At 39.8% G+C, this 69,426-nt stretch overlaps 7 protein-coding genes and 1 long non-coding RNA gene across 19 annotated transcripts; 4 read left to right on the top strand and 4 right to left on the bottom strand.

Moving 5' to 3' along the window:
* The first annotated feature begins 12,864 nt into the window (after positions 1 to 12,864).
* LOC115756162 (serine/threonine-protein kinase haspin homolog) lies at positions 12,865 to 18,216 on the top strand. Of its 2 annotated transcripts, none has more exons than XM_030695854.1 (15): positions 12,865 to 12,910; positions 13,012 to 13,159; positions 13,277 to 13,360; positions 13,738 to 13,828; positions 13,998 to 14,539; positions 14,891 to 15,014; positions 15,314 to 15,423; positions 15,770 to 15,881; positions 16,115 to 16,207; positions 16,297 to 16,358; positions 16,442 to 16,572; positions 16,671 to 16,741; positions 16,810 to 16,862; positions 17,410 to 17,476; positions 17,918 to 18,216. In XM_030695854.1, exons 1-15 carry the CDS (start codon positions 12,892 to 12,894, stop codon positions 18,041 to 18,043), a joined length of 1,833 nt encoding a protein of 610 aa, XP_030551714.1. In that variant the 5' UTR covers positions 12,865 to 12,891; the 3' UTR covers positions 18,044 to 18,216. The 2 variants fall into 2 exon arrangements, with proteins under 2 accessions (XP_030551714.1, XP_030551713.1); XM_030695853.1 differs by having other exon boundaries at positions 13,274 to 13,360.
* Positions 18,217 to 26,148: 7,932 nt separating this feature from the next.
* Positions 26,149 to 29,892, bottom strand: LOC115756164 (nuclear envelope-associated protein 2). 4 transcript variants are annotated; one of them, XM_030695857.2, is made up of 6 exons: positions 29,756 to 29,892; positions 29,013 to 29,252; positions 28,739 to 28,846; positions 27,105 to 27,566; positions 26,750 to 26,851; positions 26,149 to 26,440 (listed from the first exon to the last, which is right to left on the bottom strand). In XM_030695857.2, exons 2-6 carry the CDS (start codon positions 29,193 to 29,195, stop codon positions 26,267 to 26,269), a joined length of 1,029 nt encoding a protein of 342 aa, XP_030551717.1. In that variant the 5' UTR covers positions 29,196 to 29,252; positions 29,756 to 29,892; the 3' UTR covers positions 26,149 to 26,266. The 4 variants fall into 4 exon arrangements, with proteins under 4 accessions (XP_030551717.1, XP_048137067.1, XP_048137068.1 ...); XM_048281110.1 differs by having other exon boundaries at positions 29,013 to 29,653; positions 29,756 to 29,883; XM_048281111.1 differs by lacking the exon at positions 29,756 to 29,892 and adding an exon at positions 29,638 to 29,702.
* Positions 29,893 to 33,261: 3,369 nt separating this feature from the next.
* On the bottom strand, positions 33,262 to 36,101 carry LOC115756163 (probable L-cysteine desulfhydrase, chloroplastic). 5 transcript variants are annotated; one of them, XR_007198874.1, is made up of 3 exons: positions 34,628 to 36,101; positions 33,739 to 33,901; positions 33,262 to 33,622 (listed from the first exon to the last, which is right to left on the bottom strand). XR_007198874.1 is itself a non-coding variant. In XM_030695856.1 (2 exons), the coding sequence occupies exon 1, from the start codon at positions 35,979 to 35,981 to the stop codon at positions 34,632 to 34,634; it is 1,350 nt and encodes a 449-aa protein (XP_030551716.1). In that variant the 5' UTR covers positions 35,982 to 36,101; the 3' UTR covers positions 33,262 to 33,622; positions 34,628 to 34,631. The 5 variants fall into 5 exon arrangements, 4 of the variants coding, with proteins under 4 accessions (XP_030551716.1, XP_048137055.1, XP_048137056.1 ...); XM_030695856.1 differs by lacking the exon at positions 33,739 to 33,901; XM_048281098.1 differs by lacking the exon at positions 33,739 to 33,901 and having other exon boundaries at positions 33,262 to 33,591.
* A 2,471-nt stretch (positions 36,102 to 38,572) lies between these two features.
* LOC115756165 lies at positions 38,573 to 40,396 on the bottom strand. 2 transcript variants are annotated; one of them, XM_030695859.2, is made up of 3 exons: positions 40,267 to 40,396; positions 39,566 to 39,713; positions 38,573 to 38,947 (listed from the first exon to the last, which is right to left on the bottom strand). In XM_030695859.2, exons 2-3 carry the CDS (start codon positions 39,711 to 39,713, stop codon positions 38,805 to 38,807), a joined length of 291 nt encoding a protein of 96 aa, XP_030551719.1. In that variant the 5' UTR covers positions 40,267 to 40,396; the 3' UTR covers positions 38,573 to 38,804. The 2 variants fall into 2 exon arrangements, with proteins under 2 accessions (XP_030551719.1, XP_030551720.1); XM_030695860.2 differs by lacking the exon at positions 40,267 to 40,396 and adding an exon at positions 40,087 to 40,230.
* A 4,548-nt stretch (positions 40,397 to 44,944) lies between these two features.
* On the top strand, positions 44,945 to 49,299 carry LOC115756159 (aspartic proteinase oryzasin-1-like). Its single transcript, XM_030695847.2, has 15 exons — positions 44,945 to 45,080; positions 45,763 to 46,132; positions 46,210 to 46,270; positions 46,396 to 46,490; positions 46,575 to 46,687; positions 46,826 to 46,994; positions 47,080 to 47,119; positions 47,516 to 47,580; positions 47,703 to 47,816; positions 47,903 to 47,967; positions 48,228 to 48,271; positions 48,359 to 48,462; positions 48,535 to 48,654; positions 48,788 to 48,876; positions 48,982 to 49,299. Exons 2-15 carry the CDS (start codon positions 45,782 to 45,784, stop codon positions 49,064 to 49,066), a joined length of 1,515 nt encoding a protein of 504 aa, XP_030551707.1. The 5' UTR covers positions 44,945 to 45,080; positions 45,763 to 45,781; the 3' UTR covers positions 49,067 to 49,299.
* Positions 49,300 to 49,636: 337 nt separating this feature from the next.
* Positions 49,637 to 58,173, top strand: LOC115756158. The gene is given in 9 exon segments (XM_048280659.1): positions 49,637 to 52,021; positions 52,644 to 52,749; positions 52,869 to 52,981; positions 54,482 to 54,568; positions 54,684 to 54,735; positions 54,977 to 55,137; positions 55,231 to 55,307; positions 56,256 to 57,403; positions 57,406 to 58,173. Coding segments are annotated over 9 exon segments (4,422 nt in total). The 5' UTR covers positions 49,637 to 49,871; the 3' UTR covers positions 57,934 to 58,173.
* LOC125315622 lies at positions 54,698 to 55,320 on the top strand. Its single transcript, XR_007198879.1, has 3 exons — positions 54,698 to 54,735; positions 54,799 to 55,137; positions 55,231 to 55,320. It is a non-coding gene; the product is annotated as an uncharacterized LOC125315622 (long non-coding RNA).
* Positions 58,174 to 58,702: 529 nt separating the features above from the next.
* Positions 58,703 to 61,374, bottom strand: LOC115756161 (G patch domain-containing protein 8). Of its 3 annotated transcripts, none has more exons than XM_030695852.2 (8): positions 61,218 to 61,370; positions 60,870 to 60,946; positions 60,471 to 60,657; positions 59,930 to 60,084; positions 59,520 to 59,663; positions 59,332 to 59,426; positions 59,085 to 59,232; positions 58,703 to 58,991 (listed from the first exon to the last, which is right to left on the bottom strand). In XM_030695852.2, the coding sequence occupies exons 2-8, from the start codon at positions 60,927 to 60,929 to the stop codon at positions 58,917 to 58,919; spliced, it is 864 nt and encodes a 287-aa protein (XP_030551712.1). In that variant the 5' UTR covers positions 60,930 to 60,946; positions 61,218 to 61,370; the 3' UTR covers positions 58,703 to 58,916. The 3 variants fall into 3 exon arrangements, with proteins under 3 accessions (XP_030551712.1, XP_030551710.1, XP_030551711.1); XM_030695850.2 differs by having other exon boundaries at positions 60,870 to 60,940; XM_030695851.2 differs by lacking the exon at positions 60,870 to 60,946 and having other exon boundaries at positions 61,218 to 61,374.
* Between the last annotated feature and the right edge of the window lie 8,052 nt (positions 61,375 to 69,426).

The following is a 69,426-nucleotide window of genomic DNA, read 5'->3' as shown; positions in this document are numbered from 1 at the left end:
CAAATAACAAACTTCTTAAACTAACACAATTGATAATAATGCAATATAAATAATATTTATGTTTCAAAATAACAAAAAAAAACAGCAATTTTCATTTTTATTTTTTCGTCTATATTTATATATATTGAATTTATTTCTAACCTACGATATGTATATATAAATATATATTCAGTAAATGTATTGAGTATTTATATTAATTTCATATTTTAGTTATTTTGGTATTTTGGGTATAGTAGTAGAGTTTATTATTTAATAAATTTTTATTAAGGAAGATGGAAGGGAATCGAAAAGATAGCAAAAAAAAAAAAAAAAAACTAAGTAAATACGAATGAAGTAAGCAAGAGTATCAAAGCATTCTTCTTGTTAGAGTAGCGAAGGTGGATAATCATGTCTTCTCTCTCTTATTGGACTTGACATTTGTTGGCTGATCTATCTCGTCGATGTTATTACAGCACATTTAAATTCTTGTCATAGTCGAATATACACAGATAAAGTAGAGAATATATATTTCTTTTTCTGCTATTAAAACTAACTTCCGAATAATTAAATATGGATTGCCTATGCTTTATTCTTCCGAAGGTGGGAGAAAAGATCAAACTTAAAAAAAAAGGGGGGGGGGGGGATTCCTTTTTATTAATAAAAATTAAAGTTTGAAACTCATGGAATTAATCTCTTTTGCTTTTAGTTAACTTGAGAAAAAAAATGAATGAGACACCACAAGAATTGAACGGCTCACATTTCAATTGATGGTCAAAGACAAATTGAAAACTAAGCAATGGTAATTCGAAAGATTTCCCGATGGGTTTGGAATGCTACAATGAGCTCATTTACGGTTTAAGATTTAGTTTGCACAATGATCATGGATTTATTTATGAAAGTTATCGATGTTTTGTGCATTTATGGTTTCTTTGGCAGTGGATCGTGAGAGTCTCTTATCGCCTCCATTTGTGCATTTCTCATTTCATTTACATTGATATGTTGTTGTTCCAAACAAGGGACGAAATAGGATAGGAAATTATACAATTTTATCACTACAATTCACTAAGAAGTAGATTGCATATGGCAAATGTAATATCCCTAGATTCACTAAGAAGTAGATCGCATCCGGCCTCACCGGGGGCCGGCAAGGTTGACCTCACACTAACCACAATGAGGCTTGGCCTCGCCTATCCAGATCTAGCGAGGCTTGGCCCCGCCATCGCCGGGCGAGGTTCCACAACGAGACGAGGTCGAGTCTCGCCTAGCGACAACCCCTAGTAAGGCAAGCCTCACCCGGTCGATTGTCACCTTTGGTCGATCGCCAGCGACGATCGGTTAGAGGAAGAAGAGGGAAGAGAAAGAAAAGAAAAGAAAAATACGGACAAGGATAAAGAAAAAAGAAAATAAAAAAATCATTAAAAAAATATTAAAATATTATGTCGCCAAACGGCCAGCATCCATGTCGGTATCAGTCGGTCAAAATTCGCCGGATGGATTGAATTAGCATAATTACAATAGATTTATGACTTTTTTGGTAATATTTCCAATTATTTCAATGTGGTTGTCTCTGTTTTAGAAGGGGAGTTTTCTGTCAACATATAATTACGTGTCATCAAGTTAGGAATAGCAACACCATGTGACAATAATATCACAATACTCCAATTTCTCAACCTAAATTTGAGTTTCATATAATAAAGGAAAATCCCTACATTTTTCATCCATGTAACTTCAAGGTTTTTTTTTTTACCGAAAAAATACTTCAAGTTTTTTAAATCTAAGTCCTTGTGATGTTCATTTTTCGAAGCAAATCATTCTACTTTCATAAGTTTGGTAATCAAGTCTCTCTGACACGAAATCCAACCACTTTTAGTTGATGTAGCCGTCGGACTATGCCAAGTAAGATGCGCACAAAATATGTGAATGCTCACATGGATGTGTGGGGACATATTGCCTAATTAGACGATGTCAAAGTATGATGCGGACTAAATTAAGCTAACCAGGATGCCGGCACGGATGTCCAATTGAAATATGGTAAGATCTTAAGACAGTTCACCAAGTCACGAAAACCTGGAAGGTTAGATATGGCTTCAAGTTCGTGTGTGCTCTTTCTCGAACCAGGCCTAGTAAGGTTTTCTTATCAGTAATTTCTCTTCCTTTTCTAATTTAAATTGCAAAACTCGTTTTGTACAACATTGAATTTTAAATAGAATGGGGCCTGCATCCCGACGCAAAAAAAAAAAGCTATTTTTTTATTTTAACATAAATTTCCGGCTAATAGATTATTTCGCGAGAATTACCAAAAAATCCAAAACATATTGCAATTATATCAATTCAGTCTTAAACTTTTTTTCGCCGATTAAGTCATAAGCATTTTGTAATTGTGTCAATTCAATCCATCGAGCAAATTTTGGCAAGCCGACAACGATGTGGACGTCAACCGGCCGACAACATAACATTTTAGTATTTTTTTAGTTTATTTTATTTTTTGAATTTCTTTTTCTTTCTTCTTGTTTTCCTTCCCTCTTCTTCCTCCACCTAATCATAGGCGACCGACCAAAGGCAATGGCCAAGCGGTGTGGTCGGCCTCACCGAGGGCCGACAAGGGCGACCTCGCACTAGCCATGGCAAGGCCAAGCCCTGTTGTGGCTACGCGAGATGTCACCTCACCCGTCTAGATCCGGCAAGGCTCGACCTCGCTATCGCCAAGTGAGGCCATGGCAATACGTGCCTCGCCCGGTGTCACCTCACACGGCAACGGTGAGGTTGAGCCTCGCCCAGCAATGGCCCCTAGTAAAGCGAGCCTCACCCGGTCGGTCGTCACCTCTGGTCAATCGCCAGCGGCGATTGGATAAAGGAAGAAGAGGGAATATAAAAAAAAAAAAAAAAAAGGAAGAAAGAAAAAGAAAGAAAAAAGGGAAAAACTGGCAAGGCTGGACCTCGATGTCGCCGGGTGAGGCCATAGCAATACATGCCTCACCTAGTGTCACCTCACCTGGCAATGGTGAGGTTGAGCCTCGCCCAGCAATGGCCCCCGGTAAAGCGAGCCTCACTCAATCGGTCGTCACCTCTGGTCGGTCGCCAACGGCGATTGGATAAAGGAAGAAGAGGGAAGAAAAAAAAAAGGAAGAAAGAAAAAGAAAATAAAAATTTCCAAAAATCATTAAAAAAATATTAAAGTATTATTTTGCCAATCGGCCAAAGTCCATTTCACTGCCGGTGGCCAAAATTCGTAAGATAGACTAAATTGACACAATTGCAATAAATTGATGACTTTTTCGGTAAATTTTTTTGATTACTTCAAAGTGGTTGCCTTTATTTTAGAAAGGGGGTTTTTTGTCAATATATAATCACGTCTCATCAAGTTAGGAATAGCCACACCATGTGACAATAATATCACAACACTCCAATTTCTCAACCTAAATTTGAGTTTCATATAATAAAGGAAAATCCCTACATTTTTCATCCATGTAACTACAAGTTCTTTAAATCAAGTCCTTGTAATGTTCATTTTCAAAACAAATCATTCTGCTTTCACAAGTTTAGTAATCAAGTCTCTTTGACACCAAATCCGATGACATTCAGTTGACGTAGCGGCCGGACGATGCTAAGTAGATGCACATTATATATGTAATGCTCTCGGGATAAATGTGGACATATTACCTAATTAGATGATGTCAAAGTATGATGCGAACTAAATTAAGCTAACCTGGATGCCGGTACGGATGTCCAATTGAAATAATATTGTCCGCTCCACAAAATCACGTTGTCAGATCCTCAAATCAATGATTTGGTGGGTTACATCAGCGGATTGTAGCCCATCACATTATAAAAGAAAGCAGCAGAACTAAAATTCTAAACTTGAGGTCTAATCTTGCAAGTCAGGGAACATAAGAATTCCAATCACTGATGAGTTTGACCATCTATGAGCCTGACGGATCAAATCTGCACATCTGATGAGCCAGGGCATCCCGAGAAAAAGCTTCAAAAGTTAACCCAGTTGAGGTGGAGGGGTGATAATGATACCATGATCAGTGATTGAAAAGAAAAAGCACCGAAATAGAAATCTTGAATCCATTACATTAATGCCAATTCAATTATATTCCATTTAATTGAATCAATTTAGTCCAAAACATTTTACATTTATGTCAATTGAGTCCATTCGATCAATTTTAGTAAAAAATTACTAAGTGAACATTAGCTATCCTACGTGGCATGACAGACGCTGATATTAACATTTTTTATATTTTTTTAAGTTGAATTTTAAATTTTTTTCTTTTTTCCTTTCTTTTCATTTTGGCAAGTGAGGGTCACCATGACCCTCACCTGCCAAAATAAGAAGAAGAAAAAGTGAGAAAAAAATTATAAATATGTACATGTTTGTCGATCGCTTTGCATAGAACGATTAGCATCCACATCGGTGATTTCCAATTAAAATTGGCAAGATAAACTCAATTGGCATAAATATAAGAATGTTTATGACTAAATTAATCTAATTAAAATATTTTTAACTAAATTGATATTTATACTGATACTGATGCAACAAAATTTAGAATTTTTTTGTGCCTTCCACTTAGTCAAAGCATCAAACGCTTGAGCTGCGGTGTCGCAGATACCAATATAGGTGTGCCGGAGGAATAAGGGAGCCAAGAAATAGAAGTGGTCAGACACTTGTCGGCATCATAGATGTCATGCATGGAATAATTTGTGAATTATGAAATAAGAAATTGAAGTGATTCGTGGTTGAAGAAACCTTAAAAGCTAAGTTGGGTCAATGAGGAGTTAATGGCTCCCAATCTCATAAATAAGAACGTAGAAAATTTTGGGCGGCATCGAAACCCCACACAATATGACAACGAGCTCGGTGTCGCGACATGAATTACCTGTCGAAGTTTGTTTGTAAAAGAAACAAAAAGTTACCTTTTTCAACCCCACATAGAATGAAAAGAAGAGTGCAAATCTCTTTATTAGTTAGAAGGTTATTATAGTATTTCAAAATAAAAAAATGGGTAAGTAAGCTAAACCACTCTATATCCGCATGCGGGTGCGCGATTATTAGACGCACTTAGCGTGCCGCGGACAGAAATAAGCCTTAATCAACAATTATTTTTTTGTTGAATTTTGAAATTTATTATTCTATAATTTTATTTCATAATTTTTTTTATGTATGACTGTTCGGACATGAATAATTGTGTCTGAATGGTGGTTTTCACACATGAACAGTCATGTCCGAATTGCGATTTCAACGACATGTGGCGGTTTTTACACACGAACAGTTATGTCCAAATTGCTATTTTTCTGACATGAATGTGTGTGTTCATATGGGCAATTCGGACACCAAGAGGTGTTTTATTCGTATTATAAAATGGACAATTCTATTCATTTTCTATAGTTTCTTTTCATTCTTTCGTTTTCTTTCAAAAGAGAAATAACCATTTTTTCAATTGTTTTCGCAAAGAATTTTAGGAGATTTACTAGAATTGCTATCCAAGATTCTCACCGTGACTTTGTTGTATCCTAAAGGGAATTTGCCAGAAACCTAGAGCAACTTCGTGGGGCAAATTGATCATAAAAGAGAGTAATTACACGCCTCAAAGTCCGACTATATTGTTACTCCATTTCCTCCGATTATTTTCCAACATTACCATCCTCACCATCAAGCCCAAATAACCTCGAAAATAGAGATAACACATTTATCCCAAACCAATTTCCGTCTCACAAGAAATTTCAAATTATTACACCGATCCAAATCTACCCTTCACGTTAGATCCAAATGGCTAATGGAGTATCAACTTGGTTCGGGGAACTGATTTGGGATTTTCATCTCGTTTGGAGTATGTATCAACTTATTTTATACGGCAGTGTGTTTGCACATGTATTCGTATTTGCTTGCCATTGAGGTATCTAACTAAAGTACATATACAAATTGAATAATACTAGAAATCCAGAACCCGAATTATGGAATTACGTAGGATACATTTTTTGGGATTTGGAAAATGACTCGTTCGTTTGAATATTCAAGTGTATTCCGTCGCGACAATTTGTATTTAGGAATTAAAATTAGTGTCTTTCATACTATACATACGTATATAGGTATATGTACGTAGGTACATACATACATGTAGTGTCACTAATGTTTCAGGTGTATAAACCAGGTCAAATGATTCAAATGAACTCTATATTGGCGTATGGCTTGTTTTTAAACTTTTTATGCCATTTGCACCGACGACGAAGTATATCACATGAACCGATCAAACAAATTCCGATATTTTAAAAGGTTTCCAACGGCTCCAACTCAATGCTGCATCGCCAATTTATGGGGACACCCTCAATCGATTTTCAGCCCTAACTTCTTTATAAATAAAAAGGACGGGACGAGAAGATCAACGCTAGTGATCCACTCAGAATGTTGTCGTAAAGGTCTCACAATGTATGATTTGAGTTGAAATTTGTTAAAAAGTATCAGAAGTCCGATATCTTCACCCAGAGAAATCACCAGGAGGAAGTTTAAGCCTGTTAACATATCTAGTTAGACCCACATTCACCGAAAAGATTAATTCAGTGAATTATGGGTTAATCATAATTTATTAACTATTCCATACCATATAAATTATCTCAAAAGCTTATGCGCAAGCACGTTCTCACCTTTCATCAGGTCGTAGCAGCACCAAAGTCTGGTCAGAGATTGTAACCATCAACACGAGCGGATTGTGACAATAACGGCGGCCGGAGCAGCAAGAAATTTGTCACGGGAGGAAGCAGGATAAGCACAACGTAGCCACCACATAAGCCGGTTTTTCCTTTTTTTGTTCTAATCTTGGGAATCACAGAACATAAGAATGCCAATCACAAATGACTTAAAACATTCTACGAGCCTAAACACCAACAGGTATAAACTTCATTCCTAAACCGTGACGGATCCAATTTGTTCTCATCTGATAAGCAGGGTATGTCCAAGAAGCTCCATAGCCAACCCAGATGACGTGGAGGAACCATAATGTTGTTAATAATAATAATACGAGCACAACCGGAGCATGATCCTCTCTCAGAGTCAAAGCATCAAACACTCGAGCTGCATCATTGCGAAATCTACGCATCCCCGCAAGCATGAGTAAGAGAGGAGCGAAAAAATGGAAGTGGTCAGACATTTGTCAGCACCATGAACGTCATGTACGACGTAGTCGTACAAATGGAAAAAGACATGGAAGTGATTATAGGGTGAAGGAACCTTACCAGTCAGCTAGGTTAGTGAGTAATTAATTAGTGGATCGCATGAGTAAATGGAGACAGAAAATTGTTTTAGATTAATTCAGATATTACATTAATCAAAAGATAAATAAATAAGTACCCAGAAAAAAAAATGTAGGAGAGCAAATTAATTTCAAGTGCCGCTATCGAGAATCGATACTTTCAGGTATGCATTCGTAAGGTATATGAGGCTCTAATCATACAAGAGGAGACAAAAATGAACAACGAGCTAGAAATATAAAACAACATTGACTATGGGATGCATGACATGGCAAATCAAATAACAATCGAGGCAATGATTGGTATAACCCGGATAAATTTATCCTATCATGTTTTTGCGTTCCTGCCCAAATAAAGGGGATATAATTCTGATTCAATATCGCACAGGAAAGGTCAGATCATAATTAAGATTTTTAATATCCATAGTATATCATCTATATTTCTTGAATAACAAACTTCTTAAATTAACACAATTGATATAATAATGCAATATAAATAATATTTATGTTTCAAAATAACAAAAAAATTTCATTTTTATTTTTTCTTCTATATTTATATATATTGAATTTATTTCTAACCTACGATATGTATATATAAATATACATTCAGTAAATGTATTGAGTATTTATATTAATTGCATATTTTAGTTATTTTGGTATTTCCGGTATGGTAGTATAGTTCATTATCTAATAAATTTTTATTAAGGAAGACGGAAGGGAATCGAAAAGATAGCAAAAATAAATAAAAAATAAAAAAACTAAGTAAATATGAATGAAGTAAGCAAGAGTATCGAAGCATTCTACTCTTCGGAGTAGCGAAGGTGGATAATCATGTCTTCTCTCTCTTACTAGACTCGACATTCGTTGGCTGATCTATCTCGTCGATGTTATTATAGCACATTTAAATTTCTTGTCATAGTCGAATATATGCAGATAAAGTAGAGAATAGATATTTCTTTTTCTACTATTAAAACTAACTTCCGAATAACTAAATATGGATTACCTATGCTTTATTCTTCTAAAGGTGGGAGAAAAGATAAAACTTAAAAAAAAAAAAAGGGATTCCTTTTTATTAATAAAAATTAAAGTTTGAAACTCATGAAATTAATCTCTTTTGCTTTTGGTTAACTTGAGAGAAAAAAATGAATGGGACACCATAAGAATTGAACAGTTCATATGTCATTTGATGGTCAGAGGCAGATTGAAAGCTAACCGGTGGTAATTCGAAAGATTCCCCGAAGGGTTTGGAATGCTACAATGAGCTCATTTATGGTTTAAGATTTAGTTTGCACAATGATCATGCATTTATTTATGAAAGTTATCTATGTTCTGTGCATTTATGGTTTCTTTGGTAGTGGATCGTGAAAGTCTCTTACTGTCTCCATTTGTGCATTCTTCAGTTCATTTACATTAATATGTTGTTCCAAACAAGGGACAATAGGATAGGAAATTATACGATTTTATCACTACGATTCACTAAGAAGTAGACTGTATATGGCAAATGTAATATTCCTAGATTAGGTCACTCGAGTTATTATACGCTTTGACCTGTTCCATACCGATCCTCACGGTTTTGTCTTTTGGTGTACATGTGAGCACCTTCTCGGGAGGCCACCCATATTGGGAGTACTCCCATGTGATCATACTTAACTTTTGAGTTTCGAAGCTAAGCATTGCCGTCACGTCAAAAGAGGCATCCGCGAGTTAATTTCAGTTTTCATATATACATATATATATTAGAATCGCTCTCCCTTTGTTCAATGCACAATTTGGTTCATTATCGCCCCCTTTACCATTCTAAAAGCATGTCGGAAGCCACTCCTAGTCTAGGCCCTTTGGTCCAGAAGGCCACTCCCCTCCCTCATCGAAGGGAGAATTACAAAAAAAATTCAAAACATATTGTAATTGTACCAATTTAGTCATAAACATTTTTTTTTCCGAATAAGTCATAAACATCTTGCAATTATGCCAATTCAATCCATTTGGCGAATTTTTGCAAGCCGATGCTAATGTGGATGTCGGTGGACCGGCAACATAATATTTTTTTTTTCTTTTTTGAATTTCTTTTTCTTTCTTCTTTTGTCCTTCCCTCTTTTGCTTCCACTTGGTTGTAGGCGACCGGTCAGAGGCGATGGCCAACCGGTGAGGTCGACCTCACTAGGGGCCAATGAGGGCAACCTCACACCGCCCATGGCGTGGCCAAGCCTCATCGTAGCCGTGCGAGATGTTGTCTCGCCTGTCCATATCCGGTAAGGCTCGACCTCGCCTTCGCTGGATGAGGCCATGGCAAGACGAGCCTCACCCAGCATCACTTCACTTGGCAACAATGAGGTTGAGCCTCTCCCAGCAACGGCCCTTGGTAAGATGTGCCTCACCCAACCGGTCATCACTTATGGTCGGTCGCTAGAGGAGATTGGCTAAAGGAAGAAGGGGAAGAAAAAAAAAGGAAGAAGAGGGAAGAAAAAAAAAGCAAAAAAGAAAAAGAAAAGAAAAAAAGGGAAAAGGAAAAATAAAAAAGAAAATAAAAAAATTCCAAAAAATATTAAAAAAATTAAAATATAATGTCGCCAACAGGCTAGCGTCCACATTAGTGCCGGTCGACCAAAATTCACCGAATGGACTGAATTGACATAATTGCAATAAGTTGATTGTTTTTTTGGTAATTTTTTCGAAAGGAGAGTTTTTTTGTCAATTTATAATTACGTGTCATCAAGTTAGGAATAGCCACCCCATGTGACAATAATACCACAATACTCCAATTTCTCAACCTAAATTTGAGCTTCATATAATAAAGGATAATCCCTACATTTTTCATCCATGTAACTACAAGTTTATTTTGTTAAATCAAGTCATTGTAATGTTCATTTTTTTAAACAAATCCTTCTACTTTCGCAAGTTTGGTAGTCAAGTCTCTCTGACATCAAATTCTATCACATTCATTAAATGTAGCGATCGGACGACGCGAAGTAAGATGGGCATAAAATATGTAATGCTCATGGGGATGAGTGTGGACAGATTACCTAATTAGATGATGTCAAAGTGTGGTGCGAACTAAATTAAGCTAATATGGATGCCGGTACGGAAGTCCAATTGAAATAATATTGTCCGCTCCACAAAACCACGTTGTCCGATGCTCAAATCAATGATTTGGTGGGTTACATCAGCAGATTGGGGCCCACCGCATTGTAAAAGAAAGCAGCCGAACAGAAATTTTAAACTCGAGGTCTAATCTTGCAAGTCAGGGAACATAAGAATTCCAATCACTGATGAGTTTGACCGTCCATGAGCCCTGACAGATCTCCCCAGAAAAAGCTACAAAAGTCAACCCACTTGAGGTCGAGGGTCGATAAGGATGCCATGATTGGCGAGTGAAAAGGAAAAGCATGGAAAAAAAAAACCCTTAATCCATTGCATTAGTGCTAATTCAGTTATAACCTATTTAATTAGATTAATTTAGTCATAAACATTTTGTATTTGTATCAATTGAGTCTATTCGATCAATTTTACTCAAGAATTATTGAGTGAACACCAACCATCCTATGTGGCGTGGCCAATGCGGACATTGACATTTTTCATATTTTTTAAAATTTAATTTAATTTTTTTCTTTTCATTTTGGCAAGCAAGGATCACCGCGACCCTCGCTTGTCCAAATAAGAAGAAAAAAATTGAGAAAGAAATTATAAATATGTACACGTGAATCGATCGCTTCACGCAAGACAGTTAGCATTCACATTAGCGATTTTCGATTAAAATTGACTGGATGGACTTAATTGATAAAAATATAAAAATGTTGAGGACTAAATTGGTTTAATTGAAAAGTTTTATAATTGAATTGAATCTGATGCAATAAATTTAGAATTTTTTTTTTGTAACTTCCACTTTGTCAAAGCATAAGCGCTTGAGCTGCGTTGTTGCAGATGCCAGTGTACGTATGCCAGAGGAATAAGATAGCCGAGAAACAGAAGTGGTCAGACACTTGTCAGCATCATAGATGTCGTGCATGGTATAACTTGTGAATTATGAAATAAGAAAGTGAAGTGATTCATGGTTGAATGAACCTTAGTCCTATGCTGGTTTAATGAGTAGTTAATGGCTCCCAATCTCATAAATAAGAAAGTAGAAAATTCTGGGCGGCATCGAAACCCCACACAATATGACAACGAGCTCGATGTCACGACATGAGCTACCATGCTCACCATCAACACCAAATAATCCCGAAAATAGAGGTAACGCACTTATCCCAAACTAGTTTCAGTCTCACAAGAAATTTCAAATTATATTACAACGATCCGGATCTACCCTTCATGTTAGATCCAAATGGCTAATGGAGTATCGACTTGGGTCGGGTGCTGAATTGGGATTTTCATCTCGTTCGGAGTACGTATCAACTTACCTTACACGGCGGTGTGCTTGCATATGTATACGCATTTGCTTGCTATTGAGGTACGCGACTCGGGAAGATCGCCAAAAGGGAGTTTGAGCCGGTTAACATATCTAGTTAAATCTACAATGACCTAAAAAGTACGTCAATGAGCTATAAGTCAATCATGATATATTAGCTGTTCCATACCATACAAAGTCTCTCGCAATTTTATATAGTTGTTTCACATAAAACACAAATGAAAAAAATAGACTAGCCTCGCGCCCGATGTCATGCGTTACGACCATGTTCGTCCTGGTAGCAAGGCTCGCAACTAAGTTTCCCCCTTTGGCATATCAATTATCAACTATCCCGACTCGAGGTTCTAGGTAGTAACAAGGCCACAAAAATCCAACAATTTTCACTATTAATCAACCGTACGAACCATCACAAATCACTTTTTAATTATCGCTCACGAGTCAAACCATACAACTCTTCCCCAAAGCATTTTACATTTACAATACATTGTAGAAAGCAATCACATGACTTGAAAAATCAAAGGGCAATGCAAATCACAATGCATATCCAAATGATGAAAAGGTAGATGGGGTTCGATCGAGATTCTTGTAATGAATGAAAAAAAAAAAAAAAACAGCCCAAACACTTTGAGTTTCTTTTGATAGATCATGCCATATGATGTTTTGAAATTCATAAAAGATAAAAACACCATTCGCTCGGAACCACAAGCCAAATCAGAAAGAAGGGGGTCGTGATAATCTTAAACAACAGAGAGGTAAGGCGTTTTGCACTATAAACTTTGGCAAGCCATATCTCTTTACCAAACTCCGTTTCGGGCGAATTTTACAGCAAATGTAAGACCCAAAGTTCCAATCAACCCAAAATCGGGCAGGCAGCTGGCGAACTCGAGCGCGGAATATTGCTTCCGGAGTTCTGAAGGATTCCAAAGTCGCAGCTTGCGACTAGCAAAAGATCTTTCGAACTTTGGATCTTACTTCAAAAAGGATCGTGATCTCAGAAACATGGTTCGGTGACTTTTTGCGTCTTTGAACCATAGTTCCAAAACAAAGCCTGACATAATATCGCATTCAAGTGTCGGGCCTACCCATTAAAGGTGGGCGGGCCCAAAACCGGCCCATTCGGAGGCACATTCCGGGTAGTCCTGCTAGGAGTGCCCGGCCCGGCCCATTTTCGACCCTTTCGATCTCGACGGAAGTCCGATCGCACGCTCCCGCCCAACTTCTCATCACATTCAAATCTCTCTCTCTCTCTTTGTGCGCAAAGTGCTGATGAGTTCCGGAGCGGCAGGTACAGAACCCACAAAACCTCTAATCCTGCAGCAATTTGTCTTCCTCCGTTTCGTTTCCCGTCGAATGTTATGCACAAGCGCGTTCTCATGTTTCCATCAGGTCGAATCAGCGCCGATCTCTGGTCAGAGATCGCCGCCGTCGATGAAGAGCAAGAGCGGTTGCAACAGCATCAGCGACCCAGGCAACAACAAGCGATTTACCAGAGGAGGAAGCAGGAGAAAGTCAGTAAGCAGAATGCAGCGGCTGGGTAAGCCGAAATTTTCCCTTTTTGTTCCAGTTTCTTCGTGCATTTGTCGTCTAATGAGGTTGGTGGCATCCATTTATGCTGTTGTTCGTTCTCTTTTGTTTCTTCCTCGTTTGATAGCGGCAAGAACGTCGTTAATGTGGCTCGGGTGAGTTTGGCGGCTAATGGCAAGCGGGTCAGCTGGAACCGTGCCCTTTCCACCAGGTTGGTCTCTACGACTACCGTTGTCTGACTTCTTCTCGGCTTATCTTCCGTGGTTAGATGGTCATCAAAACACAGGTTGCATAATCTTAAAGTAGTGAATTTCCTGTGATAGGAATTTTTTGACCCAATTCTTATTTTTGACAAAACCAGAGATATTCCGTTTCTTTTGTCCTAAAACTGCCAATGCCAGACGACACACTGTTGAGTGTAGTGGGATTCTGACCCAAAATAAAAGATGACTGTATTGTGAAGATCTAATATACTTCTATTATCCATTTCCGTCTGTCCCGCATTGAAGTAGAAAATGCAAATGTCTGCATGATTATCGTCTCAAAATTTTGGTCATCTTGCTTAAAATCTAATTTTGTGTTTGCAAGAGGGAGAACAAGTATAGCTGTCACTGCTTGTGTAGATCATTGTCCTGGACGGAAGCATGCCAGAAGGAAAGCAAAACCTCCTCTCCCAAATGTATGATTTCAATGTGTCTATTGCGTTACGTGGAATTCTCAAGGTTTCTTTCAAAGCAATATTTATCTGTTCTTGATATTCTGGCCTCCAATATTCTGCATATTAGACAAATTGTCAAGTAAGGTCTTCATTTGAAAAGCTGCTAATTTGCATGTCGTGATCTTTGCAGGCAAAGGTTGTGCATAGCTTCGATAAGGAAAGGTCATACTTTCAAGAGGTTGATGCATTCGAGTTGTTAGAGGAGAGTCCCTCTCCCAAGAAGTCTGGTACCTGGGTTGTTGGCAATCAAACTGACACTGTCATACCTCACTTGTCATCTAGGCTAGAGAAATGGTTGATATCAAAGAAATTGAATCATAGTTTCGGACCTTCAAGCACACTCTCAAAGATATTAGAAACCTCAGCCATGCCCTCGGGTGCGAAGTTGGAGACGCCTAGTCAATCTTTACCGCGGATCAATTCAACTATGTGCCCAAGTTTGGTTTGTAAGAATGATCTCAAAAGGCATGGTCATTCTCAGCTTAGCAAACTGGAATTGAAGGATGTCGCTGATGAGAGTTGTAAAGATCTAGAAACTGCTGTTAGGAAGCTGTCTCTGGCTTCAACTTGTGATACATCCGATGGGGATCAGTGGAACCCATTTGCTGCACTACTTGCAGTTTGTGGGCAGACAGCTCCTTCTACTCTTGTGGACGTGTTCTCTAAATTTTGGTGAGTCCTTTGCTCGAAATTTAATTCATATTGCAGTGCACAAATTTTTTCACTTTCTCTTAAGGAAGTACTAATAAAGCTAGTGTGATCGGATGAAATGAAGGGTCAAAGGGAAACTTCAATTTCAGATAAATGCCAGAGGTTGAGTTTAAAACGTGTTGCATCAAGTTCTATCAAATTGCAGATCTAGCTAGTCTGGTTGCATGATAGAAATGAACCTATGTTGATGGAACTTTTTCAGCAGCTGAATAAGTTTACCTTTCTTTTTTTAATTCTTTATTGTTTGTGCCTGTTGTTTGAACTTTGCACTGGGTTTCTTCAGCCTATTGACGGAGCACTTCCTCTATACAGTGCCCCTGATAATGTTATCAAAATTGGTGAGGGTACATTTGGGGAAGCCTTCAAGGCTGGTAACTATGTATGCAAGGTGGTTCCCATAGATGGCGACTTGCGAGTTAATGGTGAAGTCCAGAAGGTAAATACTGTAACAGACTCTCATGTTTGTGCGAGCTCAGTGGAAAGGTGCTTCCATCGGCTATCCTTATATGCATGATATGTTTACCAATCAAACTAAATACTAATAGACTAGTCCTTTGGATTAGAAGAATATGCGACCTAATGTCGCATTTTATATCCTTATGTACAGTGTTTACTAATGAGTTTGACTCGTCTTTCCTTCCTATCTTCCCATTTCTTATCTAATGCGTGCTTTCATGGGTACAATGGAATATTTTGAGTGACAGACCTTGATAAATCAATTTGTATGTGCACCAGAGATCGGAAGAACTGCTTGAGGAGGCTGTACTTTCTCAAACTCTCAACAGATTAAGAGAGTGCAAGGACGATGCTTATAATGCATGCACGACATTCATACAAACGATAGAGTATGTCTTCCATCTGACATCCTTCCGTTCTGTCATTTTGGTTGAAAGCCAGTCCTATAGATGGAAATAACAAGACGCATGTAATCCTTTTTAGTTTTCAATATGGTGCTGAGACAATGTGCTAGATAGTCCTGGCAAAGGTCCTCATCGTGTGATTTAAGAACGTTGCTGATCTATGTTAAGTCCAGCATAGGGACAGACTGACCTAGTTGTAGGAGAGAGCAATCGGTTGGCCATGACTATGAAAATCCTTTTAGGTAGATTGGCCTGTATTGAATTTATGCTTGCTTTTCAATACTTTGAGAGATTGCGTCATTAGCTTTTTTTCATGCGCTTCCTTTCGCAGTCTGAGGGTCTGCCGAGGTACGTATGATGTGGAATTAATCAGAGCATGGGAAGATTGGGATGAAAATAATGGTTCAGAAAATGATCATCCCAAGGGATTTCCAGAGAAACAGGTCTTGTGCTTTTATTCTGCTTCTGTTTCTGTTAAAAGATGACATTGTTTTCTCACTCTTTTCCTCAATACCCTAGGTGATTTTCTTCAGCTTGCTTTCCATAGTTGTGATTTACAGTTGTGATCAAGAGCTTGGATACATTATTTGATAACTCAATTAATTTCAAATTCGAAGTTTGTGTTAATGCTGACATCACCCCTTTCCCCTGACATATGCTTACAAATTGTTTTTAGTGCTATATGGTGTTTGTCCTGGAACATGGGGGCAAGGATCTTGAGAGTTTTGTGCTTTTGAACTTCGATGAAGCACGAAGTCTACTTGTTCAGGTAAATCACGAAGCACTTGCACTTTGTACTGGTTGGTATGGTTAATTCGATAAGTGATCTCTTTTCAATAAAATATAAATAAATTGTAGGTTACTGCTGCCCTGGCTGTGGCTGAAGCTGCATACGAATTTGAGCACCGTGATTTACACTGGTCCGTCTATAATGTGATGTACAGCTTTAATTGCATTTTTCTGTTTATGTTAATTGCTGATTGAATATGTGAATTCGTGACAGGGGGAATATCCTATTAAACCGGAATGATTCTAGGATGCTGAAGTTCATGCTTGAAGGAAAGCATATCAATGTCAAGACTTTTGGATTGTGCATATCCATAATTGACTTCACCCTTTCTAGAATTAATACCGGTTGGCATCTTTTCTGTTACCTAATTTATGTCACTTATTTGATGGTTTGATATATACATCTGACCCAGCACACTGATAGTAGCATTCTGAATTCACAGGCCAAGATATACTCTTTCTGGATCTATCCTCGGACCCTTATCTCTTTAAAGGTCCAAAAGGAGATAAACAAGTAAGAGAACAAACGGTTTTCCTTGAGATACCCTATATCTATGCCTCCTAACTTTTGTGCATGTACAGTCTGAAACGTATCGAAAGATGAAAGAAGTGACAGAAGATTACTGGGAAGGAAGGTACTCCTTTTGTTGCCTGCACTGAGAAGTAAATTATCCTACATATGATTAGCAAACAACATATGGGATTATACCCAGAAAATTACGAGATTATTAATTATAGGTCCATGTTTTAATCTAGTCTGAGCATTGCTATATAAATTATGCTGTCCGGAACTGCTAAATGGATTTGAGGAACCCAACGTGACTTATTTGTACCAAGAGAGTGGACTTGAGGATTTAAATCTGCCTGGTGTATGCATCAAATTTTTTTTCAACAGTAAACTTCATATTTGTTAATGAAGTAATTATACGTTTATTTTGAGTTGTCACATCTTGATTTTCCTTTTCATACTTAAGTGTCAAAAGATAGTCATAGGCTCATAGCTACTTCATTTTAGTTTTCGTAAGTAAGCATGTATTGATTTACACATAAATATTCATTTTTCTCTTGCACTTGCTTATCCAGTTTCACTACTAGTTTCTCATATTCTGGACTCATTGTTGATGGGGCTTGTGTAGCATAGCTGGAAGTCCATGTTGATGATTGGGTCATTTCTCTTTACAGCTTCCCAAAAACGAACGTGCTATGGTTGGTGTACTTGGTCGATATATTACTACTGAAGAAATCATATGTAAGTCGCTTGCTCTCTTTTATGAAACCATTCGTAAGCACTCCAGAAAAATTCTCTCAAGTATACAAACATGTCTTGAAACAAGAGGTATATGTCTTTAGTATTTTGATTTCCTAAATGATGACGGTGTTACGTTGTTCCATTTTTTGCTCTTCCATAGCTAAATCTGATATTGCTCCTCTGAAAAGGAGTTTTGAGAGGAGAATTTGATTATGGGCTATATGTTAACTAGATTTTTTTCTTCTTTTCAATGGTTGCTGATTACAAATGACCGTTACGATAGATTCATCCTTCTATGAATGCTCATGACACACAGGCTTTGGTCTTAACTTCTACTTTTGCCATTGTAATGGCGGTCCTTGGTGAATGTTTGCGGTTCTGCACGCGTATTATGTTTATGATGCCAAGGACGTCTTGAACTGATTATCGAATATTTCCCAGGAACGTTCGTCAAAGGATGAAAGGGAATTGCGATCTTTGAAGAAACGCTTAGACAAGTATGATTCAGCCAAAGAAGCAATTTCTGATCCATTTTTTGCTGATCTATATGTTGACAGTGCAGTGTGATCGGAGAATTTGAACTGCAGTTTATTTGTGAAATGGGTATTTATTGCGGGTACAAATACATAGAAATGCCTGTAATTACTCATCTAGAAACTCCGAGTTCGCGTAACAAGAGTTCAGGTAGGTTTTTGAGTAGTGTATGCTATGTTTTCTAAAGCATGTTCTTATTTTTTCCAAGAAAGCGGGGATGGTTTCAAAATTGTCATTTCACAATGGGAAGTCATATTGTTGCTTTGGCGAAGGGGTTATATGAAGGGTGGTGGAAAGAATGTTAAGAGGAAGTTACGGCATGACTTATTACTGCAGCAATGGATTATGACAAGATTTGACACACAAAAAAAAAAAAAAGACCATTGCCCTTCTCTACGACTTCTCACGTAATTAAAAAATTGAAAAGAAACATGGGAAATTTTTTTTGCTGTGACATGTCCCATTCATTTGAGATGTTCAACGGTTAGTATCTCATTTCAGATGGATTTTGAATTATTTTTAACTTCAGAAATTACTGAAATATCTTGTAAATTGTTAATTATTCATGTGGGTAAGCTTACTTTCTTAATCAAGAAAATTACAAGCAAAAGTGGCAAACTTATGAAAATATCATGTTGCTGGATGTGGGTGCCGGTGGGCGTATACGTTAGCGTCGGCCAGTCAAAATTGGCTGGACGGATTGAATTGATATAATTGCAAAAAGGATTAGGATTGAATTGGCAAAAAATAAAAAATTTTGACTGAATTGTCACAATTGCAATAGGCTTAGAATTCGTTTGGTAATTTTTGCTCTAATTTCAGATAAATTTTGAACTATCTTTAACTTTTGAAATTACTAAAGTATATTGTAAATTGTTAATCACGAAAATTACCAGCAAATGTGGCAAACTTATGAAACTTACTTTCTATATGAAAAGCTACTGAAGATGTATCACAATTGCCAACTACCTTGCGGTTGCTTTCTTTTACCATGGATAATTCTTGTAAAATATAATCTTTTGAGTGGGTAGTAACCTTTAATTTACTTCTAATATTCATATGTAATCAATCATTTTAGATATTTTCATCGGAGTAACATTTAATATGCTTAATGAATTTGAAAGAGAATAAAGAAGAAACTTTATGCGGTTAGTAACTTTTCATTTCCTAGTCATATTAATATGTGATCAGAATCTTTTAAATCAAACTCACTTTATCATGCTTAGTAACTTTCAATAGAAGCAAAATTTTGAATATGATTATTTTTATTTATTTACATGTAATATTTATATCTGATTAGAAATCTTAATTATAATTTTAATATAGAACAAGTTTTGTGTGGTCAGGAATTTCTCTTTAACTAGTAACTCTATGCGGTGACAATAATTTTTTGTTCGTCGAAGTAACTTTTGATTCACTAAACCATGCTATGCACACGTGACTAGTAGTCTTTCTATATCGAAATGACTTTTAAATATGTTCAATTGCTCAAATGTAGAAAAGCAACATATTTGATGTGGTTAGCATTTTTTTTTTTTTACAATAGTGACCTAGGAATCACCGACACTCTTCCGGGGCTTTCATGTCGTGTCTAACATTTTGTAGCATGTGATTGACACGTGGTCAACGCTCGATATACACCAGCAGCACTCGAGGTTGTTGGGGCTAACAATGCAACCTAAATGGGGTGAATAGAAAACCAAAGATGATGTGAAAAAGATCGGACGAGCAAATATTTCGCTAAACAGTAACCGAGTGTGTGCGGGTAGAGATATGAGGTAGAAATATCAGCACACCGGAGATATAGTAGTTCGGTTTATATACCAAGCCTACGTCTACTCCACACAACTAACAGCCATAACACGGGCTGAAATGCACTAGTAAACCGCCTCTCAAGTTGCAAATAGTACGTGAGTTGGTAATTTACATGATCGAACACACTATCCTAATACAACCTCACTACTCAGGAAGTACACTTGTTTCACACGTTTACAAGTCAATAGATGATCACCAGATCTTTTACACTTATGCTTTTCAACTAGAACAAATTCTAGAGCAACACTTAGAAGAGCAATCATATTTTCGTGCCTTGGTTAGATATCTCTTGGCCTTCACGACCTCATCCTTTTATAAGCCTTTAGCAAAATAGTCATTTGAGCATCCATTGAGAAGCAAAAGAGCTGTTGGAGTTCAATGGGATGTCTTGTCCTCACGCCGGAGCAGCTTTTCCCAAGTCAGACTAGACTTGCCTATAATAGGTGCTTAGCTATTGTCCCACGCCGACAGTTTTGGCTTTTCTCTATCATAGTAGTGTCCTGTTCCTGAGGAGATAAAAATCCTCCCATTGGCCTTTCCCATCAAGCGTGGGCAACTTTAGCTGATCTTTCTCAAACATTGACATGTATGGACTTTATACTCCTTGTATGACCTGATATTTTAAATTCTGATATCAAATATGCGGTGACCATATCTTTTGAGGTTCTCGGTGAATGTTTTCATGAAAGTGCTTGAGTCTTCACATCATTTTTACCCTAAACATTTGCACATCAAATGTTTTGCGAGATGTTTCTCCAACAGAGTCCAGCATCCCAATACACCAGTCAAACATCTCGACATGCCATTTCAACACGCACGGGTCAACTTTAAACATTTTCAATAAATTAAGAGTCAAAATGTAAATTCATTAAAAATACAATATACCCAGCCAACAAAAAAAAATTGTAAATCCCCGATAAAAGAAGAAGAAAAACTCACTGTTGATTTTTTTTTATATATATGTATCATGTATATATATACAAAAATATAAATTTAATATATAACATGTCAAAATTCTCTAGTTTTTGAGGAATGACATGTAGCCATGTCATGTCATATCGTGTGGCACGTCGATGTCGGTGCTACTTAGCTAGTAACAATTAATTTATTTTAAATCGAGGTAACTTTCAATATGGAAAAGCGAATTTTTAAGTGTTGTCAGTAACTTTCCACTTTCTCCTGATATTCTTATGTCTTAGTAATATTTCTATTTATCTAAGTAATTTTCATTATGCTTAGTAACTTTTACAACAGAAAAGCAAAAAAGTTATGTAAATAATAACTTCGGTTATTCATATCTGGTTTACATAGAAAAGTAACAGGTATGATATATATTTGTGACCTTTTATTTTACTAACAATATACAAATGTGACTAGTATTTTTTTAAAACTAAAGTACTTTTTAAGGTAAAGGGACATCAGAAATATCAAAGTTTGTGCAGAGCACTTATTTTGGTGCCAAAATTTTTCATCGGATCACTTAAGTGCTAAATCGGAGAAAAAGCGATCACTTAAGTGCCAACAATGAGAGATTCTGGCCAAAAAGTATATGTAGCATTTATAATGGTTCGTGCTTTTTCCACTCTTTTTTTTGACTTAGAGACTCTCTTTTTCTGTGTTTCATCAATACCATCTCTTATGAGGCCCACCACTTCCTTTTTTTTTAATTACATGATCAACTCTTTTTAGTTTGTTTATTCTTTTCTTTTCCTCCCGAGTCTTGACTTTCTTTCTTCTTCTTTCCAATTACATTTACATTGTGTTCTCTGTAATGAAGACAATGGGATGGATTCGGAGGGCAGAGAGATTGAAAACAGAGAACACAATGCAGATGTTATTGGAATTGATGGAGACGAAGGGGACTCTGTTTTTGTGGAAACTGCATCAAGCAAGTATCAGTTTTGCGCTGGAAGAGACATAAGTGGATTTGCGGAGCAGCCAAAAATCACGAGCTTCACTGTCCAAGAGGTGTTTGTGGGTTCAAGCGATGGTTACACGATCCACTCTTGATGATGGGCATTGCGTCGGCAAAGAGTTTGGTGAAAAGGAGAGCAATGCTCAAGAGCAGTTGGAGGATTCATGGCTCTGTTCAATGCATTGCGATGGACGAAGTAAAGGATAACAAGGTAAGGGAACAACTGATGGATCATCATCAGCTTAGGGAAAAGGCAGTGGTTGTCGAATCAGAAGATGATGACGGCCAATTCAGAAAATTCCCGAGAACATGATGACATAATAGAGGAGCCAAAAATAGAGCTTAAAATTGTGAGAACGGGAGGACTTCCCACTATCTTGGAAGAATCCGAAACGGACTCTCCGACGATGTTGGAGGACAACAACCTCAAGCCGAAGCCGCTAAAGATCGATCAGAAGCTCGAACTGAAAGATCTGCTTGAGGAGATTCAAAAAGTGTACAAGAGCTATGCAGAGAAAATGTGGAAATTGGACATCTCTAACTACCAAACCCTTCATGCTATCGGTAAGTTACTCGCCAAAATCTTGATTTCACTCTCATTTTGCTACAATTATCATTCATGGCAAACTGAATGGGACTGAACAAATATTAGTGGAAGTCCCTTTGATTAACAGGTGAATAATTTGGAAGAATCTTGATCCTTCCGCTCTGATTTTAGTACAATTTGTCATTGGCACAGATATAACTAGTATTTATAAGAAGGCTCCGACGAACTGATTCAATTTGTGCTCTAAATAGAGCATATTCTTGAGAACTTTTGTCTCCCATATTTCTTGATTTTCCTAAGTCTCCTTTACTTAGGAGAAGGAAAGTGGGACCTTCAAGACAGAAAAAAAATTGGCGGCCACCGCAAGGGATAGTATGATCAAAACACACAAAAAAGAAGTATCTAAGCCAAAAGAGAAGTGGAAAAAGCTTGGCCTATAAATTAGAAGATTTTGTAACACATTATTTATAATTAAAAATCAGTCTATGTGGCAATTTTTTTTTAAATTCAGTTCTCAAACTTAAATATAAGCTAAAAAAATTAAAAAGTTAAAAAAATAAAAAGAAATGGGGGTTGGGTAGCGGGGGTTGCCGAGCCCTCGCCCCTATCTGGCTGAGGGCCGCCGCTAGCATAGGACGACGAAGTTTATGGTGGCCTTGACACTAGTGCAGCATGACAAAGTGGGAGGAAGCCGAATTGAAGGAAAGCATGGTTCAAGCATTTCGTCGAACACTTGGTGTACGAGTCGAACAAATGGAGAGCTGAAAAGCGCACACAAGAAGCAAAGCGAAGATGGGAAGAAACAAAGCGGAGATGGGGAATGGTTGGCGGGGGTTGCCGGCCACTGATCGAGGCTCGGTAACCCCGTCGGCAATGGTGAGGCGGCGGTGGGGAGGCTTGTGCAAGCCCTTGCCAATGCAACCCACTACTTTTCCTTTTTTTTTTTTTTTTACTTTTTTTAGTTAATATTTTTTTTTTAGTTTTTAGCTTCTTTTTTTTCTAATCGGGATTCTTTAGCGAACCATGTAGGATTAGATTATTAATAAAAAAAATTACCACATAAGATTTTTGGCAAAACTCATCAAAGTTGACACTCAAAGAATTATTTTTAAAAAAAAATTGGCACTAAAGTGATTAAAAAAAATTCGCATCAAAGTAAGTGCGGTACACAAACATTAGCACTTCCGGTGTCCTTCGACCTACTTTTTAATATGATTAGTAACTTTTAGTATAGGAAAAAAGAAGAGCTAGGAAATTAGATTTAAATTTGGGGTTGGTTTGTTTCGCAAAAAATAAAAGATTTGAAAAAATTTCCAAAAAATGGTTGGTTGTGTGGTGTGAAATTATTATTTGATGGAAATTGTTTTCATTAATGACAACAATGTATGTCTAAAAATTTTGTAGGCAAAATACTTTTCGCTGATTCATTTTTTATAAGCGATACAAGCGATCATTTTTATAAAAATATTTTCCAAATCATTTATTTTTTGCCGGACAAACCCATCCTTGCAGGCAAATCTTTGTGATCCGAATAAGGAGCAATGCATTTTCGTTCGCGGCCTTTATGTGACATCCAGAGATCTCACATTAGAAATAATTAGAAAATAAAAGAATATATCTTGACTTATTCCTTAAGACACCTAGAAACTTCTAGAGTAAGCTAAATCATTTCTTAATAAAGAAGGAATTTTAAAACTTCTTGAAGAAGCTAACACTTTTGGCTTGCCAAGGAAGCTATTTCAAAGCTTCTCGAGGAAGCTATCCGGTAACTTCTCGAGAAAGCTACTCCGAAACTTCTCGAAGAAGCCATTACCTTACTTATTTAATAAGTTTTTCCTAGAAATTTCGTATTAGAAAACATGACACAAAGTAATATTTTTTGAAATAATATACATGTCAATTATAATACATAAGTATGTCAAGTCAATTAAGAACATATAAGTCAATTGCAAGTCAATTGGATAAGGATAAAAATAATGCCACTTTCAAACCTTAAAAGGATAAGCATAGATGTCTCTTCAATAAGTCAATACATAAGTCAATGGAGGTAAGGATAATATTAATATCATTTTCAAGCATTAATGATAAGGGATAAGCATCGAGTCACTTTCAAGCATTAATGATAAAGGATAAGCATCAAGCCACTATCAAGGAACCTTGTGAAGGAAACTAGAAAGCTTATGAGAGAAGCCAAGGAACTATTATAAATACAGCTACGGTTTTCTTCATTTCCTACATCCACCAATCCTCTCTCTCTCCCTCTCCCCTCACTGAGCCCTCTCTCTCTCCACCGACTCTCTCTCCCTCGCTCCCTCGGGATCGCATCGACCCGCTGTCGACTTCCACCGCCGCCTCTCGTCTTGTTTTCTTTGTTGCACAATGTAGGACACCGTAATTTGTGTATCGGGTAAATGGGATTACTAGCTCTAAGGCGGTAATGTCCGGTTAATGCTTGATGTGCTGTTGCACCGATTATGTGTGCGGATATGTGTGATTGCATCACAAATGGACATGCGTATGCGAAAGATGATAAACGAACATGTGTATGCGAAAGAATGTGTATGCATATTAAAATATGAAATCATTGCTTGCTCATTGTCACCCAAGAAGCGATGAAAGCCAAAGAAGGCTTTTATATGGGAAATTACGTGCCGTCGATGGGAGGCCAAAGTTGGCCTTATTATGAGAACGAGTACACGTCGTTGTTTCTCGTGAAGGTGATAATGCGAATGAGACGTCATCTTTTGCCAAACGACGTTGGGCCTACGAGAAAGTGTTCCCGATTAACAACTATGAGACTACGAGAACGAGCTAACAAGCTCACAACCCTACAAGTAATACGAGCCGCATGAGTAATAAGAAGGAATCATTGCACGTGCATATTTGATGTGTGAAATACATGACATTTGTTTTACAGCGGATCACAAGATAGCTTTGTTTAATAGCATTTTACACCACTGCATCAAGTACAGGACGAATATTCCTATTTTAGACCTAGTGATTTCATTTACTGGACTGCTTGCTCATCCCTTTATTTTTTCGAAAATTGAGATGGCTTCGCTACAAATCCCGCTATTCGAATACCCAACCCACATGGAATATATCCAACTGCAGGTCGTTGATGTAGAGACATGCATCGAGTATGTTAAGAGTAAAGACAATAGTATGGATTGACATAAGATTGTCATAACAGCTTCCACCCACCTTCATTTCATGGCATTCGAGGTTAGGCGGAGCGATGCTTCTAGGCTCTCTGCGCAATTTTGATGGCCTGTCAGGATTCCAAGGCAGAGCAACACCTTAGAAGGGTAGTCAAACCAGGATGAGAAGGAAGCTTTAATACTCTAAGGAGGGGTACAGCAGCAGTAGTCGGGGTAATCTCCCCAAGTTTGATTGTATATATTGCAAGGGAGGTTAATCAATATTGTAAAATATTTATGAAGCATGTATATAAAACCAGGCATGTTGGTAAATATCTTGAAAGCTGCTATGTCTGTCAATTTACGTTGGCTACCATCACTTTTCGCAATTAAGAACAAAGGTCGGCAGAAAATGAGAGAAACCATTAAAGAAAAATAGAAACAAAGGGAATGGTCCTGGAGTCATTACACTTCATATCTACAGCACTAGCGTCATATTAAGATTGCCTGCCTGCTCTTCTGTTTACCCGTCCCCACTCTGGAAAAGATGAGAGAGAGAGAGAGAGAGAGAGAGAGTCGGGTTGAAGGTCTGCATGACCCTCATCCAACCGGACCGGACCGGACATGCCTTAACCCTTAGTAACCAAATTTGCAGTTAGTCTCTAGGGGATCACCCGCACGGTCCAAACAGATTATCAACGTAGTTTATAATACTCAACAGGAACTACAAAAATGCATTGGCCAATGCTGCAAGCAAATGAGCAAAATAGCACCTGCTATTTCCTTTTCCTTGTTATGTTTTTGCCTTTTTACAGGAGAACTCTTGTTGTGACAAATTTCTACCGCTTTGAGAAAACTACCAGAATCAACATGGACATGGAAACCACTATCTTGAAGCTAGGGGACTCCCAGAAGTTCTGTTTGCGGTTACCGCTCGGACCGCTCTTTTGGTGCAGCTTCGCCATTAATTGCTCCTTGAGTTCTTTGATAGCTTTGTCTCTTCGGCCTCCCATCTGTTGCAAGTACAGAAGATGAATAAAACATGCAGCTAAATGCGAATGGTGGTGGTGAGAGATCGAAAAATGTCCCTCCATTAAACATATGCAACGAACCAGAAAAAGGTCATAGAGTAAGAAGGTCGAATAAATATTTTGGCAAGTCAAGTGGAGCAAACCGTCCTACCAAAATGCAGTATCAGATAGACAAGGACAGGGATTTACTCTAGGAGTGCTGCAGACAAGAATTTAACAAATTCATGAAAGCCAAAAAGGCCATTGCCGATGACTTGAACTACACTACATAAAAGGGTTTGGGCAAATTACCCGTTGAAGCTTCCGTGTCTGGGAACGGGATTCCTGGAGACAGAATTCCAGCTTCAGCACCCGTTTCTTCAGCTCCTGATCCACTCTCCGCTGCTTCTCCAACTATTACACAAGTAAAACCTCCATTATGCACTGAACAGGCAAACTCCATTCCAGCATGTTTGCCTTGGACAAACAAGAGTTCAGGCAAACAATGCTCTAATCTCATGATCAGTTACAGACCTAGCATTTCCTGTACCGGCTTTTAGGGACTAAGTAGAACCTTAGTTGAACCTTTAATAGCATACTCCAACCACGGAAACAGCGAAAGAGTTAACGAATGGAGAAAGGTAAGCAAGTGAATACGATGCAACACCTGTGATTCCAACTCCTTCGCCTTGAGCTCCCAATGAGCGGACATGATGCTGATCTCGTCCCTCAGATTTCCTATTTCTTCATCCTTAACCACCAAAAGTTTGTTAATATTCTCGATGTTCTTTGGAGATACCACGTCTAGTAGTTTTCTCAGTTCAGAGTCCTTGCTTAAGCCTGATTTAGCAAGCGCTTCTGTGATATCACGCTCAATCTTCGTAACATCGTCTCTCAGTTGCTTTTGTGAGTACTCCCTCGCTTGAAGATCCTTCTGCAGGTCATTTAATCGCTCGCTTAACCTATTAACACGATCCTCATTCTCCTTTAAAGAACAATTCTTCTCATCAAATTCTTTCAAGAGAGCAAGGCACTGAAACTGCACTGATTGAGCTGATGCAACATTAGTATCTGCCGTGGCTTGAGTGATCATGATCTGTGATTTAAGAGCATCCATTTGCTGGAGACACTGCATTTCGATGAAACATCAGATCAAGGAAGATGCTGTCGATAAATTAAACCATGGCAAAAGAGTCTGTTGTATGTACTTCAACCAACGTTCTGTTCTGTAAAAGTGGAAGAGTTTGCAGAACCTTCCAACACTCAGAAAAGAAAGGATCATCCGACACAATTAATTAACATAAAAAAGTCTGAGGTTGATGAAGCTCAATCAACTCTTATGGCTTCCCAGAAATTGAAGAACTCGCAACATATGAGCTCCTCTTCTTAGGTCAATGTAGATATCCAGGGCATGCATCACTTCACAAATTAGCAGTTACGTACCAGTTCTACAGTAGATAGTAAGGCTTATTGACTAAAGCCAAGGTCATTAGAACTAGATGTTACGCCATGAAATAATCATATAGGGACTAGTTCTGTTTGTTCAAGCACATCTAAGCTAGCATCCACAATCCACCAAAAACTCTCTCATTGGGCAGCAATCAAGAAGAAAGGAAAGCCCAGCTGAGAAATGGAGCTTTAAGCTATGATTTCTCCATGCACACAAACCTTAGTTCAGGCATTGTGCCCAACCACAGCTGAAAATATATAGTCCATTCAGAAAATTTCAAAACAGAAACTCATTTATGGTGGTGATGAAGAACAATGGTCAGATATTAATATGCCCGAAAATTTCCAATTACAGCAGGCTTTCCACTCTAAGCAATATGAAATAAAACACCACCAAGAAAACAGGCTTTCACTACTCAAGAATTGCAATACGGCATGTGACTTCATTAAAAATTCTGCACCTTGCTTAGCCTTTTCAACTCCATGATGTGAATGCACATAAATGTTTCATGGCCAATTCATGTTACATTAATAGTGAACTACCATGAGCAATCCAAAATGGTCGGTTTTCCTTCATTGGGTTCCTCCAGAAATCAAAGAGAAATTACCGAAAGGCACCGTGCAAAATGACGTGAGATCACAAACCGCAAACAGCATGACTGACAAATAACCCATGAGAATTAAGAACAAATTGCATCACTCGCAATGACATAAGGGGAACATGCCTCGATTACCTTCTAAGAACATTAACCAGTGGTCAACAACAGATGTAATATCGTGAGCAAGAATCCATCCACAAGTTAAATAACAACAGACAGGGAAAATGAAATTTGAAGCTATAATTTCAGGGACCTTCTCAGAAGCAGAAATTGAAGCTTGAAGCTCCCCACCCTTCTCCTCCAATCTCCTTTGTAATCCAATCAATTCCTCCTCCATCCTCCTCACCTTGCTCTCTGCTTCCTGCACCCCCCACAAAAAAAAAAAAAAAAAAGAGAGAAGAGAAATACAGAGATCAGAAAACACCCATCAATCCCAGATTCCCAATAAGCAGAACAAACACAAAACTTCACAAAAACAAATAAATCATTTCGAGATTAGAGCTCTAGAGAACATAAACTTCACCCACCTGTCTTGAGAGGGCTTCCCTTTCAAATGATTGCTCTTGCGATGCGAGCCGACTTCGAACCTCTCTCAGCTCCGATGCTAAACAGAGCACGTTTCGCCTAAAACTCTGCTTCTTCTCATCCAAATCACTCATGAGTGGGTCAAATCCGACACTCGAAACTTGGGATTCCTCAGACATGGTCATGGGAACCGAAACCTTAGTCAAATCCTTCTCTTCTCCCTCTCGGTGTTGGGTTATGCACTAGGTATAGATTGGCGTGTGATTAGTTTGAGTTTGACCATGCAAAAGAATAAAAAAATGGAAGAGAAATACAAAGCTTCTCTCTCTCTCTCTCCACAGGTTGCATGTGAACGTGAATGGTAGTTGGGCGTGCATTAAGATCCAGTCGCGTCAGCAAAGCTCGAACAATAAATCGGAGTTAAACAGTGACAAACACCAAGTACCAACTCGAGTCGAGAATCACAACAAGAAGAGAGTTTTCACTTGATTCATCCTATATTAGCATTTTCGCTTCCAAGAATCATCGACGCTTCTAATTATCAGAAACCCATATTGCCACCTCCTTAATCAAGAAACTGAAACATTCGAGCTTGACGATGCACCAGATGCGTGTGCAGACTCTCACCGAGCTCTCTTCAGAGCTTTTGAATACGATTTCGAACACCCATCATAAGATCACAAGACGGGAGAAAAACAGAGCGAGAGAGAGAGAGAGAGAGAGAGAACGACAGAGAGACAGGAACCTGCCTATGTATGATCCGAACCAGGTGTCCGTGAGAATGAGATCAAGCACACAAAAGACAAAAAGAGTTCCGCTTCATGGCAAGGAAGTCTGCATAAAGTTGAAGCCACAGAGGATATCACCCGCTTGCCATTGAAGCTCATTTCTTTTTTTTTTTTCTTTTTAATGTGGGAGACAATTATTATCTTACCTTTGAATATGAAATCATGGGGAACTTTGTCTTTTCTAGGTGTTTGTGAGATTTGCTTGCCAATGTTTCAGCCACCCTTCTCAGCCTTGACCTTAGAAGAGAGAGAGAGAGAGAGAGAGAGAGAGAGAATCTTAGTGTGCTCTTACATTAATCTAGCAAAAGTATACCTTTATTGCCAAAAGTTTTAAACGAATCATTTTAGTGTCAATTTTTTTGGAAAACGGTCTGTCGGAAAACCGACGTGGCATTATTTTATTATTATTTGAAGGCGACGTGGCACCGACGAGATCCGATCGGCAATTAAAAAGGGTAAAAATTTAAAAAATACTAAAAATAAAAATAAAAACTTAATTAGTTTACAAAAATAAAAAATTATTTTTCAAAATAATTTCAAAAATTAAGTTAAAAATTAACAAAAAAAAAAAGTACAAACGGCGAGGGTTTCCACGGCTCTCGTCACCCCCCCCAACATCGCCGGCAATGGCCAATAGTGGTGGAGCATGGCCGATGGGGGTCACCGAGCCTTGTCCAAGGGCGGGCAACCCCTGCCACCCGTAGGAGAGGGCTGCCACTAGTAGGGGTTGCCGACCCTTGGCCGAGGGTTGGCGACCCCAGTGGGCCATGCCCCACCACCGTTGGCCATTGTCGGTGATGGTGGGGGCGCCGGTGGCGTGGGTGCCACCGGCGAGGGCTTAAGCTCGCCACCTGTTCTCCACCGAGAGTTTTTTTTTTTTTTTTTTTAAGCTTAAGGTTTTTTTAAAAAAAAATTAGCTTATTTTTAATTTTATTTTAAATAAAATTTATATTTTAAATGAATATAATTTTTATCTAATTTTAAAATTAGAATTTGTTTTATTTTAAAGTACAGAAGTCCATGTGGCGACCTCCGTGAATTTTTTTTATTTTTTTAAATGTCATTTTTTTATTAAAAAATAATTATTAATAACACGTGTCAATTTTGATTGGAAATTCTCGTCGGAGGCACCAAAGTGATCATTTGGTCTCCGACTTGGTACTAAAGTAATCCATTGGAAACTTTTGATACTAAAATGATACATGTACACAACTTGTGGCACTAAAAGTGTACTTTTTCCCATTAATCTTGTTTGCAGTGAAAGCTTCTATCACATGCATTCTTATTACCTAGGGACATTTCTAATTTGGCCCTTCAAATTTCACATCAAATGAAGTCGATGCAGCATAGGTTCGACCGAGTCATGACGTAAGATTGCCCCGGCACTACTTCAACTAGTGTCGCAGATAGGCGGGGCTTAGAAATTGTCCCGGATGAGCCGTCGTCATGACTCAAACCATACATTTTATCACAAGTATGGAATTCTTAAGGTGAAGCCGGGGGATCGCGGATGTTGGTTACCTATCTCCATCCTATCGATCCGTTTTACCTTTTTAGGTTATGAGACATAATCCGTCACTAAGTAATTTTTCTAAATCACATGAATGGGATATCCAAAAAAATCATGGTATCCGTATTTAAGTTCTTTGTTTGACGCAATAGAAATGATTCAATTTCATATGCGAAGTTGATCTAGATGAATATTAATAAGGTTGATGTATCATGTTACCGTGCAACTGAGATATAAAATCAATCTTTAGGTTCGGATGTGACGGTAACATCAAATGCAGTGGGTGCACTCGGAGCCTCGGATTGGGCGAAGGTCAGTAGCCGAAGCTACATCTTTGGTATTTTGAGGTTTGATTGGAGCCCCAACGATAGGGATCCAAACATTGATTCGCTCGTCAATTGAATGATCCGTTATCCCGATTATTAAAGGATTATAAATCGTACTAAACAGTTTTCCTTCTGATGAGTGAATTCTCTAGTGGCCCAATCTAAGATGGGCTTAATGGATCGGATCAACCTTTTGCCTTTCCAATCTGGGCCTGCACCCGCGGGCACAAAAAAAAAAAAAAAAAACATCAATATGCAATCCGACCGAGAAAAAATGTGATGTTGCCTTGAAAATTTGATTTTTTTTTTTGTTTTTTTTTGTTAATTGGAAGGGCAGGTCCTTCAAATTCATCATATGAGAATTGGCACTATGCGAACAAAAAATAAATTTTTAAATTGCATATGTTATGCTTCTCTCGTCCCTTTTCTAACCCATGAAGCAAACATGAAAAGCACATCAGCAAAGCACTCACACCCAACTTTTACTTTTCACTATTCACTCACTAAAGTCTTCTCTTTTCATCAATTAAGCCACCATAGAAATAATCTACAAACGTCAACTTAGCCAAGCACAAAAATTTAAAAGCCCCAGTTATATATAAACTAATCAGAGATAATTGGGATCTGTCTAAGGTTACTTTTACTCTTTTTAACTTATAAGGTTTGCCTCTATTAAACATGTAAACCAGAAAACTTTCTATACTTATCCCCGATAGAATAGAGAGCACTTGTCACGGGCCGGTTGTTTATCTAGCGTTTCCACGCCCGTGTCGCCTTAGGAATTACTTCCCAAGTCAGCCGACTCACACTCACACTTATTCGAGGGGTCATGCAAGGAGCACATGCTAACAAATTCGTACGGACAGCAAGAGCGAAAAGGCATCTCTGCATTTTTTCGATGGATCGAATCTCGAACAGAGCTATACAATTGGGCAATAGAGATGATAAAATGGGTCGCGATCCATATTTTTAACTTGTAATAAAACCTTGGTTCATATATGGACTGTAAGTAGAAATGAGTCCAATACACCAAAAATTAATTGATGATAGGTTCACATAGGTTTGGAACTAACTCACTTTCGACCCTTTAATCAAAGAGTAATCCTAAGGCGGCTTCAAGCCAAAGCAAGCAATGCTGTAGATCTGGAAATTTTCCCATCTGCAATGTTGTTCTTAATTTTTATTTTTATTTTTTAGCGTTCTTTCCTATTTGTTAAGCTTTTGAAAAAAATTTCTAGGCAAAAAAGTACATTTTGCACTCTTTCTTCATCTTACTTTTTTCGTATGTAATTTTAGCATGTATTAACTTGTCAACGACATCAAGATCCCAGTAACAAGACAGTGACGATGACATTTAAGGGTGAGCACCGAGTCCGATTTAACTTGGGATCCAAACTTAACTGGCCTGTTGCCACCAAGGTGAAAGCGAAACTCGAACCGGTTCACAAAAGCGAGGGCATTGCTCGTCATTGATCGAAACCTACGCACGAGTTCCGTATAAAGCAGACGGTGAAGCTTTCTACTATGCCATTCTTCTACTACTGGATCATAGAGGGAGAACGCTTGGCTTTGACAGTTGAACTTTGCTTGGAAAACAGCACTCATCTGCACAGGCAAAGCATGATCCTACCTAAAGGAACAAGTTGTGCAGAATCAATACAAACATCAACAAAAGCTTCAACCCGCGGTCTTTATGGGCAGCTTCTCCGACACGAGAACAGGTTCGTTCTTATTTATTTGCACCGACGAGGATCAACAAAGCATTAAACAACAAGAATTAGTAGAGCCCGTCGTCAGCATCTCTTAATCTAAACGATCCCACAGTCGAGATCTTTCCTAAAACTCTAATTACAAAGCCAATGCACATCCTCTCGGTTCCTGGTTCCTGCAGACTTCTTGGATTCCCATGGTAACTAAACCATGATGGCCGCCAACGGCATGCAAGCTGAGCTGAAAACTGCAGCTCTTATTATCAGAACACATTAAAGCTACAAGGAAACAAAAACAAACCAGTCAAGCTTTGGATCTCCAGTGGTAACACGAGATACTTTAATTGCTATATCCACTGTATATGTTGAAGCCAATGTACAAATACCACACCCACTTTATCGCCCTTCTCAACTCGCCCTGAAGCCTTTTCTGTTTTGTTTACATCTACAGTGCATAACTACCGTATAGTTGGAGAATGTTCCTCAGTAGAATCTCTCTGCCCATTAAATAGTAAACAAACAACACTATTGTTCATCCATTGGAGTCCATAAAGCCACCTTGTTTAGAGCAAGAAAAACATGAAAACAAATGTATGACCATTGACAAAGCCTAAGAACTGATACTGCCAATAGGGACAAAAGGGGCTTTCTTCACCCTACCTCACCATTATGCTAGACAGAATTAAAACAGAGTACCTCTACCACCCACCTGAACTTCGTACTGGCCACCAGAAGAGTAATTAGAACGTAAGCCTCAAAGAAATACATCGAAAACATGTCCTACGTGCCACTGAATTAGAATTTTCTGCAAGCCAAGGTCCCAAATCAAACCAGTTCCTATTACGCTTTCTGTATCTGTCTGCTAGTTATTTGTCAGTCATTCTACCTCTAGAGCTGGAGTTCTCAAATACCAGCCAAGATTAAAAGCAAGCATCTCCGCTTGGCATCAAGCGATTCAGAAAGGTATACTAAGCTCTTATCCCATCTCACAATTGCATTTGCAGATAGTTCTCATTAATATTAGATGTTGATGTCCAGCGAGGACTTCTGAATTGAATGCAGTGCTCTGATTATTAATAATCAAAGTATTCTGCAAGGGACCACCTTAACATATGTTTCACAATCACAATGGTCCAGACTAAAGACGAGATCATCACTGTTAAAAAGTGCCGCCGACCGTTTTCCATAGATTCATGGAGAAAACTAACTTACTGTTTGCTAAACCAGGAAAAGAACAACAATAGCATATTATAAGTTTATTGTTGATGAATTCAAGGAGCTCACCTTACTAATCATGAAGAAGCTTGCAAGTGAACTTAGTGCCCACGAGTTTGTTAATCGCATCTCTAAACTTGTAGTAATCCTCTTCCTTATTGTAAACCTGATGCGAGATTCTAGCATACCCTGTAATTGGACCAACCTCGCCCTCTTTTGGAGATCGGTAATAAATCGGGACTTCAACACCAAAACTCTCCCTCAAATGGGCCCTCAACGTCAGGGTGTCCGCTTCGTTCGATATCTCCAAACAAGCAGGCAAACCTACCATGATCATGCTCCCACACATATCCGGCGGACAGCCGAGGCTCGTCCCCCAGGCCTTCGCCAGCATCTCCCCCATTCTCACCACAGCCTCGTGATTTCTCTTCTTAATCCCGTCAATACCGCCTTCGAACCTATCAAGAAATTCCAACACGGAAGGCACCACCAGCTGAGCACTGTAATCCCTCGTTCCGATCCAAGCACTTTCTATAGCCAACCCGTTACCATACTCATCGGACACGACCGGGTGATGCAGTTCCATCGATCTCGGAGACTTCCTGCAGTACAAAAACGCGACGGAAGGCGGGCAGAAAAACCACTTGTGCAGATTGCTAGTGTAAAAATCAGCCCCAATTTCCTTCATATCCAGGTCAACACACCCAATCCCATGTGCTGCATCCACGAAAACCTGGTCAACGCCCTCCTCTCTACAAATCTTGACCAATTCCTTGACGGGAATCACCACGGTCGGCATCGACGTGACGTGATCAATAACAGCTAACCTCACTTTCCTCCCGTCCACCTTCCCTCTCTCCAAGGCCGCCCTAAACTCGGACACAATCTCTTCCCTAGAACTCACCGGGAACGGCAGCTGAACTTCGATCACTCGCCCGCCGGCGCGCGTCACGTACGCCTCGACCGACTTCTTGACCGCGCCATAGGCGTAGTGGAGCATGACCGCGACGTCGCCCTTGAGGAACCTCCCTTCCGCGAAGGCCCAGGCGATCTGCTGGAGCACAATAGCGACAGCGGTCGTGGCGTTGTCGACGATGGAGATCTCGTTGACGTCTTCGGCGTTGATGAGGTCCTTGATGACGGCCCTGGATTCGAGGATCCCCTTCTTGAGGCCGTTGAAGTAGAAGCTGTCGGGCTGCCTCAGGAACGTGAGCTGCCACTGCTGCTGGGCGGCGATGACGGAGGCGGGGCAGGAGCCGAAGCTGCCGTTGTTGATCCGGGCGACGGAAGGGTCGTGGTGGGCGAACTCGGACTGGAGGTCGGAATCGGTGAGAAAGGCGGGGACTTTCTGCTTCTTGGGGACATGGGTCTTGAGGTCGCCGTTGGGTTGGGGGTGGTGGCGGTGGCTCTTGGGGGAGGCCATGGATGGGTGGGTGGGTGGGTCGGCGAGGAATTGGGTGGTCCTCGTCACTCGAAGATCAAGAACAAGATGAAGAGAGAGAAGCCATGGGATTTTAGGGGGGATTATTTATGTTCTGCTGCTGCTGCTGGTTAGGTTAATTTAATGTCATTGGGAAGAGAGAGAGACAGAGAGAGGCGGGTGATGAGAGATTCCATAACCGAATAAAGAAAGTCAGCAGGCGCCATATCAGGCATCTTCCTTCTCTCTCTCTCTCTCTCTCTCTCTCTCTCTCTGCTCTTTCGCACTGCTCTTTCGCTCTCTCCACTGCCTCGAGCCTTCGACGTTCACAGGTCACGTGAGATGGGCGTGACTGCATCGTCTTCTGCTCCCGCGAGGTGCAAACGCCGCCGCCTGTGTCTGGGGAAGATGGATTGGCCATGGATTCGAATGCAATGCGATGCGATCGAGACAAGACGAGTCGAGCCGAGCCGGGAGGATATGATAAAGTTTTGCTGTTTCAAAGTTAGGAGCCAAAACCAAACTACAGTATGTTTCGAGTACTCGACGGCTCTAGATCCACCTGGCATAGAGGGCTTGATAAGTTCGACTCCGGCTGAATTATCCAAGAACTGATTCTGGACTCGTCGCGGGGGATCGGAATGGAATAACATGATCGAAATCCGTATCATAAGATTTGGTTCCCTCGACTAGACTTTTGCAAGCTATGGCTCAAATCTAAGCATTCTTCCAAATTACTCGGTATTCATTGTGCTCGGACTCGAAAAAAATATTAATCTTTCTAAGCGAGCCGGAGTAGCTCGCTAAAGCTTTTTAATCGTTCACACCCTTGTTGCGAATTCATAAGAAGGAGAAATAAGTCTCAAACATTAATAAATCATTGCTTAGACTTATTTTAATAAAGCAAAGTTTTCAATCGAGGAACTGGGGCTCTTTCCCGTCCTTTTCATATTTAACTTTCCAATCTGAAATCGACATGAGTATTCCATGCCACAATTGATCATGTCTACACATATGTCCTCGTCCCTTCATATTTGCAAATTTTCAATCGTAATCGATGTGCTTAGCTCCGAACAATTCGTGAGCATTCTTGCAGTCACCTCAAGAGAGGGAATAGAAGTAGAGAGATCCTGGTGTTCATACCAAGTTTTCCTCACGTTTACTTCAGATACAGAACTCCATTTCGCTGGAAAGGTCAATCATTTTTGGGGGGGTGTGTGTCAGCTCCTCAAAGGTTGTCGTGTCGATACAAAATTACAATCCAATTCGCCATTAGTGAAGTGGTGAGACGTGCACCCAATAGACGGCACTATCTGCTCGTCCTTTTCCTTCTTTTCTCGTCCCATCATCATTGGATACATTAACGAGCGGCCCCACGCAAATCCTCACGATTTCTTGTCATCTTTCCCCTGGCATTTTACTACCTTGGTGATCCAACGGATCAACGCCACGCCACGATTGATTTATAGCCTTTCTGTGCCTCGGCCAATGTGGAACCATATGACTTGTGAAGAGCCTGATAAGGGACATGCGAAACGACCAAGTCCTTTTTACTCCCTTGGTTTCCCAGGCCCAAGTCTCGACAAGGACATCGGTTCCCACGAAAACCTCGTACATGTTTCACCCGTGGGCTCAATCTTCCTGCAATTCTTGGCATCTTTCCTTGGGAGTCTGTGGCCTACCGAGGGAGTAATCCTTACTTACGTATTGTATCCAGGTACATTACATATTGACTCAGTCCCTATGGAAAAATACCGGGAACACCAATACTAAGTTTTCTTAATGAACCGGCTTAGATCTATTCATTTGCTGACTAAACGGCTACCAATACCCTGACCAACTGTTCCTTGAGAGAGAATAGAAACTCCTTTCTTTGCGTGGGAAATAATGATATCCAGACTATGTTCCATTAGAATTAACAAAAAAACATATCATGAGAACAACAGGATATTCAATTCTCACGTTCATACTGCGAGATGTCGTGCGCACCTTATTGATTGTAGAACGAGCATTACAAAAAAAAAAAAAAAATTTCCGACCGCTGATGCCAATCTGGCGATTTTGTGTCAGTTTTAGCATTTCCTGCATTTGTCTACTGAAGGGCATCATCAACTGAAAAGGGAGCAAAAGCAATACAGGGGCATAACCACAGTTAAAGCAGCAGAAGAATAGCTTAGCTCTTAGTTTCTGCAGAAACTGTTAGCAATGACAAATGCAAAAGCACTGTCCAAGTTGTTGCCCATATATCAGTAGGTCACAGCCAACTCGATCGCATGTTGTTAATTTGACCCTTAATTACATTCTAGCATTGGGTAATATCTATCTAGGATTAGGATGCAAAGAAGTGCATGTATGACGTATTGACCAATTCCAAGTGGAAAATGACGAAAGCAACAACTGAAGCAACCCGAAAATGATATGCAACTCAGCCAAATAGAAAAGCCCTTCAGTTTGTTATAACTACAGCTGTGCCATTGCGTCTTAGTGGGAGCATTTTTGGAATGCTTTGTCCAATTAGGCATCATGCCTGACTCCAAATCCATTTGAATCTATCACAGTTCTAGCGTGAAATAGATTCAATAAAAGACAACTAGTTATATGCCTATCTTGGAAACCCTGATGTTAGTGTGTAACATACTTTAGGCTGTTTATCAACCCAAAAATATGCCCATCTTAGTACAAAAGGAACATTCATCATGCAGACTCGATAATACAGACTTGAAAATTAACATCACTCCACTAGTCAGAAAGAAAGTACATGACTATAAGATGGGCTCATGAGTCACTATATGAAAGAAGAAATACAGCTCTAATTGAATACTACTACTATCTTCCTTTGTCATAAGCAGCAATATTTTGTGGTTCACATTCTGGACTGAACAGGCGGACCAGCAGCGCAGAAGTTGAGCTCACTGATAGAGCTCCGCAAGCTGCCCACCGGAGACTCCTGGGTACTGTGATCCTTGCACCTGACAGGAAGAGCAACTTATTATGTACTGTTCAGAAGCACAGTATACCTTATTAATTTGTCATCTTGAGGGAGGAAGAATTCTCAAAGACAATTATCTCTGCCTACAACAACTGCCAACAACCCCAAAAAGTGCGGGATTATTCCAAACTCTAGAGGATAAGTGTTTCGTTTATGCTATATACCTTATGGTTTCCCTCCAATGAAACTCAAATTCAGGGGCAACAACTTGGTCCAGAGTACACAGAGATGAGATGAAAATCTAACAGAGAACTGAAGACAAACAAGAAACAGACTTCAAAATTTGACCAAAGTGCAATCCACACTAGACAGGAGGTATCCAAACGCAGATTCTACTAAAATACTTCAGTCAGCTAAAGAAATGGGATCCTGCTGGGGAGTAAGCTCGTGTTTTAGGGGAGGGGGAATTACTTATGTCACAACAACATCAGTTGGAGCGAAACACACCACTTCCAATTGCCTCCTCTTGTGTGTTTTCTTTAGCTAGAGAAAGGCCGAAAATTTCCTGTATATATACATGCCTCAGACATCTGAGCACCACTTCGACTTATGCAGGATCAGGCAATAGAAGCACGTATAATCAACTAGTGCAACATACCATAGTGCATTCTACAGAGAACCCAGAACCCCAAGCCTCCGCCCACAGTGCAAATGGCAGCTGTTTGTCTCATCAATCGCGAACAAGGCTTTGAATCTGATCTCATCAACTCACCATCAGACCACCCCAAAAGCCGCCTCAATGCCATCTAAACAGCTCCACATCAGTTAAATTCATTAAGTTCCACGTGAAGAGCTCATTTTTGTTTCTAAGAACTGGCATATGCTCAATCAAGTACTCCATTAGAGACAACAATCATGTCTAGCTTCAATTCTTGATGAAACCAGAAAAGTACCCACAAAATAATAAATGAAGAAGTGCACAAAGGATCAAATTCACAGCTTTAACTTCCTTTATAAATGTCTTTATTAAAAAAAGAAGAAGAAGAAGAAGAAGAAGATAGACACTTCCACTATAACACTTCCACCATATTGTTATCATATCACGACCCATCATGCAGTTAACCGTAAGATGATCAAATCACTTTGAATTTCAACTCCGACACGAGATGGAAAACTCACAGAACTGCAAGTGCATTAAGCAAAAATCCCAGTGGGTAATTTCCTCGAACGGTTGGCGTGCACAACCCCAAAAAGCCCGAAAACTAGCTCCATTGACTTTCCTTTCAGTCGTATGGACGGCAGAAAGATACATGAAAGTGGAAGAAAGTGAAGTATAAAGGGTTGAGCAGTGGTTAATACCTGAGTCGATCGAAGAAGGGGGATTCGTCTCTTTTCACTTCAAAGCCTGCAACTTTTCCACTCCCCAAGAAGACCGGAGTGGCGATTCTGCTTCTTTCTACATAGAAAGAAAATGTGTTCGGTTCGTTGCTTACTGGGCTAAATACATCATAGTTGAACCCGGCCCGGCCCAGGTTCAATTTCAGTTACGGTGTGAAATCAATGGCGACATATTATGAGGCAGAGCAAAAATGACGTGCTCAGTCTCTTTTTTTTTTTTGTGGAAAAAAAATCTTCAAGGGAAGAACTAAAATCAGTTCGAAAATGTGCCGAGCCGGCAGTCGGTAACTCCAACAAGGGGTCACGCTATAGCTCCCGGGCACGGTGATCTCGCAATATGTCGTTGTTCGGATTGAAATACCACGATTCTTAGCCATTCAATATAGCTCAATTTTACGACCATAAAAATACGTATATCTCAATTTGGATGGTTGTGATTTTTTACTTTTCAAATCAATGGGAAAAAACATGTGGAGACGATGGTGCTCAGGAGGGATATGAAAATGCATTGGAAAATCAAAACTACGCTCTCAAATCCTAATAGGGTATTTAAGAACTATCCACTCTTCAAGCTTGATTAAGTTCGGATTTCCCATCTTTTTCATCTTCGATCTTGAGAAAGTAGAAGTGCTTAGTGTGCCAAATATCGACTCAACTCGACTTAATTACGAAAAAGGCAAATTCCAATTTGACTCTATCTCGAACTTGAACCAACAGGTGCGCAAAAAAAAAAAAAAAAAAAACAAACAATCACAGAAACAAAAAGAAGGAAAGAAATCATAGGATGAACCTTTGGGCATTCATTTATCGGAAATTTATCTATGAAATGATTTTTCAAGCCCCCCGTATTTCAACTAAGCACATATTAATATTCAAACGCCATTATTTTTTGAAATGATTTTTCAAACCCCTCATCTTTCATATAGTGCCTTTGAATCAAGGGCACATTATCGAGAAGTTGGTTTGAAGACACTATACAAAGCACAGGTCAACGACCTAGGAGTTAAAGTTCTGATGATTCACCCCAAGCGCGGGACGCTACTATACTACACCGCCTGATGGTAGCCATCCGAAGATGACATGAAGTCTACCTTCCCCACCATTACCCTCATAAGTTGAGAGAAAATATTTTTCTTCCATTCATCCCAGGGAATACCCCTAAATTTTTCGTCCGAGAGTTCAAAGGAAACAATTTAAAGACTTTACTTAGGTCTATATTTTTTGTATATTTCATGGACAAAATAAAAGCTCTCACAAAACAAAGTATATAGCCAAAAAAAAATAAATCAATTCTGACATTATAACTAGAAAACAAAATGACAAATCCATTGGAAGTCTTAAAACTTATCATGAAAGTGTAATTAATTCCTAAAATATTTAAAAAGTGCAATTAAATCATAATACTTATATAAGTTGGTGCAATCAAGTAACTATGTTAATTCCGTCCAATTTTAACTAACGAAAAACATCGATGTAACCTTTTTTAAAATGAATTTCTTTATCACACGTAATGCTGATATGACTAAAATGATGATGTTGTGGTCTAAATTTGAATTTTTAATAAAATTCTATTAAAAGTTATATTAACATATAAGAAAAATTCTCAATAAATTAAAAAATAAAAAAGAACAAGGAGAAAGCAAGCAAAGGCCTACAGCTCCTCACCTAGGTCATGGCCCTCCCCGCCAAATCGAGATAGTCACCGGCTTTTACCTAGGTTTGGCCGAGGGCCGCCAACTATAGGGGTTGGCTACCACTAGCGATCCTTGACCAAGGGCCGAGGCAAGGCGACACTCGCAGACCATTCCCCCACCTTCGCCAACCCTTCTCAAAGATGGTGGGGGCGGCGGCCTTGACTGAGTTTCATCATTTTTGTTTCTTTTTTAATTTTTTTTAAGTTTGCATATTTTTAAAAATTTACATAAATTTTGTATTAAAAATTATATTTTGATCAAAACGACATCATTTTAACCTTATATTTCATATTTTCGCAATGTAGAAAATAGAAAATAATTTAACATTAGCATTTTCTATTAGCAAAGTCGGACCGAGTTAATTGAATAACTTGATTGTATCAATTTGACAAGTTTTAAAATTTAATTATACTTTTTAAAAGTTTTATGACTTAATTGCACTTTCGTGACAAGTTTTGAATATTTGTATACTTATTTCTAGAAAAGAAGAAGAAGATATCTTGGGAATATTTTATTGGGGTTCGTGCGTGCATGATAAATGACAAAAACTTCTCAAAAGTCGAGGAAATGTGTATGCAAAGATTAATGCTACCGTTTTTTTAAAGTTGGGTTGCACGGACAAGTTCGTGTCTAGGACATCATCGTCTCTTGCACTTTCCTTATGTTGGCCATGTTAAAGAAACTTCCAAGCAATTTCCATGCCCAAACAATTTCTGGAATCATCGGTTGGCCCTACAAATGCAATTCAAATTTTATCAAGGAGCGGCGAAGGGAGAGAGGCTGAAGTGATCTTAAATAGTATGGTTAAATGCAAGGTTTCGAGATCGGTTTTGAATAGGGCCTTTTTTTTTTTTAGGCCATAACGAATAGGATAGTTGGGTCAATATGATTCAGTTCGAATATGATTTTTTGATCGGCTTCTTTGTTAACTCAGTCAGATATCGAGCACCCATCTACTTGATTTCGGATATAATTTCTTATCACTACGAGAATAAATATGAATACTAGAGTTAATAATGAAAGCTCATCAAAATAGTATGCGTGTCGATATCCAAAACCGACCTATCGTATGAAAGAGAAAAGTCAAGTTAACTCAGTTTTACCAAATTTTGAAATAATTCGAAAGGCTTTCTTAAGTTATAATCTAGACCTAAAAAAAACACTTGCCTCCCCTCAATTTCTTATAATGTACATAGCTAAGGCGATATTCAATATCTTCATCTTGATTTTTCCTCACAAAATGATAAAACATAATTAACAATCGCAAAAATTACAAAAATGTAGGTGCCATAGATAAGTAAAACGTACTAAATATTACCTTTTTATTGGAGATTTTAAGCATAAGAAAACTACTTTATTCGCTAAGACAATTGAGCTTGATATGAACAATTTTCTAGTCTCTGTCGATATTATCCACGATATTATATATAATATATATATATATATATATATAAAATATGTGCATATTTATATTATATTATATACATTTTCTCAGTTGGAACCTAGTATTGGTATTTAAGACGCTAGCGCAAATAAATTCTTGTCCTAGAAATATCACGAGTGACTGAGGTGCATGAGCAACAAAACATGGGATTTTTTTTTTATACGTTCTATCTCTAATTCTCATTTTTTTGACTTTTACTCTACCTCTTTGTAGAGAGCTGGAATCAAACCCCACACTTGTGATAGTAGTATCCCCACCACGAGTTGTTTTAAGCTTATACTTCAAGTTTTGCTATGTCATCACCATGTATGAGAGAGAAAATAAAATAAAAAATCATGTTAGCAATTTTTGTTAGTCAAATTGGATAAAATTAATCGAAGAACATAATTGCACCAATTTGACAAGCCTTATAACTTAACTGCACTTTTTGAAAGTATTAAGATTTAATTACACTTTTCTGACAAGTTCTAGGACTAAGACTTTTAACGTATTGATTCTTAAAAAAAGGAGACATTTTGAGAGCTTGCATGAAAAATGACGAACTTTCAAAAAGTGGTGGAAACACGGATGCAGAGATTTTGTCGCATGCTTCCCTTTTTCTCAAAGTGGGGTTGCATGGGCAAGTTCGTGTCGAGGACATCATCTGCTCTTGTATTAACCTATGTTGGCCATGTTAAAGAAACTTCCAAGCAATTTTCATGCTCGAATCATCGCATGGCCCTGCATGTGCATTTCGAATTTCGCCAAGGAGTTGTGTCGGGAGAGAGGATTTTTTTATTTTTTCATAAAAGGGAGAGAGGTTGAAGTGATCTTAAATAGTGTGGTCAAATGCAAGAGATCGGTTCCAAATAGGGCGGTTTTTTCTTTTTTTCGAGCAATACCGAGTAGGGTAGTTGGGTCGGTATGATTCGGTTCGAATATGACTTTTTGATAGGCTTCTTCGTTGGAATACCCATCTAATTTAATTCTTTTTTATATAATTCCTTATTGCCACCGGAATAAATATTAATACTGGAGTTAATAATGAAAACACATCCAAATAGTACGTGTGTCGATGCGGGAGTTAAGGAAACACATTTTTACCAACTTTCAAAATAATTCGAAAGGTCTTTTAAGTTATAATCGATTATTCTAATCGAAAGATAAATTTTTCCCCCATCAATTCCTTATAATATATATAGCTTAGTCGATATTCAATATTTTTGTTTTGACTTTCCCTTGCTCAATGATAAAACATAAAATTTTGAAAATGTAGGTGCCGCATATAAGTAAAACCTACTAAATATTGCCTTTTTGTTGGAGATTTTAAGCATAAGAAAACTACTTTAACCACTAAAATAATTGCGCTTGATATGAAGAAATTTCTTGTCCCTGTCGATATTATTCATGATATGAAAAATATATCGGCGCGTGAGCAACAAAACATGGAATTCCTTCAGCTGACATTAATGTGGTCGGGGACAAAAGTAATTATTGTACTTCTGAAAAAGAGAAAAAAAAACAAAAAAGGTCGCGAATTAAAGTGACTCCTAGTTTCGTGGACACACTTCCTCGTCTTTCTGCAAAGCTGCTGAAGCGTTCCAGCAACAGCTCACCAGCATCTCTTCCTCAGCCCTCTCTTTAAGCTCATAGGCAAGGTTCGATCACCGTCTCTGTCTGTGTTGAAGAACATTAGTAAAGTCAACTTGATCACAGAGCTCACACCAGAATCTGTTGTGCTTCCAAGATTTAAGCTTTTTGAATTCCACTCTCCGGGCATGAGGGTTGGTTGGTTTAGTTGTTGCAGAGATCATGATGTCGTGCATGGAGTAGTAATTTGCTGGCTTTGCTTTGCTTTGCTTCTGTGTCCCATTCACTTGCTCCAAAAGCTCGAGTCATTTCTGTTGGTGTGCTTAATACTGATAAAGGAAGTCATAAATTGTCAGAAGCATTTTGTTTTTGGGGTCTGATGATGTTGAGGGAATTTGTTTTACGTGGCTTTGAGGGGAGGAAAGTGAACTTAAGTTGACTAAATGGTTTCCTTCACATGTGATCTTTGTGCAGTTTGTGGTAAGTAGGATGCTCATATTTCACTCTTGGGTTTGATTTGTTTCAACAGAAGAAGAATTCTTCCTTGATTAGTTTCTGATTTGACGGTCTTTCATTAACTTTATCAGCTAAGAGAATGCAATGAACCAAATCCATGTTAAGTGCTCTTCCGGAGTTTTGTAGCTCTTCTAAATGATTTTCATCAAAATTATTGGTGATCCAAGTTCTTTTCCCCATCACCTCCGGGCTGATTCAAGAAATTTGCTGCTTTGTTTTCACTTGTCCTGATAGGGTGACAGGATTTGCATACATGGGGTACAGATATATTTTTGCAGCATTTTGTTTATGGGCTGTAGTTGTATCTCTTCTTCCTACTTCATCCCATGGCCTGGTGAGAATCGGGCTGAAGAAGCGGCGCCTCGATGTTCAGAGCATCAATGCTGCCAGAACCGCAAGACAAGAGGGAATTGCAAAATATGGTACAAAGGGCTTGAATTATCATATGCGCAATGGAGGAGAAGATATAGTGCCCCTGAAGAACTATTTGGATGCACAATATTATGGAGAGATTGGCATCGGCTCGCCCCCACAGCAGTTTACCGTTATATTTGATACCGGCAGTTCAAATCTCTGGGTTCCATCAGCAAAATGTTACTTCTCGGTGAGTCATGCGTAATTGCTTTGTTTCGTGACGTGTATTGGTGTGGGATTGCTGACTGGGTTGGTTATTATGTGCAGGTTGCTTGCTATTTCCATTCCAAATACAAGGCCAGCCATTCTAGTACATACACAAAGAATGGTTGATCTTGAGATTCGAATTCTTGAACTTTCACCATAGATCATATGATTTTTGTGAAAGGTTCTTATCTTTTGTCATCGAATTTGATGGTGTACTGACGGTACTCCTCTTTGTTGGTAATTCAGGAAAAACTTGCAACATAAACTATGGATCTGGATCGGTTTCTGGTTTTTTGAGTCAGGATAATGTTGAAGTCGGCGATCTCATCGTAAAAGATCAAGTGGGCTCTCTCTCTTTCTCTAAGAAAGAAATCTAGTTCTTGAAGAGGACTATAAACCTTCATGTACACATGTTTGACTTGCAGGTTTTCATCGAGGCCACACGAGAAGGAAGTCTTACATTTGTTTTGGCGAAGTTCGATGGAATCCTCGGGCTTGGCTTCCAGGAGATCTCTGTCGGGAATGTCACCCCTGTCTGGTACAGTCCCATAGCTTTAGCCATCGGTATCACAGTGATCATGGAGTCATCCTGCTTTTGTTGGAGCGTGAAACATATTTTTCGTCATTCTTTTGGTCTATCTCTGTTGTCTATGGCTGCTGATTTTAGAAACTACAGGTACGATATGGTGAAGCAAGGTCTGGTGGACGATGAAATATTCTCCTTCTGGTTGAACCGCAAACCAGATGCGAAAGAGGGAGGTGAGATTGTCTTTGGAGGGGTCGACGAAAGACACTTCAAGGGGAAGCATGTATATGTTCCAGTTACACAGAAAGGTTACTGGCAGGTTAGAAAATGATAATGATTCATTCTTTGTACATCCATCAATCTCTCTAGAAATGGCGTTGACATTAAACTTGTTGTCCTATCAGTTCGATATGGGCGATATTCTCATTGGCAACCAGTCAACAGGTAATCTTGCAGCTGCCAAACTAAGTTACTTTTTCTTTTAATATTGAATAGCTCTTGAAAATCAATCGTGTCTCTAAAGGAAGATTGATTGTTTTAAGACAATAATATCATTGGACATTAGCTTCTTGACACTTCAGATGAGCTGATTATGACATCGCCTTCTTTTTCTGTTCTAACCGACAATTTCTCAAACTTAAGATAGAAGCTGTCCACATTACAGCAGTCTAGGTTGCACATTTTAGTTTCAGTCGCTTCACATTTTCCTATTTAACGATCTTCTCGCATGGTTGCTTTCGAAAAAATTTCTTCAACACTCCTTGAATTCTGTCCAAGTGCCCTGTACAGTTGTGCCTTGAATTTCCCTTTATAACATGGTTGGTGTCAACTTCTTTTCAGGCGTATGCAAGGGTGGCTGTGCAGCTATTGTAGATTCGGGAACTTCCTTACTCGCTGGTCCAACAGTATGTGTTCCCCCTTTAGACTAGTCAATGTTGACCAAAGTTTTTATGCTTGTGACGTCTTTCCTGTGATCACTTGCCTGTCATCATTATCCCTAAATTCACCTGTTGAGAATGTTTACCAGTCTGTTGTTGCTGAAATCAACTATGCTATTGGGGCCGAAGGAGTTGTGAGCACCGAATGCAAGCAGGTTGTGTCTCAGTATGGAGATTTGATATGGGATCTCTTGATTGCCGGTGTAGGTCACTGACCATTCCTTTTTGTTCGCCGCTTGTATTCATCCATTTGGAAGAATTTAGTAGAATTTATCATCTTGGTTCACAGGTGAAACCCGGCAAAATCTGTTCCCAGATCGGTTTATGCATTTTCAATGGGACACAGCATGTGAGGTGAGTAAGTTATTGCATTACAATTGTTAAATGACTGGTTCTGCTTCAATATTTCTGGTTCAGCGCTAAGGAAAGGAATGCCCCTCACTCAAGCAATAAACATTAGTCATATTGAGAGCACGAGTTCTGCTAATTTCCGAGAGAAGTATTTGCCATCATACGACACTATTTGGACCTTTGTACGACTGATGCCGAAAGAGCCTTGAAGTATTTGCCATCATACACTGTGAATGTTACCAACTTTTTTACATGTTTTGCAGCCCGGGAATCAAAACAGTGGTAGAGAAGGCCAACAAGAAATTAGGTTATGACTTCTCTTTGAACTGCTTGCGAGTTTTTTAGATAAGAAGAGAACTAGATATCTAAAAGGCACTGAAACGTGGACTGTCAGGTGACGATGTTGTTTGCACTGCCTGCGAGCTGACTGTCATATGGGTCCAGAATCAACTGAAACAGAAGAGAACAAAAGAGAGAGTACTCAACTATGTGACACAGGTAAATACATTGCGTGATGCAAACATCTGGATGCTAGATTTTTCGTTCATCTGATCCTTAGCCTCTTTACAGCTTTGTGAAAGCATACCGAGTCCGATGGGTGAATCGGTGGTGGACTGCAATAACATCGCAAACATGCCAAACTTGACATTCACCATCGGGGAGAAACCGTTTGCTCTCACCCCCGAGCAGGTTAGAGTTTGCAAGATGGCAAATTCCGCTCATTTTCAGTTGTCTACTGTCTAGTACTGGTGTGATGAACTGTCTAGACATGACGGAGCATTTGATGAACTTCCTGTTATTTGTCATCTTTTCTCATTTCCAGTATGTTCTGAAAACTGGGGATGGAACTACTGCGATCTGCATCAGCGGCTTCATGGCTTTCGACATGCCGCCTCCTCGAGGTCCTCTTTGGTATGTCCATCTCATTTTCCTTCTCATATATGCATTGTGATTTGCTTCAAGAACGATCTTTATCTACATTTTTCTTCCCTCGCCTCGCATTGGTTCTCGGTGTAGGATTCTCGGCGACATATTTATGGGGGTCTATCACACAGTGTTTGATTTTGGCAATCTCGAGCTGGGTTTTGCTGAAGCTGCTTAACAAGGCTCTCTTGTCTCCGGCATCATGTGCTTGAAATCTTGTTCAGCACCTTGTTTGTTTGAGGATTGTAGACACTATTGTATCATATTATCCCTCATTAAGACAATCTTGAAATCATGAGACTGTACTCATGCCTTTGTAATATTTGTAGTGTAATTGTAGCTGTGGGGTTTATTGTAGTCCATGACAAATATTTTCATTAACAATTACAATTTATGTTTCAATATTTTTGTAGATGATGAAAATATTTTTCGTTCATTTATATTTTCAAGCGACACAAACAATCGTTTTCAGAAAAAAAATATTTTTCAAGTCGTTTATTTTTCACGAAACAAAACGGAGCTTTAGAGTTAGACAACGTATCCAACACGTAGTCGTGATGACCCAATTGCATAACTGGAGAGCCCTGTTGGGAGAGCTCTGTTGACCGAGCTATGTCTCTCGAGGCAAGAGGAGCAAGCATGAAGGAGGCTAGGCCATCTAGGACTCGACTTAGAGATTCGCTCGCGAAGTAAGTCATTACAGTTATGGCCCAACCAATTGAGATAGAATCAATAGATACACGCATATTGCAAAATAAAGAGTCAATCAAATTATTTCTTTGAATAAAGTTGACATGTGAACAATGAGTCCTTGCAGAAACAATAATGCCGCTATAAGAACGGTGAGTGGCCTAAAAATGAGATTTTTCGCTTGCTTCAGACAGCGAGTTTTGGAAAATGGGAGGTCAATGTAAGATTTCATCAATATAAGAGGACAGCACGTACCCTTTGATGTAGGAGGACTGCTATCTTGTCCTAGGATTATGAAAGCTCCTTCCCCATTGATTCACAGCAAAAGCCACACGGCAGTTCGTTCATCCTCCGTGTTACCCAAGTTCTTGCACACGGCGCCTCGCAAGACCCCATCACCACCCACTCCAACTCAACTCAATGACCTCCTCAACACCGCTTCACACACCAGGAACATCAGACATGTCACCCAAATACACGCCCAGATCATCGCCAACAACTGCACCTCCCTCCCTTCCCTCCTCAACAAGCTCCTCAGCTTGTATGCCAAGTGCGGCCAAGTCGACCAGAGCGTGGCGTTGTTCTCCCGGGCCAGTGATGGGTCCAAGAATGTGGTCACCTGGACTTCCCTCATCACCCAACGATCCCATGCCCACAAGCCCTTCAAGGCACTGACCCTGTTTGACCAGATGAGGAGCACTGGTGTTTACCCTAACCATTTCACCTTCTCTGCTGTTTTACCTGCCTGTGCAGAGACCACGGTGTCGTCTCACGGCGAACAGATTCATTGCTTGGTGATCAAACATGGGTTTGAATGTGACATCTTTGTGGGAAGTGCTTTGGTCGACATGTACGCGAAATGTTCCCGTATGGATGCAGCAGAGAAGATGTTTGACGAAATGCCTGAGAGAAACCTTGTTACCTGGAATTCTATGGTAGTGGGGCTTTTGCAAAACAAGTATTTTGATCGGGCCGTTTTAGTTTTCAGGGAAGTTCTTAAGCGAGATTCTATTACGCCAGATGAAGCGACTTTCTCGAGTGCATTGAGTGCTTGTGGCAATAATGGCAGCTCGGAATTCGGAAGGCAGGTACATGGTTTGGTTGTTAAGCGGAATTTGACGAGTTCAGCATATGTGAAGAATTCGCTGCTGGACATGTACTGTAAATGCGGGTCGTTAGATGATGCTCTTAGGCAATTCCAGACTAGTGGAGTACGAGATGTTGTCACATGGAATGTGATGATGATGGGGTTTGTCCATAATGATAAGTTTGAAGAGGCTTGCCATTACTTGTCGTTCATGAGAAGTGAAGATGTGATTCCCGATGAGGTCTCGTTCTCTACTGCGCTTCATGCTACTGCTTCTATCTCAACATTGAGCCAGGGTACCTCGATCCATGGTCAGGTATTAAAAAGTGGATTTGTGAACAGCAGCTGCATCGGAAGTGCTTTGATTATGATGTATGCAAAATGTGGCAGTTTAGCTGATGCTACTCAGGCATTTGAAGAGATTGAGGGCCCAACCGTGGTATGTTGGAGTGCGATGATTACTGCATTCCAGCAACATGGATGTGCTGATGAAGCAATCAAATTGTTCGAGGATATGCTAGGGGAAGGAACTAAACCTGATTATATTACCCTTGTTAGTCTTCTCTCAGCATGCAGCCATGCTGGGCGCATTGACGAAGGCTACTTGTATTTCAATTCGATGAGTAAGATTTATGGTATAAACCCTGGACATGAACACTGTGCTTGCATGGTTGACTTACTTGGTCGTGCTGGCCGGCTAGACGAAGCAAAGAAGTTCATCGAATCCATGCCTATCAAGGCCGACGCAACAGTGTGGGGAGCTTTACTTGGTGCTTGCTCAAATCATGGAAATCTTGAAATGGGCAGAGAAGTTGCAGATAGGCTTTTTGAGTTGCAACCTGATAATCCAGGAAACTATGTGTTGCTTTCAAACTTGTATTCACGTGAGGGAAGATTGAAGGAAGCGGATGAAGTTAGAAAATTGATGTATGGCAATGGGCTAAAGAAGGAGCCAGGGTGTAGCTGGGTCGATATAAAAACCACGACCTTTGTGTTCACGTCACACGACAGGTCGCACGCTGTGACGCGCGAGATTTATGAGATGCTTGGTCAGTTAGAGGAGTTGGTGAAAAAGAAAGGATACGTTCCTCAAGTCCAGTTTGCAGTCAATAGCATTGGACAGTACAAAGAGCGTAACTTATGGTATCATAGTGAGAGATTGGCTCTTGCTTTCGCACTTCTTACACTCCCAAATGGAGCTCCTGTTAGGATAAAGAAGAACTTGAGGACTTGTGGCGATTGTCACACGGTGATGAAATTCGCTTCTCATATTTACAAAAGAGAAATAGTCGTCAGGGATATCAATCGGTTTCATCGGTTTACTGATGGTCAATGTTCTTGTGGGGATTACTGGTAGCTCGATATCTGACAGCATTCTTAAGGTGCTCATTAAGTATGATTGTTTGATATCTTAACGATCGTATCCTCAAAACATCTTACTTCTCAGGTATGCAGAGATGGAAACTGGCTTGTGAGTCTCTTCCCCCTTTCCTAGCCATGTCGTTCCTCTTGAACCTCTTCAATGCTCATACAACTAGTGCTGCTACCAAACACATTACATTACATTGAATTGAATTTGAGTTTTCTGCACACCTAATTTGATTGCATTTAAACTGTCAACTTCCCTCCCACTCAAGTCCATTATTTGGTGAAACACAGATTCACTGCTGATTTATGCATAGATGCAAAATCAGCTGTCATGAAGGGCCACTATCTTCAGCTATATTAACAACCAATGGTCATTCCAAAATATGCAAATAACATCATCAATCATTCCAAGAAATTTCGACCATCATGTTATGTTCTGTCATCCGTAACATTTACCAAATCAAATTTGAGTAAATACTGTGTTCAACACTCATTGGGATGATAGAATACGGTTAGGTTGAATGAGTGTTTGTTCCTCAAGTCCAGTCTGCTGTAAATAGCAACAGAGAGCACAAAGAGCGTAACTTATGGCTTCATTGCATGGGATTAGCTCCTGGTTTCGCACTTCTTGTGACATTAACAATGGATCTGGATTAGTTTCTGGTTTTCTGAGTCAGGATAATGTTGAAGTCGGCGATCTCATTGTAAAAGACCAAGTGGGCTCTCTCCCTCTCTCTCCCTCTCTCACACGTGCGCGCGCGCGCGCACACAAAATGAAAAAATCTAGTTCTTGAAGAGGACTGTAAACCTTCATGGACACATGTTTGACTTGCAGGTTTTCTTTGAGGCCACTCAAAAAGGAAGTCTTGCATTTATTGTAGCGAAGTTTGATGGACTCCTCAGGCTTGGCTTCCAAGAGGTCTCTGTCGCGAATGTCATCCCTATCTGGTACTGTCCCATAGCTTTAGCCGTCGGTATTACAGGATCATGGAGAATCCTGCTTTAATTGGAGTGTGAAACCTATTTTTTGTTGTTCTTGTGGTTTATCTATATGGCTGCTGATTTTAGAAACTACATGTACAATATGGTGCAGCAAGGTAGGGTGGAAGACAAAATATTCTCCTTCCGGATGCGAAAGAGGGAGGGCGAGATTGTGTTTGGCGGGGTCGATGAAAGACACTTCTAGGGGAAGCATGTATATGTTCCGGTTACACAAAAAGTTTTCTGGCAGGTCAGGTATATACTGATTCATTCTTTGTGCATTTATCCCTCTCTCTAGAAAAGGCGTTCACTCTAAACTACTTGTCCTTTCAGTTCGATATGGGCGATCTTCTTATTGACAACCAGTCAACGGGTAATCTGGCAGCCACCAAACTGGCTTTTTTTCTTTTTACCTTGTATGGGTCTTTAAGCTTAATCGTGTCTCTGATTACAAATAAAATTTTCTAAGAATAAAATATCATTAGACGTTGGCTTCTACCTACTTCCGATGAGCCGATTATGACATCACTTTCTTTCTGTTCTAACTGGAAATGTCTCAAGCTTAATATTGAAGTTGTACACGTACCAGTGCTATGTTGTCTATTTTTGTTTTAGTTGCTTCACATTGCCTATCTAATGATCCTATCTAATGATCTTCTTGAATGGTTGCTTTTGTTGAATTTTTTTTTTTCCGACACTCCTTGAATTCCATAGAAATGCCCTGTACATTTGTGCCTTTAAATTTCCCATCAATCACATGGTTGTTAAGAATGATGTCAACTTCTTTTCGGGCGTATGCGTCTTTGCTTGCTGGTCCAACTGTATGTGTTTGCCCTTGGGACTAATCGATGCCATCTAAAGTTTTTGTGTGTTGCGTCCGTCCTGTGATTACTTGCCAGCTACCATTCTCTCTCTCTCTCTCTCTCTTTCTCTCTCTCTCTCTCTCTATATCTATATATATATATATATATATATATATATATATATATATATATCCTTAAGTTCACCTATTGGGGCAGAAGGAATTGTGAGCACCAAATGCAGGGAAGTTGTCTCAGTATGGAGATTTGACACTTGCATTCATTGATAAAGAAATACTTAGTAGAATGTCTCATCATTGTTCACAGGTGAATCCCATCATAGTCTGTTCCCAGATTGGTTTATGTGTTTCAATGGAACCCAGTATGTGAGGTGAGGAAGTCCTTGCGCTATAATTGTTGAATGACTGGTTCACTTCGATGTTTCTGGTTCGCCGTTAAAGGATAGGAATGCCTATCAAGAAGCAATAAGCATTAGTCATATTGGAAACACAAATTCTGCAAATTATCCACTGAAGCATTTGCCATCATAATGCCGCTATTTCGACTTTTGTCCCACTGACATTGAAATAGCCTTGACATGCGGAGAGATTGAAAACAGTGTATGCAGTACGCCATTTATGTGTCTGACTTTTTGCTTGTTTTGCAGCCCGGGAATCAAAACAGCGGTCGAGAAAGAAAACGAGAACTCAGGTGATGACTTCTCTTTGACCTGCTTGCAAGATTATGAAGAGGAGTTCTAAAGATCTAAAATGCACCGTAATATGGACTGTCAGTCAAGGACGTTGTTTGCACTGCCTGTGAGCACAGAGTCACATTGGTCCAGAGTTTTTTCATTTTTTTGGGCCCAGAGTTAACCAAAACAGGAGAACAAAAGAGAGAGTACTCAAGTATTTGACACAGGTAATCAATTCAAAGCTCATAAATACTAGATTTTCATTCTTCTGACTCTTAGCCTTTTTACAGCTTTGTGAAAGCACACCGAGTCCGATGGGTGAATCGGTGGTTGACTGCAATAACATCGCAAACATGCCAAGCTTGACTTTCACCATCGGGGAGAAACCTTTCACGCTCTCCCTGAGCAGGCTAAAGTTTGGAAAATGGCAAATTCCACTTATTTTCAGTTGTCTATATTCTGATACAGTGGGATGAACTATCTCAGCATGACGGAGAATTTGATAAAATTCCTGTTTTTGTCACCGTTCCTCATTTTCAGCATGTTTTGGAAACTGGGGATGGAATTACTACGATCTGCATCAGCAGCTTCGTGGCTTTGGATGTGCCGCCTCCTAGAGGTCCTCTTTGGTATGTCCATCTCTATTTATGGGTTGTAATTTGCTTCAATACGGTATTTGTCCATGTTTTGATTCCCTCGCCTCGCATTGGTTCTCTGTGCAGGATTCTCGGCGCCATATTCATGGGGGTCTACCACACAGTGTTTGATTCTGGCAATCTCCAGCTGGGTTTTGCTGGAGGTGCTTAACAAGCGTCTCGTCTCCAGAATCACGTGCTTGAATTCTTGTTCAGCACCTTGTTTGGTCGAGGATTGTAGAGACGATTGTACCATGTTATCCCTAACTAAGACAATTTTAAAAACATGAGATGGTATGGCTGTACTCATGCTTTTGTAATATTTACAGAGCAAAATCCTAGCTGTGTGGTTTTAATATAGTATGTGAAGGCATGAAATGAAAGTTGGAGCTCTCCCATTTATGTCCGATTACTAAGAATCTGTATATCCTAATTGGCCGTGGGAAGCATCCGAACTAATATTGGCGAGTTAGGATCACCATTAAGAGCAAGACAACGTATCTTCCTATTATCATTCTTGATTATCTTAATTATTTTATTCTTATAATCTTCTTCAAGTTCGCTGCAAGACTGCAATAGTGTCGCGACAACAAAGTCGATGTGCCCTCGTTGGAACAATATGATGCTATATGAATATTAAATAACCTAAATAAGAGGAGGATAACCGTCCAAAAAGTTTGAAACGTTTTATATGACGGCCGATTCGGTCTTAAACTTTTAAATTTTGCCCATTTAGTAAAAAAGATTTCAAGAATTTGCTAATTTTGTCTTAAGATCAATCAAGCTAATTTTAGTCAGCGTGGGCTGTCTTACGTGGCATGATAGGATCTAACGTACATGATTTTTGCAATTTTTTTTATTAATTTTCTGAACTTTTCTTATTTTATTCCCTTTCGTCCCTTTTTCTTTTTAATTTGTAAAAAGTCGGTAAATTTTTCAAAATTGCAAATATTATCCACTTCACCCGTACCAGGGCAATGACCTCCTCCGCACCGCTTCACACGCCAAGAACATCAGACATGCCGCCCAGACGCACGCCCAGATCATTACCAGCGACTGCACCTCCCTCCCTGCCCTCCTCAACGAGCTCCTCTCCTCGTACGCCGAGTGAGGACGGGTTGACCAGGGCGCGTTGCTGTTCTCGCAGACCAGTGATGGGTCCAAAGACGTGGTCACCTGGACTTCATTCATCACGCAACAATCCCATTCCAACCAGCCCTTCAAGGCACTGACCCTGTTTAACCAGATGAGGAGCACCGGTGTTTGCCCCGACCATTTCACCTTCTCTGCTGTTTTGCCCGCCTGTGCAGACACCACGGTGTGGTCTCACGGAGAACAGGTTCATTGCTTGGTGATCAAACAAGGGTTTGGACGTGATGTCTTTCGTGGGGAGTGTTTGGTCGACGTGTGCGTGAAATGTTCCCGTGTCGGAGCAGCGGAGAAGGTGTTTGACGAAATGCCTGAGAGAAACCTTGTTACCTGGAGTTCTATGGTTTTGGGGCTTTTGCAAGACAAGTCTTTTTATCGGGTGGTTTTAGCTTTCAGGGAGGCTCTTAAGCGAGATTCTATTGCGCCGGATGAAGTGATAGTGTCCAGCACATTGAGTGCTTGTGCCAATTATGGCAGCTTGGAATTCGGAAGGCAGGTGCATGGTTTGGTTGTTAAGTGGAACTTGATGATTTCATCGTAAGTGGGGAATTCGCTGCTGGACATTTACTGTAAATGCGGGTTGCCAGACCACAGTCTCAGGCAATTCCAGACTCGTGCAGTTCGAAATGTTGTTACGTGGACTGCGATGATGATGGGGTTTGTCCATAATGATAATTTTGAAGAGGCTTGCCATTACTTTTCGTTCATGAGAAGTGAAGGTGTAAGTCCCATTGAGGTCTCGTACTCTGTTGTGCTTCATGCTACTGCTTCTCTCTCAGCATTGAGCCAGGGCACCTCCATTCATAATCATATATTTAAAAGCGGATGTGTCAACGACAGCTACATTGGAAGCACTTTAATCATGATGTATGCGAAATGTGGCAGTTTAGCTGATGCTACTCAGGCGTTTGAAGAGATTATGGGCCCAACCATGGTATGTTGGAGTGCGATGATTACTGCATTCCAGCAAAATGGATGTGCTGACCATGCAATCAAATTGTTCGAGGATATGCTAGGGGAAGGAGCTAAACCTTATTATATTACCCTTGTTAGTCTTCTCTCGGCTTGCAGCCAAGCTGGGCGCATTGACGAAGGCTACTTGTATTTCAATTCTCGATGAGTAAGATTTATGGTATAAACCCTGGACTTGAACACTATGCTTGCATGGTTGACTTACTTGGTCGTGCTGGCGAGCTAGACGAAGCAAAGAGGTTCATAGAATCGATGCCTATCAAAGCCAACGCAACAGTGTGGGGAGCTTTGCTTGGTGCTTGCTCAAATCACGGAAATCTTGAAATGGGTAGAGAAGTTGCGGATAGGCTTTTTGAGTTGCAACCTGATAATCCAGGAAACTATGTGCTGCTTTCAAACATGTACTCGCGTGAGGGAAGATTGAAGGAAACGGATGAAGTTAGAAGACTGATGTCTGTCAATGGGCTAAAAAATGATTTTGGGTGTAGCTGGGTCGATGTAAAAATCACTGCCTTTGTGTTCACCCCTGGCGATAGATCGTATGCTATGACGCACGAGATTTATGAGACGCTTGGCCGGTTGGAGGAGTTGGTGAAAGAGAAAGGATACGTTCCTCAAGCCCAGTTCCCAGTCAATAGCATCGTAGGTTCCAAAGAGCACAACTTATGACATCATAGCGAGAGATTAGCTCTCGCTTTCGCGCTTCTTACACTCCCAAATGGGACTCCTGTCAGAATAATGAAGAACCTGAGGACTTGTGGCGACTGTCACCTGGCGATGAAATTCGCTTCTGATATCTACGAAAGAAAATTTATAGTCAGGGTTTTCAATCGGTTTTGCCGATGGTTATTGTTCATGCGGAGCTTGCTGGTAACTGGACATTTAACAGCATGTCGAGACGTTTACTAACTTGACTGTTGGATTTGCTGCACCATTTGAATTTGAATTTGCGGCGCATTTCTTTTTAATTACGTTTAAATGGTTAGCAACCCTCCAACCCAAGCTCTGATTCTTCGTTTGGTGACACACGGCTTCACTACTGATCTTAGAAGAGATGCCTAATCGGCTGTAATATTCAATGGTACTTACCACCACTCATGATATCAATGGTCATTCAAAAGTATGTGGCTGACATTATCAACCATTCCAAGAATTTCAACCAAACATATGCTGCGACATCATGCTTAGCAGTTACCCCGTCAACGTTGAGCAAATGAAACAGTTCTGAGACAAAGCCAGGCTTAAGAGTAAGGGTACTTTTGACCACTTCTTTCACCTCATCCTCCAAATTTTGCTGAATTGCGGGCTTTGCCGAAGCTCTCAAGAAACTTGGTTAGGGCATGCACATGTACATAACTACGGTTTACAGTTCTGATGCACAACTCCATCGAACCATTTAGACAACGTGAGGCAATAGTAATCATCTCTGACCCCAATAAAATCTCAAACAGTACCCTTCAATTGAAAGAATAACGACAACTTCTTTAGATACAAATATCAGTAAAGAGGCATGTTCGAATTTGTCCTTAAAAGTGCTAAAACAATACAAAGTTACAGACCACAAGAGCACCATAAAATAGGTGATACTTCCTCAGCAAAAGCCTGTTTGCCCACAATAGATGGACTAACTCAGCTTTAAGCATCGACTAATGCTACTCATCATCGCTGTCATTGCCAAAAACTGAAGCAACTACTTTCGGCTTCTTCGGGGCACTACTGACTGAGTTCTGCACAGCAACAAAAAGGACATGCCGACCAGTTGAAAGCCACAATAGTTTCATCATATCTTAAATCAGGATTTTTGTCCTAATGAAACATACCTTGGAGGTTCCGGTTTTCGAAGAAAAACCAAATTTTAACACTTTCCGCTGATCCTGATCAACAAGTGCAGTAGCACTTCTTGTTGGTGCTGGAATTGGAGATGGCCCAGGTTCCTCCTGTTGTTGTTTCTGCTTACGGGCATCTGCACTACTTGGCATTCAAGGGACAACCTTTACTAAAGCAATTGGATGTCACTGCTTATCAATCTATTGAGTCAAAATAATGGTGGAAACAAAAGAAGGATACATTTTTGCCATCTCCCTCTCCTGACGCTGCTGTTCTCTTTTTTGACGATCATCACGACTGCTAGCACCATGCATTTCTCTCATTTCTTTAAATCTCTGCAAAATGGCAAGGTATTGAAGAAATTGAGGAAGTTCTGTTCTTCTAGAAGCAAGCGAGCAAAAGAGATCAGTAGGAGAAAGCTCATTCACCTTTCTATGGTTGTGATCATATGAACTTAGATGAGCTTCAAATTCCATCGCCAATTTGTATTGCTTGTTGCAAAGATCACAATAAAAAACCTTGCGTATTTCTTTGACCTCACTCTGGATTTTGTGCTCACGTTCTGCTATGACCTGGATGTTCATAAGGTGCAGGAAGGAGGCAGTAGAAGCCACCAGGTAATAAAAACTGCAGGAAATTCTCAACATCTTCCAATGTTGATGCTCCCTTATGATATATCATTCCCTCAAAAGGCATGCACATGTGCTATATGCTGCCTTCTGTTATTGAATTTGGGTTCACAAAAAGTAATGCATCAACTTCTCTAATATCTACAAATTCAAAAATTTAAGTGCTTACTAATATCTAAATGTTACGAGAATTAATTTCAGTTGCATACCTCCCGCTTCTTCAATTGCTCCTCAGTTTCCTCAATCTCAATCTCAAGTTTTCTCCGCTGAATATTTTCTTCGGAAGTATAATAATCGTCCTCTTCTTGCTTTCCAATGCCTAATTTTGGGTCTCTCATTCCCGACTTAATTGGTTCAGTTATTCCTAAATATGACACCAACAAACATGCCATACACATTAAAGGAGCATACCCATAAAGCAGCAAAGAAAGAGCAACATCTTATGATCCCTGTTCCCCACTCTTAGGATAGAACACAAGTTTACAATGAAAAATATACGCGACTTAAGAAAAAGGTCCAATGTCGAGTTCAGATAAAGGAACTTTTTCACTCGCCGGGAATCTGATTATTGACACAACTTTAAAGGAAAATCGGATCTTCAAACCCAGATAAAAATAACTCGGATTGGAAATTACTCCAAAACACCACAGCTAGCGGAACTCCAGATATGAACAATTCAACAGAATAAAGGTCAGAACATTAAGGACAAAGAAAAGCTGAGAAACCGTATGTCACACACAACTTATGTACCTTGCTCATCCTTCCCAAGGCCTTTTCCACTCCACCCCATTTTCTGGAGAAGTCTAAAACCAATATTAGATGATGTGAGATGTGTGTCCAGGGATGCTTGCTCCACATCATCCAAATCGACATTTTCGGTCGGCCGGTGATTGATCGGCAGTCGAAAGTCCTCTCTGAAATCATCATCCATAGCATCCTGGCAAGTACTAACTTGTCAGCACACCCAAGACATGAACTGCTTATAAATTATCACGAAGCAATAAAGAAATGAAGCGGACAATATTCATAATAAAGCAATATCTTATAATCCTGAAGAACATCCGGGAAGAATATACTTCAAGAGGCCCAGAAATCGGAACCAACTTCTTCCTCAACAGGCGCTAAAACACCGAAACCATCTCCACTCACTTTTTCTCCCTCATCTGGCGGTGCATCCTGAATGCTCGAGCTGCGCCATCTATAGTTCATTATAGAGTCACCTGACCCAAGCCGGAACACGAAAGATTCAGCAAGAACATCACGAAACTTCAAGCAAAACAACGCCGCGAGAAATCCGAGGCGCCAAGTATGTCCCTCATGAAGCTCACCCAAAATGAGCGATCAGACCACAAGCAAGAGCAAGAAAGATCGAGTACTCTCGCATCTAACCTAGCACCTCGAGGGAACGAACACCCATTCGACCTAACCTAGGTCATGGGACCTTAAGACAGAGCAGCCTAAAGAACAGATAGAGCGGCGAGAGAAGAGCAGGGTTACCGATATCAATGGCTAGCCTGCGATCGCCGGCGATATGGATGGCCGGAGAGGTGACGTTCGGAGACGGAGCCCTAGAGAGTTGAAGGAAGAGGAGGAAGACTAGCTCGCGTGTTTGGGCCCTCTCTTGATTTAAGAACGGACTTTAGGGACGATGTCCTTATTTGGAAGGAAAATTCCAAACAAGACCCCAAATAGTCTTAATTTTTTTAAATAAGGTTCTAAAAATAATATTATTTCAAATAAGAATATGAAGTGCACGAATCATTTTAAAGAAAGATTTAACTAAATGGCATTATTATCTTTTAATTTTTCATATTTTTTTTCTTTTTTTTTCTATTTTTTTTTTACTTTTTTTTTTACTTTTTTATTCTCTTTCCTATTCCCTCCCATTCCCTAATAAGCGTCGTTGCCCACTGCTACCGCCACGGCGTCGTCCATCGGGACATAAAGCCCAACAACATACTCTTCAATTTTCAAGGGCGCTTAAGGCTCCCGGACTTTGGCTCCGCATAAGTGATCAATGGAGAGCATGACAGAGATATTCGAGGCAGTCTTGAGGACAAACATGAGGTTCCCTCGGCGATGGGATCGATGGTGGAGGAGGGGCGAAGGGGGGTAGTATGTAGGGAGGAGCAAGAGATGGATCTGCCACCAGCTCTCCGCTAATCACCTCCGCGGAGCTGAAGTCCACGAGCCTCGGTTGCACTCGAGAATCGAAGAGTATGTTATCGAGCTTGATGTCCCAGTGGACAACGCCATGGCGGTGGCCATGAGCAATGGCGCGTATCAAGTTGGGGAGGAGAGGAAAAGGAAAAAAGAAAAAAGAAAAATAGACAAAGTAAAAGGAAAAAATAAAAAAAGTTATGGACAAAAATGCCCTTTGATTAGACTATTCTTTGAAATAATTTAAGCATTTAATGCTCTTATTTGAAATAAAGTCTAATTCAGGCTCTTATTTGAGAAAATTAGGACATTTCGAGCTTTTATTTGGAAATTTCCCCGATAATATAACTTCACTAATATAGACTAGAATTTAGTTGAAAGAAGGATTATCAAAACAAGACCCTCTCATTTGACAAAATCAGGAGATGGCGACTACTCAGAAATGCTTAAACAAATAATTGTGGCCCTAACTTAAAGATTAAGACCATACGAACTAATGTGTGAACAAGAAAATCAATGTCCGTCGTCAACGAAAACAAAAATATTTTGGAATCCACTAAAATTAATTATAAATAACACTGAACGCTAAGAAAAAGTCGATTTAATAAATGATTAGGAGAACGTCCGATACCATCAATAATTAACATGATTGTAATTAACTAACAATACTCGAACTATCAAGGTATACATCAACGTTCAAAAATGTACTTTCAAGTCCCACTCAGGACGATTACGGTCGCGGAAAAATTGTCCATCATCAACCCGAGTAACTAAATAAAACTTAATTTTATGATCTAAGTATTATTAAGGGACATGAAAAATTCAGAATGTTACAAGATCTCATCAGAACGAACCTTACGAAAGCTTGTCAACGTCAAGCGACCTTTGACGAAGCTTGCCGACATTGTGTGACCCTTGACAAGCTAGACACGGAGCCCGACGACGTTGGCCGGAGGCCGCGAGACCACAAACAAGTCTCGTCGAGGTTGAGCCACTCTAGCCAAAGCCGCGTAAGGTCTCTTGCCCCAGAGTGAGAAAAATCGGCTTAAGTACACCCCAAGTGCCATAAGTTGTGTACGGCGCTCACTTTAGTGCCAAAACTTTCAAATCGATCACTTTAGTGCTAAGTTTTTGTAACTTCGATCACTTAAGTGCCAACTTCTTTTAAAAACGATCACTTTAGTGCCAGAGCTAACGTGGCTTGCCGAAAATTCGACACGTGGTATTTTTTATTAATATTTGAGATGACGTAGCTCGGTGAATTTGACACTAAAGTGATCGTTTTTAAAAAAATTGGCACTTAAGTGATTGAAGTTACAAAAACTTAGCACTAAAGTGATCGTTTTGAAAGTTTTGGCACCGAAGTGATTGAAGTTACAAAAACTTAGCACTGAAGTGATCGATTTGAAAGTTTCGGCACTAAAGTGAGCGCCGTACACAACTTATGACACTTAGGGTGTACTTAAGCCGAGAAAAATCTCATGTGGGCAAAGCTTGCTAGCATAAAACGACCCTCGGTAAAGCTTTGCATGCGTCTTTTGACCGTCGACCGAGCTTTGTCGGTGTCACTGGCCCTTAGCGAAGCTACATCCGTAGTCCCTCGACCTTCGCGAAGCTTCCCAAGCAGCCTTAAGGATAAAGCATGAACACCAATACATTAGTGAGGGAAAGATTGGAAGGAAAAAAATGGCTAAAGTACATTACAAGTGCCAAACTTGTGTATGATGCTCACTTTAATGCCAAAACTTTTAAAACGATCATTTAAGTGTCAACTTTTTTAAAAACAATAACTTCAATGCTAACTTCAATTTGAGTTGATGTGGCTCGTCGAAAATCCGATGTGGCCTATTTTTTATTGACATTTGAGTTGATGTGGCTCGCCAGAATTTGCACCAAAGCGAGTATTTTTCAAAAGCTTTGGCACTTAAGTTATTGTTTTTAAAAAAAGTTGGCACAAAAGTGATCGTTTTGAAAGTTTTAGCACTAAAGTGTCTGTTTATCAAAAAAATTGGCACTTCAGTAATCATTTTGTATGTGGTAGTACGTAGACTCTTCCGGAACGTGGCGGTGAACTTTGGATCACGATCATGTTGCTGGCGCTTCATGCAACCTCACAATATGCCTTACGTACATCTCCGCATATATGTCCAAAGTGAAATCCTTCCTCGGAGGAATAAAGTGTGCTAACTTTGTCAATCTATTCACCATAACCCATATCGAATCATGACCTCTCTGACTCCTTGGCAAACCCATCACAAAAACCATCATGATATGTTCCCATTTCCACTCTAGGATCTCCAATCGCTATAGCAATCCTCCAAGCTTACAATGCTGCTCCTTGACCTCTTGATTAGTCAAACACTTGGCCGCATGCTTGGCTATGTTTGCCTTCATCCCACTCCACCAGAAATGTTACTTTAGATTCTGATACATCTCCGTACTACCCGGATGGATATTGTAACTACTGCGATGCGCTTCCAACAAGATTTCTTCCCTAAGACCTTTGTCGACGGGCAAACTAAGGGGTCCTTGAAACTTGAGTATCCCATCATCGCCTTCCCGAAAATCAGCTCTTCTCTTCACTGAGTCCTCTTGAAGGATCCTTTGAATGGTAGGGTCCGACAACCGCAACTCTTTCACCTTAGTCCGCACTTCGGGCTCGATCCTCAACGTAGCCACAAGATTTGATAGGTGACTTATCTCCAACTTGAAATCCGAGTCTCTCACTTGCTCAAGCAAATGCCACTCATGAACACGTAATTGAGCAATCACCGATTTTCTACTTAGGGCATTCACAACCTTATTCGCCTTACCCGGATGATATAAGATATCGCAGTCATAATCCTTAAGCGGCTCTATCCATCAGCGCTACCTTATGTTTAGCTCCTTCTGAAAGAACAGATACTTTAGTCTTTAATGATCCGTATACACAAGAAAACTTTCCCCAATTAGATAGTGCCTTCAGATTTTCAGGGCGAACATGACCGCATCCAACTCTAAGTCGTGCATTGGATAGTTCAAATCATGGGGCCGCAGCTGACGAGATGCACATGCTACTACCCTTCCATGTTGCGTCAGAACACAACCCAAACCTACGAGAGACGCGTTCTTGTAGATCTTGAAACCTCCAGGACCGGATGGAATCGTCAACATAGGAGCCGTAGTCGGCTTATGCTTAAGCTCTTGAAAGCTACGCTCGCACTTGTCCGTCCATTCAAACTTCGCGTCCTTCTTCAACAACTTGGTGAGGGGTGAGGCTATGGCGGAAAAACTTTGCACGAAGCGTCTATCATAACCTGCTAGACTTAAGAAACTTCTGATCTCTGTTACCGTCGTAGGCCTCGACCAATCCATAACCGCTTCAATCTCGGAAGGATCCACAACAATACTTTCTCCAGAAACCACGTGGCCTAGGAATGCCACACGAGTCGGCCAAAACTCGCACTTGCCAAACTTCTCATACAACCGGCGTTCCCTCAAGGTTCCCAAAACTACTCTTAGATGTTACTTGTGATATTCTCCACTTCTCGAGTATACCAAGATGTTGTCTGTGAACACTATGACGAATTTATCCAAATACTTCTTGAACACCCTATCAATTAAATTCATAAAAGCAGCAGGTGCATTCGTCAAAACAAATGGCATCACGATGAACTCGTAGTGTCCATAACGTGTCCTAAAGGCCGTTTTCGGTATATCCTCTTTTTTAATCTTCAACCGATGGTATCCCTTCCATAGATCAATCTTAGAAAACACCGAAGCTCCCTACGGTTGGTCAAACAAATCATTTATCCTCGGCGGTGGGTACTTGTTCTTGATCGTCACATGTTTCAACCGTCTATACTCTATATATAACCTCAGAGACCCGTCCTTTTTCTTAACAAACAATACATGTGCTCCCCATGGCGACGCATTGGGGTGGATAAATCCTTTATCTAACAGTTCTTGCATTTGCACCTTAAACTCCTTAAGCTCCTACAACGCCATCCTATACGGCGCCTTAGAGATCGATTCCGTTCTAGGGGCCAATTCCACTGCGAACTCTATTTCTCTTTCTAGTGATAATCCCGGCAACTCTTGAGGAAAAACATCCGAAAACTCACAGACTACAACGATGTCCTCTAACTTTGGTTCCTCAACCGATACATCTACTACGATCGCCAAATACCCTTAACATCCACTCTCTAACAAACACGTTGCTTCCAATGATGAAACCAATAAGGTCGATGTCCCACCTCGACCTCCAACAAACTCAAAACTGACTCCACCCGGCGGGTTAAACCGCACAGCCTTACGACAACAGTCCACTATAGCTTTTTGCTTTGTCGGCCAATCCATTCCAACAATCGGATCAAAATTGGACATCTCCCGCACAATCGGGTCTATCCTACCTTCATGACTCTCTATAACCAACTTACTGTCAAGACAGCCAACAGTAGTAACTACGCTATCCTTTAAAAGCGTAGAAATCTTAAACACAACATCCAAAGGTAACAAATTCAATCTAGCCAACTCAACAAATCTAGCAGCCACAAACAAGTGTGTAGCATTCGGATCAAATAAAGCATACGCTACATGATTGTGCAAGAGGACCGTATACGTAATGGTCGGCGAATCATTCACCTCTTCCCGAGTGACAGCAAACATCCTTCCTTGCGCCTACGGGCGATTCTCAAAGCTTTGTAGCACGTTCCCTCCAAACCGTCGTCTACGTGACGATGGTACGACGGTGGTGCCTATTTGCCCTGTTGCCTCTGTGGGTAGTCTCTCACCCGATGATCACGCTGGCCACACCCAAAATAAGCTCCTCCTTGATACAGGAACCGAGCGGTCTTATTGTGGCTGTTAGTCGTGAGAGTGGACGTAAACGTGTAGATGATGCTGAACCATTATATATTGTTGTGTGCTTTGATAAAACATCATGCTTTTTATTTTTAGAGGCGACGTTCTATGCCTTTAACTAATTATTAGCAGAATTTTGATGCATTTTGGAAGGGAAACAAATAAGGCAACAATAATGGATAGTCCATATATATACTCAGACCATCCTTATAGACTTTTGACCAATAATGACTTACGACTCATTACACTATAATTGGGTGAGGTAAGATTGGAAGGAAAAAAATTCATTAAACTTCAAAATAGCATTCCAAAATGGCAAAAGCTAAAGTCGAAGAACCTGCAATTTTGGGCATTTTTAGGATTCAACTTTTCACCAATGGCCTTTGAGATTGCAGTACCAAATACAAAAATCTTGGTTCAAGGGATTTTAAGGGCCAAAGCTACTCGAAAATGCTGCGCCTAAGCCTATCAAAATGGGTATCATAAAGTGGGCCCATCATACAAATCAAAAGGGAGCGAAAACAAAACCTATGACAAGTATGCTATATCACAAACGGCTCTCCTAGCCTTAAATAGGGTTTATCTTTTAGATACTAAACTTTTCTTCGAGTTTTGATTTACACCATATAAACACTTCATAGTGGTAGAATTTTGATGCACAGGTTTCACAAAGTGGCAAGTGTAGAGCATACTATCGGAATTAAGCATAACATGTTGATCTTTCTATAGAATCATATTGAGCAGAAAGGAAGGATGAAGGGTTTTAAGGACTCATGATAACTCAACACGTTTTTTATTTTTGGAGGTGAAGTTTTATGCCTTCAACTGATTACTATATTATCTCAATTAGGCATTTTCGAAGGGAAACAAACAAGGCAACAATAATGGATAGTTCATACACATACTCAGGACTATCCTTACAGACTCTTAGCCAATAATGACTTACGACTTATTTCAAAATATATAGTGAGGGTATGATTGAAAGGAAAAACATTCATTAAACTCCCGAAATAGCATTCTGAAAATGCTAATAGCCAAAGTTGGGGAACCTACAATTTCGAGCATTTTGAAATTCAACTTTTCACCAAAGGCCTTTGAGATTGTACTACCAAATACAAAAGTCTTTGCTGAAGGGCTTTTAAGAGCCGAAGCTACTCGAAAATGCTGCGCCTAAGCCTGTCAAAATGGGTACCATGAAGGAGGGCTTATGATGCAAATCAAAAGGGAACAAAAACAAAACCTTTGACAAGGACACTACACCACACATGGCTTTCTTGGTCTTAAATAGGGACTGTCTTTTAGTCACTATACTTTTCTTCAAGTTCTTATTCACACCATAGAAACACTTCATAGTAGCAGAATTTTGATGTACAGGTTCCACAATAATGGCAAGTGCAGAGCATACTACCAGGATTAAGCAGAACATATTAATCTTTTTTAGAGAATCATATCGGGCAAAAAGGAAGGAATGAAGGATTTTAAGGACTCATGATAACACAACATGCTTTTTATTTCTAGAGGTGAAGTTCTAAGCCTTCAACCGATTACTATATTGTCTTATTTCAGCATTTTGGAAGGGAAACAAACAAGGCAACAATAGTGGATATTCCAAACACATACTGAGGACCGTCCTTAAAGACTCTTGGCCAATAATGACTTACGACTTATTACACAACAATTTGAGAGGGGAAGATTGCAAGGAAAAAAAATATTCATTAAACTTCCAAAATAGCATTCCGAAAATGCTAAAAGCCAAAGTTGGGGGAACTTGTGGCTTCAAGCATTTTCAAAATTTAACTTTTCACCAAAGGCTTTTGAGATTGTTTTACCGAATACAAAAATCTTCGCTTGAGGGCTTTTAAGGGACAAAACTACTCGGAAATGCTGCACCTAAGTTGTCAAAATGGGTCACAAACCCATATTTTATTTAAGTGGGTCATAAATGAGTCAGCTCAAATATGATACATAGGTTTGACTAGGTTTGAAATGAAAAGCCCAAAAACGATGCATTTTAATGTGTCTGATATAAATTAATTTTCAACCCACAGCAAACTACCCACTTCACTCCCTCTTTAGTCTTTAAGAGTTCTCGTCTGTCGCTCCTACTTCGCTCCTCTCTCCATGTTCGATTCTTGCAATCGCCACTCGCTAATCTCCATTCTTGATGCGCTATCTTCCTCCTCTTTGATCCCAGCTGACCAGCGTCATCGCTTCCCCCACCGCCAATTTCTAGCGTCTCCCCCGCCCATCTCCGGTGGCCCTTTGAAGATTTCTGATCATTGAAGTTTATTCCTTCTAAAATTTCTGATTGTTGTTGTGGCTTGGTCAAATTTGAGGAGGTTGCTCTTCAGTTTCCAAAGCTTTTTAGATTGATCTTTTGTTGAAGTTGGTCAAATTTGAGGAGGTTACTCTTCAGTTTCCAAAGCTTTTAGATTTTAGATCGATCTTTTGTTGAAGGTGGTCAAATTTGAGGAGTTTGCCATTCGGTTTCCAAAGCCTTTTAGATTTTAATGATCTTTTGTTGAAGTTGGCACAAGGGAAGAGGTGAAGGGACGAGAGAGAGAGAAAGTGAGATAAGAGAAGATAGTCTTTTCTCTTTATTTTTTTCACTATAGTTAATGTCACGAAAAATCCCAAGCCAATACACATATGACAAACTTAATCCAAACTAATTTTTTGACCATCGAAAACCTCAAATTGTTAT

This window comes from Rhodamnia argentea, chromosome 6, assembly GCF_020921035.1.
Source record: "Rhodamnia argentea isolate NSW1041297 chromosome 6, ASM2092103v1, whole genome shotgun sequence".
NCBI lineage: Eukaryota > Viridiplantae > Streptophyta > Magnoliopsida > Myrtales > Myrtaceae > Rhodamnia > Rhodamnia argentea.
Note: the sequence above shows the minus strand (reverse complement) of the source record. Positions and strands in the feature narration are given on the sequence as shown.

Coding starts and splice junctions, on each gene's coding strand:
- LOC115756162 (XM_030695853.1), top strand. Junction 15,015..15,313: donor TTAATGGTGAAGTCCAGAAG/GTAAATACTGTA, acceptor TATGTGCACCAG/AGATCGGAAGAACTGCTTGA. Junction 16,863..17,409: donor GAAGATTACTGGGAAGGAAG/GTACTCCTTTTG, acceptor TTCTCTTTACAG/CTTCCCAAAAACGAACGTGC.
- LOC115756164 (XM_030695857.2), bottom strand. CDS start 29,195: ATGACCATGTCTGAGGAATCCCAAGTTTCGAGTGTCGGATTTGACCCA. Junction 28,847..29,012: donor GGGAAGCCCTCTCAAGACAG/GTGGGTGAAGTT, acceptor TGGGGGGTGCAG/GAAGCAGAGAGCAAGGTGAG. Junction 27,567..28,738: donor CAATTTCTGCTTCTGAGAAG/GTCCCTGAAATT, acceptor ATCGAAATGCAG/TGTCTCCAGCAAATGGATGC.
- LOC115756163 (XM_030695856.1), bottom strand. CDS start 35,981: ATGGCCTCCCCCAAGAGCCACCGCCACCACCCCCAACCCAACGGCGAC.
- LOC115756165 (XM_030695859.2), bottom strand. CDS start 39,713: ATGGCATTGAGGCGGCTTTTGGGGTGGTCTGATGGTGAGTTGATGAGA. Junction 38,948..39,565: donor TCTCTGTAGAATGCACTATG/GTATGTTGCACT, acceptor TCTTCCTGTCAG/GTGCAAGGATCACAGTACCC.
- LOC115756159 (XM_030695847.2), top strand. CDS start 45,782: ATGGGGTACAGATATATTTTTGCAGCATTTTGTTTATGGGCTGTAGTT. Junction 46,271..46,395: donor TAGTACATACACAAAGAATG/GTTGATCTTGAG, acceptor TTGGTAATTCAG/GAAAAACTTGCAACATAAAC. Junction 48,655..48,787: donor TTGCTCTCACCCCCGAGCAG/GTTAGAGTTTGC, acceptor TCTCATTTCCAG/TATGTTCTGAAAACTGGGGA.
- LOC115756161 (XM_030695852.2), bottom strand. CDS start 60,929: ATGAACTATAGATGGCGCAGCTCGAGCATTCAGGATGCACCGCCAGAT. Junction 60,658..60,869: donor CGCCAGATGAGGGAGAAAAA/GTGAGTGGAGAT, acceptor AGTACTTGCCAG/GATGCTATGGATGATGATTT. Junction 59,664..59,929: donor AGCAATTGAAGAAGCGGGAG/GTATGCAACTGA, acceptor ATGAACATCCAG/GTCATAGCAGAACGTGAGCA.